Source organism: Lolium perenne, chromosome 2, assembly GCF_019359855.2.
Source record: "Lolium perenne isolate Kyuss_39 chromosome 2, Kyuss_2.0, whole genome shotgun sequence".
Classification (NCBI taxonomy): Eukaryota; Viridiplantae; Streptophyta; class Magnoliopsida; order Poales; family Poaceae; genus Lolium; species Lolium perenne.
The window spans coordinates 118,547,249-118,619,337 of record NC_067245.2 but is presented as its reverse complement, the minus strand read 5'-3'; the positions used below and the strand labels follow the sequence as shown (position 1 = coordinate 118,619,337).

At 43.9% G+C, this 72,089-nt stretch overlaps 1 protein-coding gene and 1 long non-coding RNA gene across 2 annotated transcripts; one reads left to right on the top strand and one right to left on the bottom strand.

Moving 5' to 3' along the window:
- Positions 1-47,862: 47,862 nt before the first annotated feature.
- Positions 47,863-56,587, top strand: LOC139836048 (uncharacterized). Its single transcript, XR_011751872.1, has 2 exons — positions 47,863-48,619; positions 55,715-56,587. It is a non-coding gene; the product is annotated as an uncharacterized lncRNA (long non-coding RNA).
- On the bottom strand, positions 49,579-54,061 carry LOC127328816 (uncharacterized). Its single transcript, XM_071825058.1, has 3 exons — positions 53,980-54,061; positions 52,991-53,932; positions 49,579-52,907 (listed from the first exon to the last, which is right to left on the bottom strand). Exons 1-3 carry the CDS (start codon positions 54,059-54,061, stop codon positions 49,579-49,581), a joined length of 4,353 nt encoding a protein of 1,450 aa, XP_071681159.1.
- Positions 56,588-72,089: the final 15,502 nt, after the last annotated feature.

The following is a 72,089-nucleotide window of genomic DNA, read 5'->3' as shown; positions in this document are numbered from 1 at the left end:
CCGCTTCATACTTGTGTTTGTTTCAAATAGCCTTGCTAGCCTAAGCCTTGTATCGAGAGGGAATACTTCTCATGCATCCAAAATCCTTGAGCCAAACACTATGCCACTTGTGTCCACCATACCTACCTACTACATGGTATTTCTCCGCCATTCCAAAGTAAATTGCTTGAGTGCTAACTTTAAAATTTCCATTCTCTATCTTTGCAATATATAGCTAATGAGACAAATAGCCTAAAAACTATTGTGGTATTGAATATGTACTTATGCATTTTATCTCTTATTAAGATGCTTCTTGAGCGATAACCATTTTCCTGGGGACGCCATCAACTACTCTTTGTTGAATATCATGTGAGTTGTTATGCATGTTCGTCTTGTCTGAAGTAAGGGAGATTTACCATGAGTTGAATGGTTTGAGCATGCATATTGCTAGAGAAGAACATTGGGCCGCTAACTAAAGCCATGATCCATGGTGGAAGTTTCAGTTTTGGACAAATATCCTCAATCTCATATGAGAATATTAATTGTTGCTAAATGCTTATACATTAAAGAGGAGTCCATTATCTATTGTCTATGTTGTCCCGGTATGGATGTCTAAGTTGAGAATAATCAAAAGTGAGAAATCCAATGCGAGCTTTCTCCTTAGACCTTTGTACAGGCGGCATAGAGGTACCCCTTTGTGACACTTGGTTAAAACATATGTATTGCGGTGATAATCCAGGTAATCCAAGCTAATTAGGATAAGGTGCGGGCACTATTAGTACACTATGCATGAGGCTTGCAACTTGTAGGATATAATTTACATGATACATATGCTTTATTACTACCGTTGACAAAATTGTTTCTTGTTTTCAAAATCAAAGCTCTAGCACAAATATAGCAATCGATGCTTCCCTCTGCGAAGGGCCTTTCTTCTACTTTTATGTTGAGTCAGTTCACCTATTTCTCTCCATCTCAAGAAGCAAACACTTGTGTGAACTGTGCATTGATTCCTACATACTTGCATATTGCACTTGTTATATTACTTTACATTGACAATATCCATGAGATATACATGTTATAAGTTGAAAGCAACCGCTGAAACTTAATCTTCCTTTGTGTTGTTTCAATACCTCTACTATGAATTTATTGCTTTATGAGTTAACTTTTATGCAAGACTTATTGATGCTTGTCTTGAAAGTACTATTCATGAAAAGTCTTTGCTATATGATTCAATTGTTTACTCATTGCATTACCATTGCTTCGAATCGCTGCATTCATTACATGTGCTTACAATAGTATGATCAAGATTATGATGGCATGCCACTTCAGAAATTATCTTTGTTATCGTTTACCTACTCGGGACGAGCAGGAACTAAGCTTGGGGATGCTGATACGTCTCCAACATATCGATAATTTCTTATGTTCCATGCTACTTTATTGATGATACCTACATGTTTTATACATACTTTATGTCATATTTATGCATTTTCCGGCACTAACCTATTAACAAGATGCCGAAGAGCCAGTTGTTGTTTTCTGCTGTTTTTGGTTTCAGAAATCCTAGTAAGGAAATATTCTCGGAATTGGACGAAATCAAAGCCCAGGATCTTATTTTTCCACGAAGCTTCCAGAAGTCTGGAGAGGAAACGAAGTGGGGCGACGAGGCAGCCACACACCAGGGCGGCCCGGCCCAAGCCCTGGCCGCGCCGGCCTATGGTGTGGGCCCCTCGTGGCGCCCCCTGACCTACCCTTCCGCCTACATAAGCCTTCATCGAGAATAACTCCAGTACCGAGAGCCACGATACGGAAAACCTTCCATAGACGCCGCCGCCGCCAATCCCATCTCGGGGGATTCAGGAGATCGCCTCCGGCACCCTGCCGGAGAGGGGAATCCTCTCCCGGAGGACTCTTCACCACCATGGTCGCCTCTGGAGTGATGAGTGAGTAGTTCACCCCTGGACTATGGGTCCATAGCAGTAGCTAGATGGTCGTCTTCTCCTAATTGTGCTATCATTGTTGGATCTTGTGAGCTGGCTAACAGGATCAAGATCATCTATCTGTAATGCTACATGTTGTGTTTGTTGGGATCCGATGAATAAGTGAATGCTATGTTATGTTGATTATCAATCTATCATCTATGTGTTGTTTATGATCTTGCATGCTCTCCGTTGCTAGTAGAGGCTCTGGCCAAGTTTTTGCTTGTAACTCCAAGAGGGAGTATTTATGCTCGATAGTGGGTTCATGTCTCCATTAAATCTGGGGGAGTGAAAGAAACCTCTAAGGTTTTGGATGTGCTGTTGCCACTAGGGATAAAACATCAATGCTATGTCTAAGGATATATTCGTTGATTACATTACGCACCATACTTAATGCAATTGTCTGTTGTTTGCAACTTAATACTGGAGGGGGTTCGGATGATAACCTGAAGGTGGACTTTTAGGCATAGATGCATGCTGGATAGCGGTCTATGTACTTTGTCGTAATGCCCAATTAAATCTCACAATACTCATCATAACATGTATGTGCATGGTCATGCCCTCTTTATTTGTCAATTGCCCAACTGTAATTTGTTCACCCAACATGTTTATTCTTATCGGAGAGACACCACTAGTGAACTGTGGACCCCGTCCATTCTTTTACATCGAATACAATCAACTGCAATACTAGCTCTACTGTTTTCTGCAACAATCATCATCCACACTATACATCTAATCCTTTGTTACAGCAAGCCGGTGAGATTGACAACCTCACTGTTACGTTGGGACAAAGTACTTTGGTTGTGTTGTGCAGGTTCCACGTTGGCGCCGGAATCCCTGGTGTTGCACCGCACTACACTCCGCCGCCATCAACCTTCAACGTGCTTCTTGGCTCCTACTGGTTCGATAAACCTTGGTTTCTTACTGAGGGAAAACTTGCCACTGTATGCATCACACCTTCCTCTTGGGGTTCCCAACGGACGCGTGCTGTACGCATATCAGTGGGGTCCACCATATAGCAAGTGGGCCGGCCCAACAAGATGGTGGGCCGGGCCAAAAAGGCAGGTGGGTCCCACTATCTTGTTAAAGGGCCGACCCATTTAGTGTGTGGGGTCCACCGCAAAAGCTTTTGGGCTGGCCCAACAAGTTAGTGGGCCAGCCCAATTAGTATGTGGGCTCCACGGTAAATCAGGTGGGCTGGCCCGACGAGTTAGCGGGCCGGCCCAATAAACTTGTGGGGCCCACTTTTCTGTTACTGGGCCGCCCCAGTAGTGGGTGGGGTCCACCTTAAAGCAAGTGGGCTGGCCCAATAAGTACGTGGGACAGCCCGTTTAGTTGGTGTTTATATGCCGGCATAATAGGCGCTTTAGGATTTTGCGGGCCGGCACATATATGATTTTGCTTAATTGGGCCATTTAAGTGATGGGAATTTGTGATTTAGATACTGAGAATATTTACGCAGCACATGATTTCTGTCGGATAGCCTCACTTACCACAAGCACCAAAGAAAAAATGCATGAAAGAACTATAAAAACTTACTAAATATTACATCAGCTGCAAGGCTTTGAAAAAATATTACAAAACCCAGAGAATTGAATGGTAATTAAACCTAGCAATACAATGAAGCGATCCAGCAATCTTTTAAGTTGTCCATGCAGCACCTATATCTGAAACAAAGACATTACAAGTTAAGACAGGAATAATGGAAAGGCAAAGACACTACAATATTGTTTGCCAAAGAATTTGGAACTCATCATTTCGTCGTTATAACAAGATTATTGTAATGCGCACAATAAGAAAACAAAGAGTGCATGCCACATACCAATAGCCAATATAACAGAGCATGTTAGAATGAAACAGCAGACTTACTATTGTCGAGTCCCATGCAAACCAACATGTTCAGGGAGTACAAGATTGGCATGAACAACATAGTAGCAGGCTATAAATTTTGTAACAACGACTGAGCAAGATGAAGTTATGATGGCTACATCTACAGAGCAGGGAATGTAAACCAAAAATAGAAGTTACGATGGAAAAAAGCTAAAGAGGAGGGAATGTGAACCAACATGTGCCAAGTGCAATTACATCATTTTGGCCGTGAACTAAATAATACTCCTGAACTTATAGTGAAGGGGATGCAAATCAAGATGTTTCGGGATATAAACTTGTAATGAGCAACACATACAGGATAGTTAATGCTGGAGCTTAGGATGGACCAGATACAGAATATAGTGGGATCACCTGTGAACTTGTATAAGAGGGAATGCAAACCAATATGTTAAGCGTTCCATATGTGAGCGTCATGCCAAGTCAGAGAAACAAGTCAATAATGGAGCTTTTGAAGAACAAGATGGCACGCAAAATTATTATCTAGTAGTATGACAAGTTTATTTGTACTACAGGCTAGATAGCAGAGTGATAGCATGCCAAACTAAGTCCTTACTTTGTTAGCTTACAATGAACTAGATACAAAACAATGGCATCACCAGTAGTACAGGGAATGCAAGCCAACATGTTCATGGAGTAAAAAATTGGCACAAACAACATAGTAGCAGGCCATATTTTTTGTAACAATGACTGAGCAAGATAAAGTTATGATGGCTAGATCTACAGAGCAGGGAATCTAAACCAAATATAGAAGTTACGATTCCAAAAGCTATAGAGAAGGGAATGCGAACCAACATGTGCAATTACTTAAAATTGGCCATGAACTAAATAATAGCAGGATGTTACTATAATAGCTAGGAATAAAACAGATAGGAGTTATAATGGCATCACTCATAAACTTGTAGATAAGGGAAACAAATCAATTTGTTTCAGGATATAAAGTTGTAATGAGCAACACATATAGGATAGTTAATGCTACGCTTAGGATGGACCAGAAACGGAATATAGTGGGATCACCTGTGAACTTGTAGAAGAGGGAATGCACACCAATATTTTCACCATTCTATATGTGAGCGCCATGCCAATTAAGAGAAACAAGTTAATATTGCAGCTTTTGAAGAATCAGATGGCAGACAAAATTATGATGGAAGTAGCTGCTGTGACGAGTTCAAATAAATTTGTACAGCAGGATGGCAGAGCGATAGCATGCAGGAACTAATAGCAGGCAGTTACTTTGTTAGCTTACGACGAAGTAGATAGAAATAACAATGGCATCACATGTAGTACAGGGAATGCAAACCAAGATGTTCAGGGAGAACAAGATTGGCATGAACAAAATAGTAGCAGCCTATAATTTTTGTAACAACGACTGAGCAAGATAGAAGTTATGATGGCTACATCTACAGAGCAGGGAATGCAAACCAAAATGTTCAATCGCTTAAAGTTAGCAATGAACTAGAAAATAGCAAGGTTTTACGTTCATATCTAGGAATGAACTAAAAGAGCTTCAGACAAACAAGCATCTGAACCCAGAACATGGAGCTAAAACAAGGGACTTACATTAGGAGAAGCACTCTGTGGGAGTCACAGCAGATCTTCCTGAGGTTGATAGATCCGATGATGAAGTACGCTACATGTGCTACTTGGGGTTGGAGAGACGGCCATTACAATTCATTGTTACTCATCTCATCTGCAAAAAACGTAACGGCGCGTCGTTAGCACAAACAGGTTCCCCCAAGATTAAACAAGAACTTGCAGGCAAGCAATAGAAAAGCGACAGTAGAAGAGTTTAGATCATGCACGGAGCCGGTGAAACAGATCCGGTTCATGCACAGCGGTATCGGTGAGCAAGATCCGATGCGGTGGACGATGGATCCGGTGAAACGGCTCCGGTGAGGTGGACAATACCGCAGCTGAAGCGACTGCGGTAGACTGCTGGATGAGCATATGGTTTCGAGGTTCGGCGGGGATGATCCGGTCTGGTTGATGACGGCGTCGATGAAGCGGCTCCGGCAGGCAGCCGGATGATGAGGATCGCGAGGCCTCAGGTAGGCCAGGGAAGTTCGGCGGGGATGTTCCGGTGCGGTGGTCGTGGAGGTGGGAGAGAGAGGGACTTGGGAAGTTCCGGTGGGTGGTCTGAGGGAAATGAATTTTTTTTGGGAGGGTTTCCGGGCTAGGGATGTGGTGATCCAAAAAATGACGGGCAGACCCCCCACCAGCCGACTTTGCTGCCATCTCCACAGGGTTAGAATGGGAATTTGGAAGCGTGTGAAATTTTTGTATTTTGTGGGCGGGAAGTTTTGCCGCTATGAGATTTTGAATTTGGCTACCATCCAACTATAATGATAAAAAATTGTGAGACCGTACTAGTACCTCTGTTCAAGGCCGAGTGCAAAATCAAATCATCATCACCTTGAATATCGGTCACTACCATGATCATGATCTATCTCTGAAATTAGTGTATCCGCTAGATCTTGCAAAGAATAATGATAAAAAGAATTGTGAGACCGTACTAGTACTTCTCTTCTAGGCTGAGTGCAACATCAAATCATCATCACATTGAAAATTTGTTACTACCATGATCATGATCTATCTCTGAAATTGTTGCATCTGTTGCAAAGTATAATGCTAAAATTTTGAGTGACCGTACTAGTACTTGTGTTCAAGCCCGAATGCAACATCAAATCATCATCACGTTGAATTTTTTTTACCATGATCATGATCTACCTCTGAAAATGGGCGCATCCGCTAAAACTTGCAAAGTATAATGATACAAATTTGTGAGACCGTACTAGTACTTATGTTCAAGGTCGAGTGCAACATCAAATCATCATTACATTGAAAATTGTGTTACCATGATCATGATATTTCTCTGAATTTGGCGCATCGTCTAAATCTCGCAAAGGATAATGATAAAAAAAATTGTGAGATTGTACTAGTTCTTATGTTCAAGGCCGAGTGCAAGATCAAATCATCATCACGTTGAAATTTGTTACAATGATCATGACATATCTCTAAAATTGGTGCATCCACTAAATCTTGCACGTGGCGCATCTCGGTGCGGAGCAACAGGTCGGTGCTATCAAAGTTGAGGCGTCGGTACCGTCATCGGGATCTCCTCTCTTGATAGATCTTCTACATGGCGCGGCGCACCACCCGCCGAGAAGCAGTCACATGTGAGACCGAGGTGGAGACGTCCCCGGCATCCTCGAGGCGCGGTCGCCCTTCTACGAGCCAGCGTCGACTCAAGGTATGAATCCATGTGGTGTCGCGCCCCTTCTGCCGATGAAGTGGGTGCCTTAGATTTATTGTTCTTCTCTTATGATTATTTCGAGCCGAACATGTGTGCTCTTTCTCTAAATATATTGCTTGAAAAGCTTACCAAGTTACTTAAATTCACTTTTTTCTTAATCTTGCGTGCTAATATTGTTATTTTTGCTGACGGTGGTGCGCGCAAGGAGAATTATTTGTGGGTGTGTTGAGTTGTTAGGCATAAGTCGAAATCCTCAGCTAAACGAGGCCTCAGCTTAACACATAAAAAAGGTGTTCAATCTCGCCCACAATGCCCTCTTCTTTCCTCTCCCTTTATTGGAACTTGTTTTGCCGACAAGGAAAGTTGCACGTGTAATGTGAGTAAAACCCTCTTAGCCAAAATCATCTACGAGCAAGATTTTCTGTATTGTAGATGCCCCGATTGACTCTCATCCCTAAAGTAGTTTTTTATGTCAGTATAGACTTCTTTACTGCATATATACTATCGTACATGGCATGCATTTGCCTAATGAGCAGCATTGTATTGCTATTCTAGCCAACCTGATCGATCTGTCAAGCTTCATGCACGAGATGCCATGTTTAATTTACTCCCTCACTCTGATCCATATATCTTGGTGTGAAATGAATGTGAATCGGAGGGAGTACTTTTCTTAGATAGTACTATATCATTTCAAAAAAAGTACTACAACATCACAAATGCATCAAAAGAGTACTACATCACTAGACCACCACGGTTGTACTAGTAGAGTTTAATGCTGAACTTCCAAAGGGATTAAGATTACACATATGAACTTTAAACATGACCAGGAGCATGAGGGCCAGCAGTAGGGGCGTTGACATGGAACAAGCTAGGCAAGACGTAATTCTGGAGGAAGAGCCCATATGATGCGTGCTTGGCCTTGGTTCCAGGGCGGTGCTTCCCCCGATGTGCTTAGGCCTACACCCATCGCATGTTGGATCAGGTTGCGGATGTCCTTCTGGAGAATTTTGCCACATAATGGGCAAAATAGCTCCCCGCGCATGCAGAAACGAATTTCACCACCCTTCAGCCGCTTCGGAACATAGCGGCTTTTCCGGTCCCTGCGCACCTTGTTGCCGTCCATGTCATCAGAATACTCCTATGAATTATTAAGTACTACATAATCATGTGTTTAATGACAGATCGAATAAATACTCCACTAACATAATCAAACCTTAGAAACCCTAAAATTAAATGTGTAGAACAAGTAAATGGCAGAAGAAATCGTACTAAATCATGAGAAACCCTATGAACAACCATGAACATAAGCCACAACAATTGCAAGTCCACTAAGTATGAACACATAAATTGATTATATGACTACATGGAAGATTAGTCGAAATTAAACTAGAATCTGATCTTACGAATCGTAGAATCAATTACATCTACAAGAACAAGGTAGGATATCAAATCAATCAAGAACCAGGCTCGTGCAAACCATGTGAACAGTAATATGACACACAGAGGATTGGGACAGTTTCGGTAAAAGAGCAGTACCTCCTCGTCATCAACCTCAACAACCTCCTGGAACTGAACGTTTGGGCCGAAATCATCGAAGGGGTTGAGGTCCGCGTCCAGCACCGGGCCTAGGAAGACCTCGCCGTGGTGGCCTGCAACGCCGTGCACATCTTCGGCGGGAGCAACAACGTTGGCATCCACCTTCTGCTCGATGTCCAGGACGCCCGTTTCGACCGAGGTCGAAGAGTCAGACAAGCAGAGGAGACGAGTGGCCTGGGTGCCCGGTGAAGCCTCACCCGCCGTGACGGCCAGGACACCCATTTCGACCGAGGTCGAACAATCAGACAAGCAGAGAAGACGAGCGGATTGGGTTCTCGGTGAAGCCTCACCCACCGCGACGGCCACTACCGTAGAGGCATCCTCTGTGTGGGCAGCCGCCGATTGCTCAGCCTCGTATGCAATACATGTCTTCATTCTGCTGCGGTTGGAAACAGGGAAGTCGATGCCTTAGAGGTGCGGTGAGTGGATGGGGGTTTTTCACAGTGTGGGGGAGGCAAGTTGGGGGAGTGGAGAGGACGAGCTCGCGAGAGATGATGAGGCCGATTATTTTATAGCCTCTGACTCTCTGTATCCAGTAGTGGACGCGTGAAGTCGTGCATGTACTCGACTTTCCACTTTCTGGGAAACGTGTACGAAACTTTTTTTCTTGGACCATTTAACTTCATGTGGGGCTCATGTATACCAATACTTCCAAACATCATAAGTAATTCAAAATCATTCAGAATAATATGAGACCTTAACATTTTATTTTTTGTGTCAGATATTGTCTATGAAAAATAACATCCTTCAAAAAATAAATCTCCTATGCCAATCCGATCATGCCCGTCTACTCCAACTAGCTTCCTCGAGTAATTTGTCACCTTACATTCTTAAAATGAACCAAAATTTGGCACAGGGGTGCATCATCACATGGAAAATGATGTTACCATTCTGTCTTCCCATTTTTGTTTGAATTTTTCAAAATTGTCATGCCCTAATGGAAAAAATGTACTCCTTCTAAGAAGCATGTATCAGAATGGCATTACCAAAACCTGGGGGTGGGGTGGGGGGAGGGGCACATGGTGGTGTGATGATACATCACATTTGGACCACACAACACCATTTGGACCAACCAAAAAAAAACCACCCTACACAAACCCTGGTCAAAACTAGTTTCACCAATATTACAAAAGTTGTACGGAGTACATAATTCAGAAACCGTCCGAAATATATGAAGCATTCATGAGTCCCCAAAGTCAGTGACTTTGAATCACTTACAACTGTGGTCCACATATCAGTCACCCAAATTCATGGCAAATTCACCGACAGGCAAAGCAAGCAGTGAACAGACAACTCCATAGCACTGAAAAGACATCTCACTGAAAAGGCTAGTACTACCTTTTCTTCCGGGATAAGCAAAAATAGCTGATCGGTACTGACGAAATGCACCAGGTCCGCAATGTACTCCAGCTGTAAGTGAAGCATGCGTACCACTGAAGAGGAAATTCAAGATTCCACCAGATCCCCATATCACTCTTTTGCATAAAACACAGACATATCTTTTGCACAATTCACCACTTGTTGGTCTAATCTATCGCAGCTTCCATCAGTTGGTCATCTAATTAACGATTTAATGGATTAGAAAAATAAGCGGTGGAATTAGATGTACTAGTAGCGAAATGTGCAAAATATACTGTCCTTCCCGAGGGGGTTTGTCCAGAAGAGGGCCGGATGACAATGTCCCGGGTGCATCCAGAAAGGAGAGGGGTAGTTTCTAATACATGTAAGAAATTATTTTACAAAAAGGTACATACTAAGTAGTACAACTATTAGTACAGTACTACTATTTCGAGAGAAAATGCCATGTCGTGCGACCTCTAATCAATGAGTAGAAGTTGTAGGTGCGCATAACATGCATTGCTGAAAGCTGGTTCCGCTGGAATTTGAGCTCAGCCCGGGCAGATTTTGCGAAGTTTGCCCGACGTCACTCATGTATCCCAGCAAACTGCTCACTTCTTTCAATGTCTCTTCTCTTTCACTGCAGCTCTCCAAGATCAGGTGCATCAACTTTTCTTGTGCCTTCTGCCTCTCGAGAAGGGCAAGGATGGCGATGTCAGCATATTCAAGGTTCAACCTTTGGAGCTCTACTTTATCGTGAAGAAGGATTTTGTACTTTATATCAGACTTGTCTTTTTGGAGGCACACAGTCTTGAGTATGCTACTGGCTTTCTCCGCTGATGCAATGTTCCTCTCTTTCTGCTTAATCAGCTCGTTCTTCAACATGTCGCGTTGTTGACTGCCAAAACCCACCGGCGGGCAGCGACGGTCAACACGGTAGAGCCGGGAAGAGCCTAGAGCTGCGGCTGGCTGAGACCCCTCCGAGCGACGGCCCGCAATGCTCTTCTGGTCACACGTCCGATGCGAAGTGCAAGGGCGTGCCACCTGACCTATACCTGGTCAGGAAGGTGATGGGGATGCCTCGCTTAGTTTCCTGCATGGCATACACGTAAACATTAAATACGAGCCTCGATCGGCTCTCAGGTTATCCTGTGAATCGGCTCAAAGAGCCGATTCACCCATGATTCGTACGGGGTGCACGAATATATGGTGATCCTGCTTGATCAAGATAAAGCTAATGAGATCTACGACGATTTAGGGTTTTCACCGCATAATCGGATCATCCTACTCCAGGTTGGGCCTCGCGGCCACGCACGGTGATCGTAAGCCAATCCTAAACAAGGCCTAAAAACCAACATGAAGTTGATCCTCGGAACATCCTGTTTAGGACTTGCGAACGACACCCTACGCGCCGCTGGATCCTCCCCCCCTTTGTAAGGCCTAACTATTGCAGATATTAAACTAATCCTTGTAGAACAAGGAGCAATCGTAACGGATCAGATCTACTAAATAATGATCAAGCGGGGTGCCGCCCCCACACCTAAGATAGGTGTGAGGGCGGCTAGATATGCAAGGGTTGCACTACGTAAGCATGTTATACGAAGAACTATGCTAACCCTAACACATCTATGATAACTACGTTGCTCGCCATCAAAGACGCTTCAGTACGAGCAACGCATGAACAACGTGGAGCTTGTGCTTTGCCTAGATCGCAAGATGCGATCTAGGCAGCATGTCGCTACGATAGAAACCCTCGAGACGAAGGAGTTGGCGATGCGCCGAGATTGGTTTGTTTGGGTTGAACGTGAGTTGTTGTTTATTCCATAAACCCTAGATACATATTTATAGTCCAGCGGACTTTCTAATTCGGACGTGCACCTAACCGTGCACGAGTAAAACTCTAACTTTTAATCTAAGATGCGATCTACTATATTACAGATACATGGGCAATTCAGCCCAACTTCGTGTATAAGGCCAATTCTTGTTCTTCCTTCCATGTATATCTTCAAGTCCATCTCAATCGTGGCCCACCTCTGACTCGGTCAAATTCTGGTGATAACACATGCCCCCCTGGTTTTGGAATTGGTAATTCCAAAATCACTCTGTTTTCCTTCGTCGGGTCATGTCGTGGCAGAACCGTTGCAGTATCCTTCATCATGATGCCCTGCCTTCTCAACTTCTCCGCGTGACTTGGCAGTTTTTTTTTCTTTTAGGCACCACTTCCTCGAAAACTGCTGTGGCATTGAATTTCCACTATATCCCCTTTTATTTAACCGCTACGAACAGTTCTCCTCTGCATCTCCTTCGCATTAGCACTCCAAAAGCCCTCCTGCGCCACCATGTCTTCTTCCTCCTCTGCTCCATCGGATCCTTCCAGCCAGTCCTCCACATCCCGTGAGCCGACGCCGGAGTACAACCCGGCGGAGGTCCACGCGGCCAACATCCGCCGCGCCATTGCGGCCGGGGAGGAGTCAGACCATGACTTCTCCATCTGGTCCGAGGACGACCAGTCCTCGACGGACGGGGAGAGCGACCTCCGCTTCCTCGCCAATGGGGAATCGGAGGAGGAGAGCGATGACGATCGCTTCTCCTGGGATGACTTCACCTCCTCCGAGGGGGTGGAGGAGGAGGAGGACGACGACGACAGCTCCTCCGACGAGCCGCCGGCCAAGCGGTTCTGCCCTTGGCCGGGCAACCTTAGCGACTTCGACAGCGACGAGGACGACGCTGACGAAGAAGATGAAGACAACGAGGGCCCGGTCGGCGGCCATTGGAGCGACGACGAGCCCGCCGGGAGCAGCGCCGACAGCGGCGACGACGAGGGCAGTGATGGCCCGTAGATAGGACCTCTAGAATAGGGCCAGCAGTAGTAGATGGGGCAATGTATCCCCTAGTATTTCCTTTTGAGAGCGATTAGCTCTTTATGTAAGAAATCTCGCCTATCAATGAAGAACTTTTCCCCAATTTGATTTTGCCGATTTCTTCCGAGTTTAATTGAGCCGATTCCCTCTTCTACTGACCTTGCCGATTCGTCCCCTTTGCCAATGCGTAATGAGCCGATAGCACCGCATCGGTCCTTTGAAATTCACCCTTCCCTTCTACAACTGATGATTTTCTAAATCTGGTGGAAAATGCAGGATCTTCAGGAAAACCTTTGAACTTTTCCAACCAAACCCAATAATCCTCTTCAGTACTCATCATTTGTGAAGAAGGTTGCAATGAAGGATCAGCCGATGGTATCCCAATCGGCTCTTTAAACAGAGCGAAACAGAGTATCCACCAGGCCTGCTGCCCCCCGAGCCTTACTCGAGCCTGTTGCCCCCCGAGCCTTACTCGAGGCGAGAATATCAGAGAGAATGCGCCAAAGCCGATCCCCTTTCTTCCTCAGACAGCCGATAACCTTCCGTCTCAGCTGAACTAGCCCCAAAGATTGGAAATCCTTGACAAAAAGGTTCAGGAACCCGGATCGGCTCGAAGCAGCTGAAGAAATTCCATTGTTTTATTCCCTCGAAGCAACAGAAGGCACCACCGCTGGCCTGGATTTGGTGGAGACTCGATAAACATCGCACAATTCCACTAGAGTCGATGGCTGCGCATCGGCTGCTTCTCAATTCTAAAGTCGATGCCCTTGCATCGGCTGTTAAATTTTTTTTTTTTTTACTGGCCGATTTTCTCCTATCGGCCCCCAGTATTTCATTGCCCACATGTACCCCTGCATCTGTTCCCATGTTTAGGTGCCCCCCGAGCCGAATCTATCAAAGAATGGCAGAGATCGGCTCTGTAATTCGCACGTCGACTCCTGATAGGGTCAAGGGCGAACACTAGCAGAACATGTGGTGAGGATAATTTTGGCCGATTGCTGGGACCGGCCTCCATAATGATTGGAGCGCTGACTGAAGGTTCTGTAATGTCCCTTCATAGACCTTTGGGGCCGATCACAAGGATCAGCCTCGCCAAGTTGCACATCGCTTTGCTTCAACTACATGGTCAGGCCAGTGGATAAAACCAGCTTAACCCTTCCCTTTGTCACATCGATGCGCTCGCAGTCGTCCAAGTTGATGCCTGAGAGGGGTTCTTGGCCTGCTGCTTCCCATGCGTTCATGCCAGCCGTTGAAATTTCGGCTGAGTCATCGGCCTGGACGACTTCTACCTCATCTCCATCCCACTGTATTATGCATTGGTGCATCGTGGAGGGAATACAGCAGTTGGCGTGGATCCAATCTCTTCCCAGCAGCACAGCATAACTGCTCGTGCTATCGACGATGAAGAATGTTGTAGGGATAGTTCTCCTTCCTACGGTCAGATCCACGTTCAGAACTCCTTGTGCCTCAGACGCTTGGCCGTTGAAATCGCTCAATGTCACGTTGGTCTTGATTAGATCCGAGCTAGAGCGTCCCAGCCGACGTAGCATAGAGTACGGCATGATGTTAACTGCCGCTCCGGTGTCCACCAGCATCTTATTTACAGGCCTCCCATCGATATATCCTCGCAAGTACAGGGCCTTCAGATGCCTGTAGCTCTTTTCTCGTGGCTTCTCAAAGATAACCGGCCGTGGGCCGCAGTCAAGTTGTGCCACGGATATCTCATCTAACCCTGGAGCACTGAACTCCGAAGGGAGGATGAACACCATGTTCGTGCCAGCCGATGTTTCATCATCGGCTCTCCTTTGTTTGGGGCGCCACTCCATTCTCCGTGGACGACCCTCTTCATCCAGGGCTCGCTGAACCTTTGCAGCCAGATCAGGCCGTGCCTTCCTTAGCGTATGCAGGTATAACCTTTCGGCTTCCTCCAGGCCGCGCAACCGCTGAACCCTGCGTTTTTGTGAACGGCTGAGTCCGTCAGGGCACCACCTTGGACGGTGGTACCTGTCTTCTTCTTCTAGTCCCTCATCTTCGGAATCCTCAAGATCTGCCCACCGAGGGGACTCAGCACGTTTGCTCTGTGGCGGGAGAGGCCCTAAACGCTTGAACACAGACACGTTGGCTGCCTCCTTCTTCTTCTGGTTGCATTCTGGGCAGTTGCCGATTGTGGAAAATCGGCTCATTCCTGAATCCCAGCAGTGTCTGAAGAAAGGGCAGTCCCAGTGTCTGGCGTTGTCATCTTGCTCCCTTGACCTGTCCGTGGCACGGCGCTCGTGCTCCTCCTCATCGCGATCATGCCGACGATGTCTTCTGGCTTTTCTAGCCAGACGATCTCCTTCATCATCATAGTTGGACCGTCGGCGTTGGTCATACTGACTCACATATTTGTTGAGGAGGTGATCAGAGAGATGTCGTTGATATCTTATGTTCTTCACTTCTCCCTCTGTGACGTAGCGCTTGCCATCATGATGGAGCCGATCGCGTGGAGCGGCCTCCTCTGTGTCCTTGCTATGAGAGCAGCTGCCCTCATCTCCATCTTTGCCAGAGTGGTTCCCAGGTCCTACCATGTTGATGCTGAACGTGGGACCTGGCTGGCAACCCTCAGGGTAGGTGACTTCTACCATGTTAATGGCGGGGAAGGGCTGGGTGTCGACCTTCATGGCGTACTGGTTGAAAATTAGACGCCCCTTCTCTATCGCCGCTTGGATGTGCTGACGCCACACCCTGCAGTCGTTGGTGGCATGGGAGAGCGAGTTGTGCCATTTGCAGTACAGCTTTCCGTTCAGCTCTTGCGCTGTGGGGAACTTGAGACCTTCAGGAATCGTCAACTATTTCTCCTTGAGCAGGAGGTCGAAGATTTGTTCAGTCTTGGTCACGTCAAAATCAAATCCCCTGGGCGGCCCTGGTGGCTTTACCCATTTGCAGGACACGGGGGTTCCTCCCCGAGTCCACTCAGCCACTGCCACTTCTTGGTCTCCCGCAGGAACTTCGTCTTCCTCTGCATCGACCAGGACTACTGCACGCTTGAACTTGTCTTGGTACAGGTCCGGGTGGCGCTGTTCATATGCTGATAGTTTCTGAACCATGTGCGCCAGCGAGGGATAATCTGCTTGGGAGGCCATGTCCTTGAGCTGTGTTGCAAGGCCAGCTACTGCCAACTCGACTGCTTCCTTTTCAGTTATACGAACCGAATAACATCGGTTCCTAAGATTCCTGAAGCGCTGGATATACTCTGTCACCGTTTCTCCGCGCTTCTGACGTAGTTGTGCTAGATCGGCAATGCTAGACTCGGAAGCTTCTGAATGGTATTGCATATGGAACTGTTCTTCCAATTGCTTCCAAGACCGGATGGAGTTTGCTGGCAAAGAGGTGTACCATCCGAAAGCCGATCCCGTGAGGGACTGTGAAAAGAGCCTCACGCGTAGCTAATCCGACACTGAAGCCGGTCCTAGTTGCGCCAAATATCGGCCGACGTGCTCGATGGAGCTGGAGCCATCTGATCCACTGAATTTGGAGAAGTCAGGGAGCCGATATTTAGGTGGCAGCGGGATCATCTCGTACTCGTCGGGGTACGGCTTGGAATAGCCGATTGCCCTTCTTTTCGGCACCATGCCGAACTGGTCTCTCGAGTATGGTGCGATCTGATCCGCTTTGTGCTGGCTGCAGGAGTTGCACTGCGAAGATTCGCCGGGGTGGCGTACTTAGCCAGCCATGTTTGCTTTTCCAGCTCTGAGCCAGCTGCAGGAGCTGGGCTGCGGAGTTTCGTCGGGGTGGCGTACTTAGTTAGCCACGTCTGCTTCTCAAGCTCTGTCGCTGACGTTCCTCCTGTTTTCGCCGGAGTCCCTGATGTTGTGGCCTGGCTTGAGAGTGCCCAGTTGCCACAATCTGGCACATACGTGCACGCGTATCCTTGAGGGATCTCCTTAGGCGCCTCAGCCAAGAACTGGTAGTCACTAGGGTCACCACCGATCTTGTAGACGACGAATGCCGGTGTAGCCGGCACTTCAGCTGGTGCTGCCAACGCATATGGCAGCGGTGGACGGAGGCTGGAGTGGCAACTCTCCTTGATGCGTCCCGAGAGCTGGTCCCGACGGCGAGTGCGGTGGCTCATGATCTCCTGGATCACGCGCAGAGCGACACGCTCCAACACGTTGACCAGGTTTTGAGTGGCGGTGTAGCGAGTGAGCCACCAAGTAGTTGATCTCCGCCGCAGGCCACAGTGCGTTCCTCCGACGGGGCAGAGAGGTCTATCCCATCGAGTGCACCTTGCGGTGAGAATCCCTTCCATCGATGCCATGGGAACGGGTTCTCTGAAAAGAGCCGATGAGGTCGGCTTCGAGGGTGACCTTGATCTCGTCATATCTCTTCTTGAGCTCGTCAGGCAGCTCCTCGTAGGTGACTGGCGTGCCGTCCACCATCTCAGATGTAGATGGCGATGTGGTTGATGTAGACGATTGTCCCACCGGGCGTGCCAGAATGTGTTGACTGCCAAAACCCACCGGCGGGCAGCGACGGTCAACACGGTAGAGCCGGGAAGAGCCTAGAGCTGCGGCTGGCTGAGACCCCTCCGAGCGACGGCTCGCAATGCTCTTCTGGTCACACGTCCGATGCGAAGTGCAAGGGCGTGCCACCTGACCTATACCTGGTCAGGAAGGTGATGGGGATGCCTCGCTTAGTTTCCTGCATGGCATACACGTAAACATTAAATACGAGCCTCGATCGGCTCTCAGGTTATCCTGTGAATCGGCTCAAAGAGCCGATCCACCCATGATTCGTACGGGGTGCACGAATATATGGTGATCCTGCTTGATCAAGATAAAGCTAATGAGATCTACGACGATTTAGGGTTTTCACCGCATAATCGGATCATCCTACTCCAGGTTGGGCCTCGCGGCCACGCACGGTGATCGTAAGCCGATCCTAAACAAGGCCTAAAAACCAACATGAAGTTGATCCTCGGAACATCCTGTTTAGGACTTGCGAACGACACCCTACGCGCCGCTGGATCCTCCCCCCCTTTGTAAGGCCTAACTATTGCAGATATTAAACTAATCCTTGTAGAACAAGGAGCAATCGTAACGGATCAGATCTACTAAATAATGATCAAGCGGGGTGCCGCCCCCACACCTAAGATAGGTGTGAGGGCGGCTAGATATGCAAGGGTTGCACTACGTAAGCATGTTATACGAAGAACTATGCTAACCCTAACACATCTATGATAACTACGTTGCTCGCCATCAAAGACGCTTCAGTACGAGCAACGCATGAACAACGTGGAGCTTGTGCTGCCTATATCGCAAGATGCGATCTAGGCAGCATGTCGCTTACCTGATAGAAACCCTCGAGACGAAGGAGTTGGCGATGCGCCGAGATTGGTTTGTTTGGGTTGAACGTGAGTTGTTGTTTATTCCATAAACCCTAGATACATATTTATAGTCCAGCGGACTTTCTAATTCGGACGTGCACCTAACCGTGCACGAGTAAAACTCTAACTTTTAATCTAAGATGCGATCTACTATATTACAGATACATGGGCAATTCAGCCCAACTTCGTGTATAAGGCCAATTCTTGTTCTTCCTTCCATGTATATCTTCAAGTCCATCTCAATCGTGGCCCACCTCTGACTCGGTCAAATTCTGGTGATAACACGCGTTCATTGCGAAGGCTGCAAATGAGCTCCACAAGAGTTTTCAAATTATTCTTCTTGGCAGCCAAATCGTCTTGGAGGCGATCACACTCTAAGCTGAGCTCATCGTTTTTTTCCATCAAGATGGCGACGGTGGTGTCGATAGTCGGTGCCGCTTCCTTCAGCGCGAAATCATCGGTAGCAAGTAAGCGCAAAGGAAGAAGAAGAAGATAACTACACAGTGCTTGGTGCTACCTCATTTCACCGGGGTAGGGCCGGGTTGAAATCATCGGACGACGATGATTCCTTGGTCGTGGAAGTTGGTGCAGTACGGGCATCGTTGGAACTTCCAACCCTTTAAGATGTATAACCATAGAGACTCTTAAAGAGCTTGAGCCCGGGCAAGAAGAAACGAAAGTACATGGCGAAGGAAACTAACCTGGTGAGCACAGCACGGACGCGTTTCGGCGGCGGCGGCGGCGAAGGAAACTAACCCGGTGAGCACAGCACGGACCCGTTTCGGCGGCGGAGGCGGTGGTGGCGACGGCGAGCCCTCTTGGTTTCTGGAAGCGTCTCTCGAAATTTCAAGCCGGCGTTTTTTCTCCGCGTACTTGACCGCCGACGACCTGAATTTTGAAGGCATTGCTGGAGGAGAGAGCGACGAACAAATGTTTGTTTGAGCTGGAGAGAGGAAGAAAGTGAATGGAACGAGAGAGTTTAGCGTTTTGCCCTTATAGTCATAGTCGCTAACCGTGACGCGGGAAGGTTGGTCGTCGGCGTTTAATGGTCTCCCGCGTGGAAACCGAGGCGGCCACGAGGCAGCGGCTGGCCACGCGGCATCCAGTCGCCTACGCCGCCATAAATGAGGGTAGTTGCCTACCACCACCAGGTGACGTGCACCTTTTGCATGTCACCTTGTGACATGCGGCCTAAATTCAAATTTAAACATTGCGAAAAAAATCATGCATCCAGTGACATGCCCATGGCATGCCACCGATGAAGAGTTCCGTGCCATGAACTCTGGCACTCTGCGCCGTCTTGGATCAGAAAATGAGCGAAGAACGAGGACGAGACACTAGTTTAAATTCAGGATGAAGTTTAAGTTTTATTTTGGTTTAAATTAGATTAGAGGGAGTAGTACTCTTACTTTATTATATTACTTGTACTTGTGTTAATGTAGTAGTATTATTATGGTGGTGTACTTGCGTTCATGTACTTGTTTCAGCTGTTTTGGTGAAGGAGACATGCATCACCTTTTTTGGTGATGTATCTAGTCGTCCTGTAGCCCTTGTCAAATTCCTCTGATATACTGATGGGAGGGCTTGTTCACCCCTTGTCAAATCGTAATCATAGTTTTAAGTTTCGAAACCAATGAAAAATATCCTGCTACGTGCAAAATCTCAATGTGAAAATCTTAGTATATATTGTAGACTGCACAAAAATTAAGAAAATATGGCAGGTAAAATTATACTCCGTATTGGAATTGTGCACTACTCCCTCCGTCTCACTACTTATGGTGCATTTTTTCCCGATATTACTCGATGCTTAAGGCGCGGGTGGTTGTGGTTCAGTTATCTCCCTAATTTGCACCTGCTTTCCCGGTTCCACTACTCGAAAGTCGAAACCTGGCCACATTAAAAACTGTTGGTCTATCCCGAGAAACGAGGAGGTGCGGAAGGTGCTTTAATTGTGCGAGCATGCAGGGGCAAAATAAGGAAACTAGCGATTACTTTCTCTCCTGCCAGTCTTATACCTTAATAAATGGGCAAACTGAGCACGTTGTAGCTAATCCTTTTATTAATTAAGCAGCTATATTAGTCAATAAGATTGCCTTATGTTTTTCCTCAGTTTTCGCCAAGCCCTTATTTGTAACCCGCAGAAGGAGCTCAGACGGGAGGATTCCCGTTTAGTTGACCGTTCCGTGCTGACGTATGGGGCTAGTAGAAAGGGACCGCGTGGGACAAGACGAGACCGCGTTTGGTTGTACGTGAGCAGGAGCTGGGTTCTGTCTCTCTCGGCGCGAATTGGCATTTTTAAGAGCACCTTTTCCCCCTCTGTCTCTTTGTCATTTTTAACCAAATTAGTATCATATCTAGAGAAGCTTGCATTTCTATCTTTCTTCAATTATTTGTGCCTTTTAGCCCTCGTTGTTTGCCCAATATGGCAGCAAATCTAGTACTCCCTCTGGTCCATATGTATGTAGTTAAATCTAGAAGCAAATCTCCAGGGTAATGTACGACAAATTCACAGTCATAGTAAATCTAGAAAACAAAGTAGGGCCAACAAAATATAGTAGAATAGGGATAGATAATAGGGATCCCTCCCTAGATAATAAGCTGCATACACAGCAGCCAACATAGTAACAGGTTCGAGGTTCTTCACAACACCATCATACGAACAACATAACAACAAGGGATCCCTAGCTAACAACAAAATAGAAGCTGCTTTGCAGCAGCAGCACACGTCCAGGACTCCGCCTACCCCATCTGCCTCTGCCTCCAGTTGTTGCTCCCCTTGGGAGCCTTGGGCTTGAGCGGAGGCATGCGCCCGGCGGAGATCTCCACCCGCTGGACGTTGCGGAGGTGCATGCCGAGCGCCTTGTGCTTGGCGCGGAAGGAGTAGGGGTTCACCGACGCGCCGACCTTGGGGAAGGTGTTGCCGATGTTCTAGGCATGCGTGAGGAGGCAGTTGAAGTCAGTGCCGCCGAGTCTCCTAGTGCAGAAGGGCACCTATAGACACCCTTGGTGAAGTAGGAGACGTACTGGCCGACCTGCAGCCTCCGCAGCACCTGGCGAGTCTTGGTGTGCTGGTCCTCGTCGTTGCTGCTGACGTCGCTGCCAGACAACTAATCCATATCAAACGGGAACTATGAGTGAAGGAATTGCAACGATGTCCAACGTGCATGATAACAAAGTAAGGAAAAACAGAGCCAGCCTCAGTTAGAGTGGAGAAGATTATATGTCTACAGGGATGGTGTTAGCGAACCAAAGCTCATGCACAACAGATTTGTACACAGCAATGGTTCGCTGAACTCACTCTGTAAAAATTTGTGCCCAACGATTCATCATAGGCAAAGAAACAGATTCTAGATCTGAATTTGAACAGATTCCACATTATTTGCAAAATTAAACGGTTGATATCTTTTGATTCGTGCATAAAATAACTGATTGAGATCCCATGATTACTTGCATAAATTAACCGATTGAGATCTCATTAGTACTTGCATAAATTAACCGAATAGCCGAACTCCAAATCTTCAACGAAATCAAGAAGGGGTCAAAGCAAAATGGAATAAAATCAGCGCAAATATTAACCCAATACTCATCCATCTACAGATCGGCACTAATAGTTACTAGGGAACCAGCAAAAATAGGGTTCAAAGTGGAATGGGGAACAAAAAGGGAGCAAACCATAGTTACCTCGTTCCATGGGTCGTCCATGCAGGTGTCGTAGGGGTTCGGAGGCGAGATGTACGGCACCTCCTCATAGGGGTCCCATCCCGGCGGGATCCGACCGCCACCGGCGGCGGCGACGACCGTTGAGGGGACGGCATCGAAGAGGGAGGCGTCGTGCTTGGAGCCGACGGCGTCATGGACGATGGGATTCGCATTCTCCTTGCACATCTCGCCGGCAGAGAGGGAGAGGGTTTTTCTCTTTGGAGAAGATGATGGGACGTGAGAGGAGGCGTTGCATGAGCTAGTGAGAGTGACAGAGAGAGTGCGAGGAGGCGTCTATAAAGGCGACGGGTGGTTATTGCAACCCGCGTCCTACGTGTCCACCATTGATCGTCTGCACGTCTTGGGCTTCTGCAACGCGACACGCGTCCACGATTGCACGTCTTCGACTTCTGCACCGCGACCCGCGTCTACGCGTCAACAATTGCACGTCTTCCACTTCTGCACCGCAACACGCGTACTCGAGTCTAACCCTGGAAATTTAGCATTTTTTATGTGCTCAGTTTTCCCCTTGAGTACTAATACTGGCTATTGCAATATACTCAGTTTCACCTCAAGTGGATGGTCAACATAGAGTCAACAAATGGGATTAACTGGTTAAATGAGTCAACAAATGGGATTATCAAGCTTACTTACTCCCTCCATTCTGATTTAGTCTACATTCTAGAAAAAATGAGACAAACTAGTATTGCATTTATTAGTACTACTTAGATATGTGAACAACCAATCAAAGCTGCATTGAAAATAACACCAACCAATAAAGAGAGCAAAATCACTTCGTTTTCAGTGTTGTTGTTGACTAAAATCTAGAATGTAGAGTATTTCAGAACAAAATTTGAGGCTAGAATGTAGACTATTTCAGAACGGAGGGAGTATTCGTTTTCATGTGTTAAACTTGTCTAAATCTTGGTCAAACCTAGGATTTGATCAAGATTCAAATGGGCAGAAAATTCAAAAAAAAACAGAAAAATGAAAAACCAAAGCACATAGTCTTGTTATGTCATATAGTAAGCATTACAGTTGATAAACAAGGTCTAGACATATTCAAACCATACAAATCATGTATCTACCCTCTAACCCCTAAACTATGTCTTATGAAGTCAAGCATGCAGAGAAGTGGTTTGGGTTTCAAACATGAAAATTTCAAGAACATCCCAAAAGCTGCTTCATTTTAGAGTGACTAAGAAGGATCCAGTCTTACCTTTTAATTTTCATGTTTTAAACTTGTTTAAATCTTGGTCAATCCTAGTATTTGACCAAGATTAAAATGGGCATCAAAATTTAAAAAAATCAGAAAAATGAAAAACCAATGCACATAGTTTTCTTATGTCATATAGTAAGCATTTAAGTTGATAAACAAGGTCTATACATATTCAAACCAGACAAATCATGTATCTATACCCCTAACCCGTAAACTCTATGATGTAGCCCCGCTCACCGACGACGCTACACCAAGAGCAACAAGTCCCCCAAGTGGACCAATGACGCAAGCTCGAGTTAAAGCTCTACATGATGAGGTGAACTCGCTCCTCACCACCCTTGATCTCGGTACCCCTTTGGACGGAATGCTACCTCATGCCGATGTGCTATGTGTCATTAGGGACAAGGCGCATCAAGACCCCGGAGAGGAGGATACACCATGGTCAAGGGAAGGAGAGGAGCAGCGGGACATGGAGATGATCACGAAGCGGGACACGACGTCACTCGAAGCGCTCAAAGGAAGAGAAGAACGCTGGCCGGTCGAGGACCCGGTCGGACCGGACCCACAACCGGATCACCCGGTCTCTGGCCCGGTCAACCGGGCGCCCAACCGGGCGTAGCTCCATCGTACCGGAAGGAAACCGGAAACTTCGCAAGTTCCCGGTTGGCGACCGGTCGACCGGACCCAAGACCGGACCACCCGGTCATAGGCCCGGTCTGACCGGATTCCAAACCGGATTTGACGGGAATGACTCACCAAACTGCCTAAGTTATCCATTCGCGTACCTTTTCGCCCTTGCTGGCCATGTATGCCTATATAAGTAGCCTGGACCCCTCCTTTACCCCTCAGACTTGTTTTGAACTTAAACCTAACTTTGAGCTTAGTCTCCCTAGGGTTACCATCCCTCTGTAATCAAGGCATCCTGGTTGTTGAGTTGGATATTGTTGAGTGAGATTCTAGTACAAGCTACTCTCTCTCCCTCATCAATCTCTTCTTCTCCAACCCCAATCTCTCTCCGGGAATTCTGCCGCGTGCCTCTTCCAGGAGATTCTATTGGCGTGGTCCATCGAGCCACGGGGGTAAGTATCGGGTGTATCAGGTTGGTGTGCGTGCGTGAGTACCGGCGTTCTTCGTGTTCTTCGTGTTCCTCGCGTTCTCCCACCTCTTCCCTTGGACTTCGGGGTCAAATCCCGAGATCGGGCCACTCCCGGGATCTTAGATCTCATCATATGGTATCAGCAGCTCTTGGTTACCGCGATTTTGACCCTCCACCCACCCGATTTCGTTTCTAGAAAATTTTCCACAAAATCCCCAAAAATAGCCCCAAAGCGCCTCTTGACCGATCTGTGATTTGGTTGCGTTTTGAGTGGTTTTGGTCCGTGGATTCGGTGATTTTGTGCTTGATCTACTATTTCCCCAACTTTGAGCCTCCAATTCCATCGTTTCCCGTCGATTTGCTCTTTTGGTTTTGGTTTGGGGAAGAACAGGAGAGAGAAACACGAAACCCGGTTGAGAAACCCGGTCACACTACAAGAAATGTGTTAACTAGTGACCTTCTTACAATGACCACATATAAATTGGTCATGACTCTATGACCGTTTCGCAGCAATTGGTCGCGTGGCATTTGAGAGGGTCGAAACCCTAATTTTCTACGACCATTCTGGTGAGGAAAAGTCATAACTCAGTTACATGAGTTGGTCATAACATAGATGACATGGTCCACGACCTTAATTTTAGCTTACTACGACCAATATAAATGGTCGTGACATGCGCTTTATGATGCCTTAAATTGATTGGTAGGCAACTTCAACAATTTTACTTACGTGTTATGTTCATGTGCCAACTTCCGTTTACGTGGCCGCGTAACACTAGGTTTCAATCGACGAACTGATAAGTGAGACCGGCCACATATTAACTTGTTAACCAAGAGGTCCAACTAAACAGAACAACTTATAACCATAACAAGTGGGACCTACTACCACGTGAGGCGTTTTCTATTTTTTTACGACTTTCTTACCAAATATTTCGGTGGCCCGGCCAATGTATGGTACAGTACCAGCCTAGCGCCTATTTTCCCTCCTCTCCTTAGCGAAAATTTTACTTGCCCGCTCAAACCGCGCGCCTATTTGTCCAAAATTTCCCTGGACTCCGACTGTACTAGTACTAGTGAGGTATCCTAGGCCCCACCCGACAGCCAGAAGACCAAATCCAGCGCAGATCGGTCTCTCCCGACCCTTCCCACCACCAAACCCTACACGGCCGCCACCAACCTCCACCGTCCTCCGCCTCACCCGCTTCTTCAATGGGGAGGCGACCCCATCTTTATTCGCACACCGGAGTTGTGCCGGCCTCCGCCTCGGCCGCACCCTCCAGGTTCTCAATCCCGGCACCCTACTCCTCCGGCGTTCGCAAGGCGTGTAGCCAGCACATCCTCCGCGTCCATGTCTTCCCCAGCCAACAGGTGCGGTGACCCTCACCGTCGTCCGCCACTCCCGCTTGCTCACGATCCCCAACCCCGGCGAGGAGCAGGGGCCAGCGAGGTTAAGCTAGCTCCACGCTGCAGCAACGACCATCTCGTCTCCCGCCTCGATGACGGCTTCTGAGCTCCCGGCTCGAAGACGGAGATTGTCGGCCGACGAGGAGTTCTCCTACAACTGTGAGGGCCACATCGTCGACTACCTCGTCAACAAGGATTCAACGAGTTCTCCGCCCGCTCCTGTACGATCCTTGCTTCATTCGTTGTGGATTTGACTAGATATTTGTTAATCTGGTTTTGGTTGTGCTCGATTTGTGCAGGCTAGGCGTGGATCTGATGTGCTGGCTAGGTGTAGATCTATTTGCAGGCTTTCTTTCATCTGGAGAATGTAACCCTGGTCGTTGAGGTAGCTGCCAGTATCTTTCAGATTTTGTTTGTGCAATTTGTGTCTCCATTGTATCAAGATCAGTGATGTTCATCTAATGAACTGTGTCCTGATGTGAGTTGTTCATGTAGTCTAGGTATGGGCGTATTTTACTATTTGCCACATTTTAGTTAGCATATTTATAATTTACCACACATTACTTACTCTTTCAGTATTTGCTACACACTGGTGAAAAAAACTATAACCTGCAAAAGAAGAAAAGGCATACCTTTCCCCCTAGATATGTGCAGACATAATATTGGCTGTAAAGCTCTGGTCGGTTCTCACCATGCTGTTATTTATAACTACGAGATAGGAAAATCTGGTTTAGTTGAGACTGCCTAATTCATTTGGTCTATCGCTGTTAGTCATTTCATACAGAAACCCTGCAGCCTTTCTATTGCTTTGTTAGTTTTGCTTGATAGTATCTTTTAAAATTGAATACTTAATAGCTTGTTTCTGTCAACATATTAACTGTTGAAACTGAGATGAATTAGAATTGATCAATTAAGCACTTAATATCTGGCTTGGTATACCAGACTCCTGCACAAACAGGAAATATCGGATTAATCAATTATAGCTATGAAGAATATTGAGTATTTAATCTTTGTCCAAGTCTTGCTTGGAATATGGTGGAGCAGAGCGTGGTGTAGCGGCAGCGTGGGATCTGTCCGCTGGTGCTGCTGATCCGATAGGAGGTTTTACAGGGTCGTTCTTGTTCAACAGTACTTGAATCTGTCCCATGATGAATCCAAAGAAGGGGGTGTATTGGTCGAAGTCAAGCTGAATGAACAAGATCCCAAAATCAGTGGATGTGACAAAAAATGCTGGACAAGTTCATGATTAATCTTTCTAACATCTGTTTCAAAAAATGCTGGACAAGTTCATGATTAAGCTGTGAAGCTATCCATCATTGTAATCAAAGCCCTGTTGCTGAACCTGATGTATTTATATCTGATGCATGCTTCTGTGTTTTAAACTCATATCTGAACTGATGCATGAACTCTGAATTGTTACTGATGCATGAACAAGTTCATGATTAAGCTGTGAACCTATCCATCATTGTAATCAAAGCCTGTTGCTGAACCTGATGTATTTATATCTGATGCATGCTTCTGTGTTTTAAACTCATATCTGAACTGTTACTGATGCATGAACTCTGAATTGCAAGGTTGGTCAGATAAGAGTGTTGAGATCGCTCACAAGTCTTTACGCGTCCGAAGATTTATTAGCAAAACAATAGCACCCTCTGGCTCACTATAATAACCGCTTTTGTTTGAACTCACGAGTCTTTAAGCTTCAGAAGATTTATTAGCAATACAGCAGTGCCCTGTGGCTCACTATAATAACTGCCTTTGTTTGATATTTTAGCAGCTCTAGCAGGTCTGTTTAGCTTTATTCTTTGAGGGTTAATTTCACTGCTATTTTCTTGCCTTATGGTTTTTGTTCTTTCAAAATATGTTATGTTTCTACCGAAGTTTTAAATAGCTGGCTACTGCAAATAGCGGCAGATTTTTTAGCAGCTATACGGCTATACACATTTAGTTGTTTTCCTAATTCATTGAAAAAATCAAAATCTGGGCAGCACATACCCATATATACCTGTCTATAATTCACAGAGGCATAGCATATTAACACAATTACATAAGAGGCACAAATAAGACAGTTCTGTCTACATATTAGAACATTATAAGTAGCAACAATTTAAGACATAGTTCTGTCCAAATATTACATAACCAACAAAAGCAAGTAGCATGTAGCAACAGAAAGTTCAGGACCTAGTTTTGTCCACAAATTACATAGCCAGCCTTCCTCATCCCCAATCAAATTGAGAGGAAACTACCATAGATTTACTGATTTAGAGAGCCTTACTTGACATTGTAGGGAGCAGCAGCAGACTGGAGAGTGGAGAGTGGAGCAGCAGCCAGGGGTAGCACCGTAGCAGCAACAGTCAGGGGAGGCAGGGCTTGATCCAGTCCAACAGCAAGATGAGCTTCGCGCCATCACTTGGGCAGCTACCGATGAGTAATCAACAACAAAATCAGAGCCACTGTCTCTTTTTAGTTTTCTTAGTGCTGTCATGGTTTTGTGACATATGATGTGCGTGCATGTGTGCAGTGACCGTCATGGACTGCGGGAAGAGGGCGCTGGAACTTGTGATCTCGGTATGTTCTCTTTTTACTGAACATTGATGGCTTGATTCATCCCAATTTTCTTTCGGACATTGTTGTGCTTTGCATGTGTCATGTGTTATTAGGTTGTAGGAGGCGAATGTGTGCATGGTAATCGGTGACTACTAGATGCCGGAGATGACTGGGCACAAGCACCTCTAGAAGGTCAAGGTAAAGTCTGTTAATCTATTTGGTATAAGCGGTGTTATTTGAGGGCAATGCTTGGCATTGATTGATGTGGACTGTTATAGTGATTTTAGAGGCTTAGCTTGAAGAACCACTTGAAATTCTATAGTTGTTGGCGTGATTTATTACAATTATGATATGTGTGACTTGCCAGGTTCCTTGGAGTTGTTGGTGTGATTTACTTCATATTATATTTCCATGTACTGTGCTATGCACATTGTTCCCAGTAGTTGTTCCTGTTATTGTTCAGAATTTCTGATGATGCAATGTAATTCAGTTTAGTTTGGTAATCTATTCGCTATGCCTTAAACAACCTGCGGCGAGGCTTTGTCTTTGTGGTGGTGTGTTATTGGAGGGCAATGCTTCTCAATATTGGTTGATATTGTGGATGCTGATAGCTATACTTGTTTGCAGGAGAAGCTCTGTAGGTTTGTCAGGGCGGAGAAGATGGTTCTCAAGTATGTTACTCTCTTTTTCTAAGCTTGCCACTTATCAAAATCTGATGGTGTGCAGGATTTGGATATATGCAGCATTGTCTCTGACAGTCTTACTTATTATTTTGTCTGTTGTGTTTCTACAGGACAGAGCTCTGCCGTTTCAGCGGTATAAAGATATACCCGGGAAGGGGCATCAGATTTGTCCGTTCAGACTCTCAAGTAAGCTCCTTGGGTCCCCTGTCATAATTGTGCATTGACTTGAAATGAGCTAAAACACACTAAAATGTTTGCCTTGTTCTTTGCCTGCACCCAAAATCAGGTCTTCCTTTTCTTCAACTCCAAGTGCAAGCGCTACTTCCACAACCGTCTCAAGCCTGCTAATCTTTCTTGGACTACCATGTTCAGGAAGCAGCACACGAAGGTGCATGCACTTATACCTGTTCTCTTTAATGATATCTATTTGCTAGTTCAGCTTATTTCTCTCACAATCTTGATACTTTGTCCTGCTAGCGTGCTCTACCTACTTTTTGTGAGTGTATGTGACGCTGTCAACTGGTAGTTATTCATCCTGCTTTATTATTTTTCCTGATAAATTGCATCACTTGCATGTATGGAAAATTATTTGTTATTACTCTTTTTCTATTTGTGATGAACCAGATCCTGGACAAGGGATGTTAAGCACGATTGGGTCAGGTAACAAGGCATCCATTTCTGGAACCTTTGCAGTGTCTTGCTCATCCTGGGCCTCTCTTCGAGCAGTTCCACTCAACGTACGTTTCATTTCCTTCCAGCCAAGCACAGCTTCTCTTTACTTCTCTGTGTTGGCTGTTGCCTGCAATGAATGCTTTATTATTTTTGCGGCTAGAATTATTGTTGTACCAATTGACGACAGCGTTGCTCCGGTGTTCTGTTTTTTCAGGAGTTGGTCGTTAGTGGAAGTGCTCTCACGAAGCTCGAACATGTTCATTGTTTTCTTGGCCTTTTGTTTTTATTTTGGTAGCTAGATACTGGACGTGAACTGTGCATGATTGTAATGTACCACTATTGTCTGATATATTATTTGTTAATTGGCTCTTGAATCAAAAGAATTTCCTGTGTTATATTGGTTCTGATTAAGTTATTTACTTACCATATCGGTCAAAACATGGAAAATATGACGTGATTATTAGGATCAATGAAAAATGAAAACTGGCAAGTTGGAACCACCTAGTACGATGAGCCTAAAATAAATAGGCCAAAATTTTGACAGGGATTAAAAGGCTACGGCCCAAGAATAAAAAGGCTTGGCCCATATACCTTATAAAAATTGATAGGAAAATAATATAAATAGACTGAATTGTTGGGCTTGGCCCATATAAAGCACCGAGCTGGACTGGGCTGATTTCAAATCACGACCATTTGATTTGGTCACATATCTGCCACGTAGGATTTGCCACGCTGGATCTGACGTGGATAAGCAGATTGCCGATGACCAAAAATTTGGTCATAGAACTTATGACCATCAATTTTAGTCACAGTCCTCTACGACCATTTAAATAAAAAGGTCGTTGTGCGCCGTCAGTGACGCTCAACTGGCGACCAACAGTTATTGGTCACGACGTGGTCATAGATGGTGCACAATGACCTTTCAGTAACCAATATGGAGGGTCGCAAGTCACCATATTTCTTGTAGTGTCAACCGGACACCAGACCGGACCAGCCGGCCCAGCACCCGGTCAACCGGGCGGCAACCGGATCCGCCGGTCCAAAATCCGGTCAAACAGGATCCAAACCGGGCACAGCTCCGCGCCCTTCTCCGAGCTCGATCTTCGGCTACAAACACCACCACCACCACTACCATCATCGCAGGTATAACTTGCAGTTTTCCCTTGTAACCCTCTTCCTTTTGCGATCTATCCCATCGAGCATTGCTTGTTTAGTGTTGCGAGACATTGCACGTGGCCCCGCATTGTGAGGTGTGTTTGTCATGTTGAGTAAAGCATCCAAGAAAACACTCGTGTGGCAAGATAGCAAAAGCGAGGCTAACGCTAATATAGTGCGTCAAAAAGCCCCAAAAACACAAAAAGAGTGCAAGTAGCATTATACATCCATACATCCATATATCCATACATACAAAAGAGTGTGAGTGCCACCGTGTACAAAAGAGTCATAAGCTTTTAAGCAAACGAGAGAAGAGAAGAGAGGCCGCGTGTGAATCTTGTTGTCTCTTCCTTTGCAACCAAAGCTTTGGCTCTCCTTGTGTTAGTGTGACACCGAGCACCTTTACATACACTTTTCCGCTCACTTTTGGTTGTACTAACCCCGATTATCTCGTGTGTGTGTTCCACAACTTTTCCGTATTTATAGTGATCTTCACATTGACATTTGGATTTTTGGACCTCACCCACTTTTAACAACATACTTGATCTTGGATTTGTCTTTTGGCTTTCCACAACACTCGCCTAACACCATATTTGCTAGCTTTTGCGTGTGGTTCTGCGTGTGTCCCCGATACACTTGATCTTGCTTTGTTGATTGCCTCAATACTATCTTACCTTGGTAAGAGTGCGAGGTAGTCTCCTTCCACTAACATACACAACATAGTTCTTGTCTTGCCATCATGGATAGGAACGGAGATGACTCAAGGGATGGAGAAGTCCTCCGCAACACCGAGAGGTTGGCTACTCAACACAACCTATGAACACAACGCCAAGAGTTCAAGGAGAAACTCACCCTCTTCGAGAGGCGCATCGATGAGCAATACGATGAAGTGGCTCACAAATTCTCCGCTATGAACCAAGACTTGGCTCTTCTTCGTGAAGCTATGGTCAACTTGAATGGCCAAATGGCGGCCAATTATGCGAACATGGAGCGGCGCATGGATAGCCTCGAGCGCGCCATCACCAACTTGGGTCGCCATCGACGACACCGCTCTACTTCATCATCCTCAAGCTCGCCACAAGATTACTACTCTCATGGTGGCCTTTCGTACTCAAGCTCTTCCTCAAGGCATGAAGACCATCATCGACCTCATCGCCCACATGCTCGTCATGAAGACTCTCGCTCCAACTCTAGGAGAGGAGAAATCCATCGCCATGCTCGTCCACTTGAGCGTCCTCCACAAGACCAAGTCCTACAACAAGATCGTCACCAAGCGGATTGCCATGCCCACCATGGGCGTGATGACCAACCCCAAGACCAAGGTCTTCAAGATCCACCTCGAAGAGATCTCCGACGCCATCCTCGCCATGATCAACGTGGAAGAGGAGACCCACGACATGATCAAGATGAAAGGGCCAACAATGAGCCTCGTCAACAACCTCGACAAGATCTTCAACAACATCCTCACCGTGAACCAAGTGAAGCTAGTGTACACCTTCAACGTCAACCCAATGCTATAGTTGGCCGTAGAAGACCTCCTATGCCTCCTCAAGCCGCAAGAGATGAAGGCGCCCCTCCTCGTCGAAGAAACTTGGAGGATGAAGAAAACATGTTTGGAAGGCTCAAGTTCACCATGCCAAAGTTCAAGGGTGAAGAAGATGCCGAGGCATACCTCTCATGGGAACTCAAGGTTGACAAGATATTCCGCATCCACAACTACTCCGGTGCCAAGAAGGTGGCTATGGCGTCTCTTGAGTTTGAGGATTATGCCAACACTTGGTGGGAGCAAGTCCTCACTCTTAGGGAAGAAACTAGGAAATGTGTCCGTGCGTTGCTACGGGTTTATTTTTATTGGATACTAAAACATGTAAGCCTTTGCTTGATAGACACCACACAAGCACACAAACTTGCCTGATCTAAAGACTGGTTAGGAAAGAATCCTAATAGCTTCTCGTCTCTGTGGACACAGCAAAATGGGTCTAAAGCCTGAGAAGTTTTATTCATGGTAGCGCTGCCTAAACCATCCAACAAACCTCGATTCTGTAAATAATAACTTAATATGTTCATGCCATGATTTGTAGGAGGGAAGAACTTCCACTCTTAGCACCTACCACACGAGCACACGGATCATGACTGTCTCCATGCCGTATGTGTCGGTGGGATGTCTCCAGTATGGTTTAAGGTGTTGAGCTTGGCGGTTTAAAGAAAGAAACTCAGTTTTATGCATATTATTCTCCTCACTTAAAAAGAGAGTAACAAAGTTTCATTCAGATAACTTATTTACACCATATTTCGTTTCCTTAATTTCCAACAACAAAATCATAATTGAAGGAAGAAATATTTCTAAATTAACATGAATAATTTTTTTGTATTTTGATCTGAAATAATTTCACCATTGAGATCAAACATTACATCAGCCACACCCGCAAAAGAAAAAAAAAGCATTACATCAGCCAGGGATCGAGTACTTTTCTGGAATCAACCACCAAATTAATTTAAACATGCTTCTTGTAAAAAATTCCCCAAAATGAGTGGAACGGAATAGCTTGTGATTATCTACTTGCATCTTTGTGTTGTTCTAGTGACTTTACTGATGAACACAGGTCGGAGGTGTTCGCGGCCGACTCGTGCGATGCACCTTGTGCGATGGATGTTGCTGATTTAGGACACGACACAAGGTCACTTGCAATCAGCGCCAGATCTTAAAATGAATCTCAGTAACATAGTGAAGAAAACACATGAGCCTTGCATGCTCGTTGATGACCGGATTACACACAAGAACCATAGGGGAAAACAAATCAGAGTTTGCATCTAAAAAATGGAACTGAAACACGAAGGAGATTCAAGAAAAACTTCAGGAATATCTTCCACTCCACTGACGAGAAGGTAAGAGAAATCCCCCTGTGTTTTACTGGAGCATAAGAAATCCCCCTTTGCCAGCCGTCATCTTTTTGCCGATGGATCCAACCACCAGGGTCATGCCTCGCCTCTTACCAGCTAGCTCTGACGCTTGCGCCCTCCCTGTATAGCTCGCTCCTCTCGATGACGGGGTGGGGAGGGACGTCCTGCTGCTCTCGTCGGCGTGGAGCCTGCCGGGCGGCGATGGGGAAGGGCTGGCCAAGGAGGAGGAGGGGTGATCTGGCTCACTGGCGCTGCGGTGGCATGGTCGTGTGGCGCGCTGGACTCGGGGGAAGCGTGGACATGACCGGAGGGAGGTGGCGCACCATGGCCGGAGTAAACGGCAGCAGGAGCATTGGGCTCAGATCGAGAGCCTCTTTTTCTTTGACGATGTATCAGATCGAGAGCCTGACTTCGCTCGGGGCGATGAGGCACGGGCCTCCTTTGGATTGGGTTGCAGATCCAGACTAAACGGTATGTAACTTGCCGGTGGCAAGACATGTAATTTACACGAAAATTAGGGGTAAAAAAAACGGACGAACAAGAAGCCTTATTTTCTTTATTATTAGGTATAGAAGGGTGAACCTCCAATTGACACTTGGGAAGAGATGAAGAAAGAGATGCATGCTCGCTTTGTCCCAACGCACTACATGACCGACCTCTTCAACAAGCTACAACAATTGAAGCAACGAACCAAGACCGTTGAGGAGTTCTTCAAGGAGATGGAGCTCACTATGATGCGAGCAAACATCCAAGAGTCCGAGGAACAAACCATTGCTCGTTTCTTCAATGGCCTCAACTACCCCATCAAGAGAATTGTGGAGTTCCAACCATACTCCAACTTGGTTGAGTTGGTCCACCAAGCATCCAAGGCCGAGCGCCAAGTGATTGAGGACATCAAGTACTCCAAACCCAAGGCGTACTTCGCCTCCAAGCTCGCGACCTCAACTCCTCCTACTACAAGTGTCAAGCCCGACATGTCCTCTACATCATCCAAGAAACCGACTATCCAAAGTCGCATGAAGCAAACGGTGTCCTCCACCGCCTCCTCTAAGGCATCTACGGGACCCTCTAATGTCACTTGCTTCAAGTGTGGCACCCAAGGCCACAAATCGTTTGAGTGCTAGAACACTAAGGTTATGATCACTATGGAGAATGGTGACATTGAGACGCTAGATGAGGATGAATACGAGGCCCTTGTGCAAGCCGCCGTGGAACGTGAAGAAGCTTATGAGGAAGAAAGTGGAGAAGATCCTCTCTTATGCGAGCATGACCCAAGTCCCTCACTTGTGGTCACAAAGGTGCTAACAACACAACCTCAAGCTATGGAAGACCAACGGTGCAACATCTTCCAAACCCGTGCCGGAATTGGTGGCAAATCGATCAAGGTCATCATCGATGGTGGAAGTTGCCATAACCTTGCAAGCACCGAGTTGTGTGAGAAGCTCAACCTCACTCTCCGCAAGCATCCTCACCCTTACCATATCCAATGGTTGAATGACAAAGGCAACGTCAAGATACAACATACCGTCACCGTCACCTTCAAGATTGGACCTTATGAGGACACTATTGAGTGTGACGTGGTGCCCATGACGGTGTGCCACATGTTGCTTGGCCGCCCTTGGCAATTTGACAAGAAGGCTATACATGATGGACTCTACAATACATACACCTTCAAGGTCAAGGACAAGAAGTTCGAGTTACGCCCGATGACTCCTAGCCAAATCATCGCGGATAATGCGAAGGCTTTAGCGAGGGCACAACTCCGCACCCACCATAGTGAGATGAGAGGAGAGGGCGCGACCAACCTCAAAGATAGTGAGCACCACAAGCCATATATGAGTGAGGCAAAGAGTGTCCTACTAGCCACCAAGAGTGAGTGGAGAGAGGTCCAAGAAAACCCATCCACCATATTGCACTACGTGCTCATTTGCAAGGGACCATCGTCGGCGACTAACGACTTAACCAACATTCCTTCGTCTTTGTTGTCTCTTTTGAAGGAGTTTCAAGACGTCTCCGACGAAATCCCTCATGGACTACCACCACTTCGAGGCATAGAACACCGCATCGACCTCATACCCGGCGCTCCGCTCCCAAACCGTGTCGCCTACCGCACCAATCCCGAAGATACAAAGGAGATCCAACGCCAAATTCAAGATCTCCTCGCCAAATGGTATGTACGCGAAAGCCTTAGCCCTTGTGCAGTTCCCGTGATTCTTGTGCCTAAACCGGATGAGACGCAATGGATGTGTATGGATTGTCGCCCCATCAATGCCATTACCGTCCGTTACCGCCATCCCATTCCGCGTTTAGATGACATGCTTGATGAATTGAGTGGTGCCACGATTTGCGTAGTGGCTACCACCAAATTCGCATGGCCATTGGTGATGAATGGAAAACGGCATTCAAGACCAAGCTTGGTCTCTATGAATGGCTCGTTATGCCTTTTGGTCTTTCCAATGCTCCATCTACTTTCATGCGTCTTATGAATCACATCTTGCGTCCTCTCATTGGCAAGAGTGTGGTTGTCTATTTTGATGATATTCTCATTTATAGCAAAAATCTCGAGGACCATGTGCAACATGTGAGAGAGGTCTTATGCATCTTGCGTCTTGAGAAGCTTTATGCCAACCTCCCTAAATGCACGTTTGCTCAAAACAAATTGGTTTTCCTTGGCTTTGTGGTTTCCACTAATGGGATTGAAGTCGATTCTTCCAAGGTGGAGGCCATCCACAATTGGCCCACTCCTACCAATGTTGGTCAAGTCCGAAGTTTTCATGGACTTGCCGGGTTCTACCGCCGCTTTGTGAAAGACTTTAGCACCATTGCTTGCCCTTTGAATGAACTTACCAAGAAGAATGTTCCGTTTGTTTGGGGAAAGGCCCAACAAAATGCTTTTGATGAGTTGAAGAAACGCCTTACCGAAGCTCCCCTTCTTGTGCTTCCAAATTTTGCAAAAACTTTTGAGATTGAGTGTGATGCAAGTGGACTCGCTATTGGTGGCGTTCTTATGCAAGAGGGAAAACCCGTGGCATATTATAGTGAGAAGTTAGATGGCGCACGCCTCAACTATCCTATATATGACAACTATCCTATATATGACAAGGAGCTCTACGCTTTGGTTCGTGTTCTTGAAGTTTGGCAACACTATCTTTGGCCAAAAGAGTTTATCATTCATTCCGACCATGATTCCTTGAAATATTTGAAAAGCCAACACAACTTGAACAAACGACATGCAAACTGGGTCGAGTTCATTGAGTCCTTCCCATATGTAATCAAATACAAGAAGGGCAAGGACAATGTTGTGGCGGATGCTCTTTCCCGCAAAAACACACTTTTGCTTACTCGTTTGGATTTTCATGTCTTGGGACTTGAAGAGATCAAAGAACTCTATCCTTCCGATTCTTTCTTTGCTCCCATATTTGAGAAGTGCTTCGTTGAACGAGGAGTGGATGATTTCTATTTGCATGATGGCTACTTGTTTAAATCTAACAAGATTTGCATTCCCGGGTCTTCCCTTCAAAAATTGCTTTTACAAGAGTCACATGGGGGTGGTCTTATGGGTCACTTTGGACGTGACAAGACACTCGCGATTCTATCCACCAATTACTATTGGCCAAAGATGAAGCGAGATGTGGAGCGCCTATGCAACCGTTGCACTACATGCCTTCAAGCTAAGTCCACCTCCAACCCTTATGGTCTTTACACCCCATTGCCTATTCCATATGCACCATGGACCGATATTAGCATGGATTTCATTCTAGGATTGCCTCGCACTAAGCATGGCCATGATTCCATATTTGTGGTAGTGGATAGATTCTCTAAGATGGCTCATTTCATACCTTGCCATAAGAGCGATGATGCTTCACACATTGCTTCATTGTTTTTTAGGGAAATTGTTCGCCTACACGGAATACCGGCAAGCATTGTGTCGGATCGGGACGTCAAGTTCATGAGCTATCTATGGAAGTCGCTCATGGCAAAGTTTGGAGTGAAGCTCTTGTTCTCATCATCCTCACACCCGCAAACGGACGGCCAAACGGAAGTGGTCAATCGAAGCCTATCCACTCTCCTACGCATCCTAGTGAAGAAGAACTTGAAGTCATGGGAGGAGTGCCTTCCTCATGCGGAGTTCGCCTACAACCACGCCAAGCATAAGACAACATCAAGGATCCCCTTCATGGTCGTCTACGGCTTCAAACCTTACACGACACTCGACATAATTCCACTCCCCCTTCATGAGCGGACCAACATGGACTTCGACAAGCGCACCGCCGCCATGAAGAAACTACATGAAGAAACAAGAGCAACCATACAAGAACATGTGCTTCGTCAAGCAAACTGCATCAACGCCAAGAAGAAGGAACGAATATTTCAAGAAGGAGACCTCGTTTGGATCCACCTCCGGAAGGAAAGGTTCCCTCATGAGCGCAACTCCAAGCTCAAGCCAAGAGGAGATGGCCCCTTCAAGGTCCTCAAGCGCATCAACAACAACGCTTACATCATCGACATCCTGACGTCCAAGTACTTGGTGAGCAACACGTTCAATGTCTCGGACTTGTCACCCTATCATGGAGATGAAGAGGTGCAAGAGTCGAGGTCGACTCTTTCCCAAGGGGGGGAAGATGATGTAGCCCCGCTCACTGACGACGCTACACCAAGACCAACAAGTCCCCCAAGTGGACCAATGATGCGAGCTCGAGTTAAAGCTCTACATGATGAGGTGAACTCGCTCCTCACCACCCTTGATCTCGGTACCCCTTTGGACGGAATGCTACCTCATGCCGATGTGCTATGTGTCATTAGGTACAAGGCGCATCAAGACCCCGGAGAGGAGGATACACCATGGTCAAGGGAAGGAGAGGAGCAGCGGGACATGGAGATGATCACGAAGCGGGACACGACGTCACTCGAAGCGCTCAAAGGAAGAGAAGAACGCTGGCCGGTCCAGGACCCGGTCGGACCGGACCCACAATCGGATCACCCGGTCTCTGGCCCGGTCAACCGGGTGCCCAACCGGGCGCAGCTCCATCGTATCGGAAGGAAACAGGAAACTTCGCAAGTTCCCGGTTGGCGCCCGGTCGACCGGACCCAGGACCGGACCACCCGGTCATAGGCCCGGTCTGACCGGATTCCAAACCGGATTTGACGGGAATGACTCACCAAACTGCCTAAGTTATCCATTCGCGTACCTTTTCGCCCTTGCTGGCCATGTATGCCTATATAAGTAGCCTGGACCCCTCCTTTACCCCTCAGACTTGTTTTGAACTCAAACCTAACTTTGAGCTTAGTCTCCCTAGGGTTACCATCCCTCTGTAATCAAGGCATCCTGGTTGTTGATTTGGATATTTTTGAGTGAGATTCTAGTACAAGCTACTCTCTCTCCCTCATTAATCTCTTATTCTCCAACCCCAATCTCTCTCCGGGAATTCTGTCGCCTGCCTCTTCCAGGAGATTCTATTGGCGTGGTCCATCGAGCCACGGGGGTAATTATCGGGTGTATCGGGTGTGTGTGCGTGCGTGAGTACCGGCGTTCTTCGTGTTCTTCGTGTTCCTCGCGTTCTCCCACCTCTTCCCTTGGACTTCAGAGTCAAATCGCGAGATCGGGCCACTCCCGGGATCTTAGATCTCATCACTCTGTCTTATGAAGTCAAGCATGAAGAGAGAAGTGGTTTTGGGTTTCAAACATGGAAATTCAAAAACCTCCCAAAAGCTTCATTTTAGAGTGACTAAGAAGGATCCAAGCTTACCTTTGCATTTTCATATTTTAAACTTGTTTAAATCATTGTCAAACCTAGGATTTGACCAAGATACAAATGGGCACAAAATTAAAAAAAATCAGAAAAATGAAAAACAAAAGCACATAGTCTTCTTGTGTCATATCGTAAGCATTCAAGTTGATAAACAAGGTCTAGATATATCCAAACCAGACAAATCATGTATCTACCCCATGTCGATCTTATGAAGTCTAGCATGAAGAGAAGTCGTTTTGGGTTTCAAACATGGAAATTTCATGAACATCCCAAAAGCTTCATTTTAGAGTGACTAAGAAGGATCAAGGCTTACCTTTTCATTTTCATGTTTTAAACTTGTTTAAATCCTGGTCAAATCAAGGATTTGACCAAGATTCATATGGGCATAAAATAAAAAATAGAAAAATGCAAAACCAAAGCACATAGTCTTTTTATGTCATATAGTAAACATTAATGTTGATAAACAAGGTCTAGACATATTCAAACTAGACAAATCATGTATCTACCCCCTATCCCCTAAACTCTGTCTTATGAAGTCAAGCATGAAGAGAAGTGCATAGTTTGGGTTTCAAACATGGAAATTTCAAAAAACTCCCAAAAACTTCATTTTAGAGTGACTAAGAAGGATACATTCTTCCCTTTTCATTTTCATGTTTATACTTGTTTAAATCTTAGTCAAACCTAGGATTTTACAAGATTCAAATGTGCATCAAAATTCCAAAAAAACGAGAAAAATGAAAAAACAAAGCACATAGTTTTCTTATGTCAGATAGTAAGCATCAAAGTTGATAAACAAGGCCTAGACATATTCAAACAATAAAAATCATGTATCTACCCCTACCCCTAAACTTTGTCTTATGTAGTTAAGCATGAAGAGCAGTGGTTTTGGGTTTCAAACATGGAAAATTCAAAAACCTCCCAAAGGCTTTATTTTAGAGTGACGAAGAAGGATCCATGCTTACCTTTTCATTTTCATATTTTAAACTTATTTAAATCATTGTCAAACTTAGGATTTGACCAAGATTCAAATGGGCATAAAATTAAAAAAGATCAGAAAAATGAAAAACAAAAGCACATAGTCTTCTTATGTCATATATATAGTAAGCATTCAAAAGTTGATAAACAAGGTCTAGACATATTCAAATAATACAAATCATGTATCTACCCCTAACCCTAAACTCTGTCTTATGAAGTCAAGCATGAAGACAAGTGGTTTTTGGTTTCAAAAACCTCCCAAAAGCTTCATTTTAGAGTGACTAATTAAGAAGGATCCAGGCTTAGCTTTTCATTTTCATGTTTTAAACTTGTTTAAATCTTGGTCAAACCTAGGATTTGACCAATATTCAAATGGGCATAAAATAAAAAATAAAAAATCAAAGCACATAGTCTTCTTATGTCATATACTAATCATTAAAGTTCATAAACAAGGTCTAGACATATTCAAACCAGACAAATCATGTACCCCCTAACCCTAAACTCTATCTCATATATGAAGTCAAGCATGAAGAGAAGTGTGGTTTTGGGTTTTAAACATGTAAATTTCAAAAACCTCCCAAATGCTTCATTTTAATTAGACATACTTATTAATTAAGAAGGATCCATGATTAATTACCTTTTCATTGTCATGTTTTAAACTTGTTTAAATCTTGATCTAACCTGGGATTTGACCAAGATTCAAATGGGCATAAAAATTCAGAAAAAAAAACGAAAGAATGAAAAACCAAAGCACATAGCCTTCATATGTCATATAGTAAGCATTCAAATTGATAAACAAGGTCTAGACATATTCAAACCAGAAAAATCGTGTATCTACCCCTAAGCCCTAACCCTAAACTCTATCTTATGAAGTCAAGCATGAAGAGAAGTGGTTTTGGGTTTCAAACATGGAATTTTCAAAAACCTCCCAAAAGCTTCATTTTAGAGCGACTAAGAAGGATCGATGCTTACCTTTTCATTGTCATGTTTTTAACTTATTTGAATCTTGGTCAAATCCTAGGTTTGACCAAGATTTAAACAAGTTTAAAACATGAAAATGAAACGGGAAGTCTGTATCCTTCTTAGTCACTCTAAAATGAAGCTTTTGGGATGTTCTTGAAATTTCCATGGTTGACTTCATAAGACGGAGTTGAGGGTTAGGGTAGACATATACATGATTTGTCTGGTTTGATTATGTCTAGACCTTGTTTATCAACTTTAATGCTTACTATATGACATAAGAAAACTATTTGCTTTTGTTTTTCATTTTTCTGTTTTTTTTAATTTTGATGCCCATTTAAATCTTGTCAAATCCTAGGTTTGACCAAGATAATTTAAATAAGTTTAAAACATGAAATGAAAAGGGAAGCATGTATCCTTCTTAATCACTATAAAATGAAGTTTTTGGGAGGTTTCTGAAATTTCCATGTTTGAAACCCAAAACCACTTCTCTTCATGCTTGACTTCATAAGACAGAGTATGTGATTTGGTTTTTCATTTTTCTGTTTTTTCTTCCCTTTTGAATCATGGTCAAAACCTAGGTTTGACCAAGATTTAGACAAGTTTAACACGTGAAAACGAATAAGTAAGCCTGGATCCTTCTTAGTCACTCCAAAATGTACCAATTGATAGATGTGTTAACTTTGCTTCATGAAAAAATAATGTCATGTAAATGAGTTAACTTGGATTTCCTACCCTTGAATCCATAGGAAACTTTTTTCTAATGCACTATAATAATCAATCGAGCTTTTACACCAGCAGGTCTGTCACTTACGTGTGGTGCCCACTTATGAGGTCCCACACTTCAGTGAGCACAAGTCACGTGCAATAGGTACGCAAACTCCCAGCCATCTTCTTTGTCAAGAGAAGATGCATTAGGATGCGTATCGGTTGTCCCTCTCACAAAAAAATCCTATTAACAGAGGTTCGAGTTAACAGAGGTTCGAGTGACGCCAAACATCCAAATCCAGATGCATCCCATCTTGCTACTATCTCCTTCCCTAATTACGATACATACATTTTTCAGCCAAGTCAAAATTCAAAAGATTGAGGAACTCTACATAAAAAATATCAACATCTACAATTTTAGAAGCACATACTACGAAAGTATTATTCAGAGGGGGTACTGAATAATACATTTTTAGCGAGTACAAATAATGTCAGTTGGAACTAGACTTGTAAGGCACATGGCCACAAATCTTTCGTCATAAGAGTCGAATCTGCAAATTAGTAGTTACAAAAGCGACCCAGCTTAGGGATGGATAATAAGACTTAGGCAATATAAACGTTCAAATATATGTATCTTGACATATTTCAGTAGTGTAGATACATCCATTTTAACATCAAGTAATATGGATTGGAGGACTAGCTAAAGAACAATGAGAGTTAGTGCTTCTCTCCCCCAGCCTACTTGGCGGAGCGGCCCTCCATCAGGTCAGGTGGTGATTCCTCTTCTCTCCCTGGAATTCCTTATCCCCCAGCCTACTCGGCGACGTGCGCTCCTCAGCAACCTGCGCGAGGGCGCCTCGGCGTCCTACGCAAAGGTGGCTGGACTATGAGCACATCGACTTCCTTCTGCGGTGCCTGGATTGGATCGACCATATTGTTTTTCTTCAAGATGCTGTCATCCATCATCTTCTTCACCGCATCATGTTGGGTGTTGAGGCTCCTGTTGAGAGCTTGAACGCACCTATTTGATAGCTCGATGTTTTCTTCGCGAAGAAAGCCGCACTCGATCTTAAGCATCACATTCTTGCCCTTAAGCTTCTTGATGACAGTGTTCGTTTCCTCACTTGATGGAATGCTCACATCATGCAGCTTGCCCCGGCCGGTGACCTCGTCCTTCAAACTATCGAGATCATCGCGAAAGTTGGAGGCGAGTTCCACGAGAGTTTTAAGCTCATCTCTGAAACACGCCGATGCTTCCTGCATTGCAATATCATCAGTACCAAACAAAGTGACGAGAGGAAGACGAAAATGTCCAATCAGTGGTAACCTCTAAGCGCACGAGACAGGGGTTGAAGTCGTCATGAGAAGATGGCAGGGTGCGTCGTGGGGCACTGAGATATGTATCAAAAGAATTAATACGGAATAAAGAGTTGGGACCTCCGGGCCAGGAAGAATCAAGAAACATGGCGATGGAAACCAACCAGGAATCTTCGACCGCACGACGGACGCCGTTCCGAGACGAGCGCGAAGCAGGGCCTTCATTTTCTGGCGGGTCCTTTCTCGCGGCCAGCATCTGGATAGACCGCCGGCGGGAACTCTCCGTGTCCCTCATCAACACTAGATGGTGCTTCTTCAAGCGAGATGGTGGCCTTGACTTCGGAGGCATCGCTGGAAGTGGAAGGAGACTGGAAGTGAAGCAAGAAGGGAATGGAAGAAGTACTCCCCCCTATTAAAACCAGACAGCCGTCTCCTACCCTCGCTTCGAGCAACCTGGTCCGCCCATCCTAAATCAACGGCCGAGAGGTGGCTCCCTTGCGAACTCAGATCCAGTGACTTGACCCAACAGTAGTTACCATGAACTTTACCTATACGAGCCATCAGATTAAGATCTAACGCACATGGTTGATCTAAAATTTGAAATTAAAATTTATGTTGCTCAGAAAAAAAAAGAAAATCCCTTTATCGAAAAAAAAACTTTACATTAAGACGTATATATTCCATTGAGTATTCTCGGAAAGTTCAAGTCCATTTAAAAAATTAGTTTGTTTAAGTTCGAAATTTGGATCAACCGCGAGCGTTGGATCTTGATCGAATGGCTCATGTGTGTAAAGTCGCATGGTGACTTCTCTTACTGAAGTCACTGGATCTCAGTCCCTGGTCAGGACTCGGGAGAAGAAGCAAATGAATCAAGAGCGGTCCGGAGTAGTACGTATGCTTCAACACAGAGACGTTCAATCCTGTCCGTCCACCGTAAATCAACGGGACAGGCGGCTACCTTCTCTTCGAAGGCTCTGGCGCGCAACCCGAGGAATGGACATCTGTCGGCTAGTATAGAATTTTATAGCACGCCATTAATCAAGCTAGCAGTACTGTCCTACTGACTACTACTACTCTGATGGACGTCCAAAGCTCTGAATAGTTAGGGGAAACAATGAATGCGCGCCAGGGTAGTACTGTAGTAGTGAAGCAATGGGGATTATCTGGAGCAAGTACGGAGTACCGAGTACAGTACTACAAAAGTGTTGTTCTTTGTTTTCGCAGTTCATTTTAGCGTAACGTCCAGGTACAAAAATGGGGGTTTTCTGGAGCAAGTACTGCTGCGCATTGATATAGTGTGCACGTGATGTCTGGTGCCCAGCTGCATATAAAATCACCACGGTACATATTTGATGGATTAAATTTAACTACTCCTACCTTATCACTTCTAAAATGATTGATATGGATTATCAAGATTTGCATATGTCATATAGTAAGCATTCAAGTTGATAAACAAGGTCTAGACATAATCAAACCAGAAAAACCATGTATCTAGCCCTAACCCCTAAACTATGTCTTATGAAGTCAAATATGAAGAGAAGTGGTTTTGGGTTTCAAACATGAAAATTTCAAAAACCTCCGAAAAGATTCATTTTAGAGTGATTAAGAAGGATCCAGACTTACCTTTTCATTTTCATGTTTTAAACTTGTTTAAATCTTGGTCAAACTTAGGATTTGACCAAGATTCAAATGGACTTAAAAAAATCATGAAAACAGAAAAAACGAAAAACCAAAGAACATAGCCTTCTTATGTAATATATAGTAAGCATTCAAGTTGATAAACAAGGTCTAGACATATTCAAACCAAATAAATCATGTATCTACACCTAACCATAAACTCTGTCTTAAGTGGTTTTGGGTTTCAAACATGGAAATTTCACAAACCTCCCAAAAGCTTCATTAAATAGTGACTAAGGAGGATACATGCTTACCTTTTCATTTCCATGTTTTAAACTTGTTTAAATCTTGGTCAATCCTAGGATTTGACAAAGATTCAAATGGACATAAAAAATCAGAAAAAATGAAAAACCAAAGAACATAGCCTTCTTATGTCATATATATAGTAAGCATTCAAGTTGATAAACAAGGTCTAGACATATTCAAACAAGAAAAAAGCATGTATCTACCCCTAACCCTAATCCCTGTCTTATGAAGCCAAGCATGAAGAGAAGTGATTTTGGGTTTCAAACATGGAAATTTCAAAAACCTCCCAAAAGCTTCATTTTAGAGTGACTAAGAAGGATCCATGCTTACCTTTTCATAGCCATGTTTTAAACTTGTTTTAACCTTGGTCGAACCTAGGATTTGACCATGATTCAAATGGGCATACAAAATTCAACAAATTCAAAAAAAAAATGAAAAACCAAAGCACATAGTCTTCTTATATATGTCATATAGTAAACATTCTAGTTGATAAACAAGGTCTAGACATATTCAAACCAGAAAAAGCATGTATCATATCTACCCTAACCCTAAACTCTGTCTTATGAAGTCAAACACATGAAGAGAACTGGGGTTTTGGGTTTCAAACATAAAAAAATTCAAGTACCTTCTTTTTAAAGCTAGTGACTAAGAAATGGTTCATGCTTACCTTTTCATTTTCATGTTTTAAACTTGTTTAAACCTTGGTCAAAACTAGGATTTGACCAAGATTTAAATGGGCATAAAAAATAAAAAAAATGAAAAAATGAAAACCCAAAGCACATATATAGCCTTCTTATGTCATACTAGTTGAATGCCCGTGCGTTGCTACGGGTCATTAAATTTATTTTATATAACATAAAATACATATAAAAATGCACCTTTATATATGAGATATTGTCATATGTATGTATCCTTTTGTGATGTAAAGCCCAATTGGTTTCTTCAGGAAACAACCACTTAGTGTCAATGTCACGTATGTGATCTACAAAAGTATCCCTACATACTAACTACATAATTGTCATAATTTTTTAAAATATATGAAACATGAATCAGTTTTCAAAAAATTATGGCCCCAAAAACATGAATCAATTTTTAAAAATGCCTTATATTATTTGATATATAGAGAGTATGGTTAAAGAAATATACATATTTGAAATAAATATCAAAATAAATATTATGGAAGTTATATGTCTCATGGAAAAAATCAAATGTCTGAGAAAACCTACACGACACGGAAATGCACTTTGAACCATGTGCATATGCTCCTCCCATCGCTATTTATATAAAAAATATAAAAAAAACTTCGAATGAAAATTTTGCGCATATATATCGACACTCTATCTGCACACGCTAAGTTTTACGGACAATCGGCATTTATCTTGTCTCCTTTGTAAAAAGTATAAACAAATGTTTCATGAAGAGTATTTTTAACACCAAATTTTGTGTTTTTTTCGTATGACACAAAAATTGTTGTTTTTCATGAAACGATTTTGCGAGCATATAATGTCGAGATGTAAGTGCTATAATTTTTTTTCGGGATTTTATAAGCCAGGAGCATGTGCTGATTAGTGCAAAAACGCCTTGTCCTAGGTATTCTAAATAAAATCGTAAAACACTTATTCAGTCAACACTGAATTGGCCAAAAAAGGCCTTCGTCTTCCCTTCCCTTCACCCATGCACATTCCCATTTCCTCTCCTTTTCTGCTCAAGATCTGCGGCCGCTCCAGCTTCGACTGTGGTGCCCGTCCTCAATCTTGGCTTGGTGCTCTTCCATGTCCCTTCCTCCATAGCCTCCTTTATCGACCACTCCGGCGAATCCTCGGACAACTCACTGCAGACCTCGACGTCACCATGTCGTGCGCTTCGACGGCCGCCTCCGGTCGATCCCGTTACCATTTCCATGAGGCAGAGCAGCTGCGCTCCTCTCCCGGCTCCGGCCACCAGCACCGGCCCTGCAGCGCGTTGCCGTCCTCTTCACTGCGGCCATCTGTTTGTCTGATTCGTTGTGCCAGGCGGGGAAGGAGCAGGTTTTGGAAGGGGAAAAGCATATGCGACTGGTCTGGGATACTGTGAGTCACGAATTTTGCTCCTTCAATTCTTGTAGTGTTTGTCTATATAGCTTGATTTACGAATTTTGGTACTGTACAACTTGAATTGTATGATGCTTTTGTAGTTAAAATTGCATCGGTACAATTTAGTCTCCATGCATGTTATCCATATGATTGAACAAAACACTTTTATTTGTTGTCCAGGACACTCTAATGGACATGTTTTCAACTAAGGTTAAAGGGCTGAAACTAAATTCAACCGTTGCATCTGAAGTTCTAAAATCTGAGTGTCTGACACAACTTAGGCAGTCTTGAACAACATTTGCTTACCCTTTTGGTACCAAGAACATGGTTTTGATTTGGGGGTAGAACATGTGCTTAATGAAAACAAGGTATGTTTTATATCGAAAACACCGAACGGAACCCGGGACTACCCGAGGATGAAAAGCGTCCAATCAAAGAGCAACGCGTGTCTAACAGTATACGTATTTCCATCCGTATATATTCTGTATCTGTAACGTATTGACAACATGCTACCTTTACATTAACTCGATCGACTGCAAGTTGTGTCTCACAAAGCTGTCCTCCCCGCTGAGCTGAAGACTCTCCCTCCCCACACCAAGCAACTCACCATGGCGCCGGACCCCAACTCTCCTTCCTCACCTCTTCCTCCTCAACGTTTGGGACTCGAGCTCGATTTCGGCCGCGCCCGTGCCGTGCCGCTCGAGCTCGATTTCGGCAGCGCCCATTCCGTGCCGCTCGAGCCCGCACTTCGCCGCTCGAGCTCGATTTCGGCCGCGGCCGTGCGGTGCCGCACCGCCCAAGCCCGTGTCGTGGCCGCGCCGCCCGCATCGACGCTCCACCGCCCCTGCTGCGCCCGTGCCGCCCGATCCCGGGTTGACCGCCTCCGGGCCCAGAATCCATCGATTCTGGCCGATTTCGGTCAGAATGACCATCGCCGGCCGGACCAGGTCGATTCTTGCAGATTCTGGACGAATTGACCTCTGCCTCCATCTCCTGCGCGGGGTTGAGACGGATCTGCGCTTCAACGTCGTCGTCGTGGGCGTCGGCGGCTGGAACGCCTGTCGCGGCCGTGGGAACGACTGGCGACCGGTCGCGTGACTGGCTCGAGGTCCTCTCCCCGAATCATGATGCACAGCGTGGTCGACACGGATCAGCACTTCAGCGTCGTCGTCGTGGACTCCGGCGGCGCGAATGCCGGGGGCGGCCGCGGGAACGCCGGGCGCGGCCACAGGAACGCCATGGATTGGAATCGAGGACCGCCGGCAGCAGGAATGCCGGGCGACTAGGTATATGGATAGTCTGTTTCTCCTCTCAGTCAGATATGTCTGTATGCGCGCGTCCCCTACAATCCCTTTTCTTTCTCATGATATTTGCGTTCTCATACTTGGATTTATGGCATACTGCTTGCATCTGATTAGCTAGCAGCAGCTTAGCAAGTGCCTTATGAACTCTGAAAAATCAATATATCCCATTGTGAGGAAACAGCGCGTATTTATTAATCTGTAGATTAGCAACATTTTTATTTAGTTCTTTCATATTTTCAGTTGGTCTCAGTTTGATATTCAGAGTTATAATTAGTCTGTTGGGCATTTTCTTAACTTTTGTGTATGCTTCCGTCTCAAGAAATAATGTCAGATCATAATCACTTGTTTACATGCATGTGTAATGTGCTAATTATGCTACTGTTTTGCAAGTAATCCCTTTGAGTAATCCAGCCTGATATTTTGATCTACCTTTTTCTTCCTGTGCAAAGCTGAGAATCAGTTCAGCAACTCCTATGTAGAATAAAAGGACACTGTACTATTTTGTCAAATTTTGTTTCCTAGCATTAACTACTCTGACATTTGCCTTAACACTTGCCGTATTTCCTCTAGTATCTAACTGGTATAGAAAAGTTAAAGAAAACGTATTGATTAGCTGCTATATTAAGTGCGAATCTCCAATCGAACATTGATGCTCACGATTTGATCCTCGCGCGTAGCCAGGTTCCGAACGTCCGGGTCGTGTTTTATATCTGCTATTTTTCCCTGTTTTGACTTATCATATTTCTTCTTTAGATACATAATTTTCTGAGACATTTTTAACATAAGTAAATTAACACTAAGAACAAAAATGTTGCGGGATAAGGAGCTGTGGCATGACAACACAAATATTATAGTATTTAGAAACACTTTAAAATGCTCATATATCAAATACTTTTACAACCATTATAACTTTAAATCTGCTCGAATCTGGTCTAGCGGGTTCAAGTGCTAAGAACTTCCTTGTAGACTATGTTCAATGTGGTCGTCACTAAGGACTCGGTTCTTTTTCTTTTCTTTGAATTATTTGTCTTGTCCTTTCCATTGTCCTTGATGGCGAGGATCTTGATGTTACTTTTAGCGGTGGCTCTGGACAACGCGACATACAGCTGGCCATGAGAGAATACCGGCTCTGGTAGGTACACGCCCACAGTCGGGATGGTCTGCCCTTGCGCCTTGTTGACCGTCATGGCAAAACTGAGCCTGATCGGGAACTGCTTCCTCTTGAATCTAAATGGGAACATGTCGTCGTCGGATGGGCATAGAGGTATCCGAGGAAGAAACACCCTCTCCCCTGCGTGCTGTCCCACGACGATCTCTGCGTCGATGGCGTTACTCTGGAATCCACGAACCACAAGCCTCGTGCCGTTACATAGCCCGTTAGCTGGGTCGATATTCCTCAACAATATAACTGGGCAATTTATCTTCAGTTTAAGCGCGTGCGGGGGAAGCCCATTAGGAGTTAGGTCATTCAGGAAATCTTGAGGGTAGTAGCCGTGTGGATCGTCCTCCGCGCTATCAAAGCTATAGTAGATCGTCTCCTCGCCATGAAAACGCTCAATCATGTGCATGTTTATTCCATCGACACTGTCGTTCCTTGTGGAGAGAATCGCTCGAGAAGTCATGTAATGCGGATTTTCCATGTTGTGGTCTAGGGCAGGAAACATGTGGTCGATCAAATTCTTTATATCAGCCGCGTCATTGCCTGTAGACGACACACATATATCTTCGGGAAGCCGGATGTTTCCATCCTCATCGGTTTCCTCAGTGCCGTTACCCACCCTCAGGAGGTGATCCGCGAACCATCGGTCGTTTTGCGCCCTCATGTTCTTGACGAGCTTTAGCTGGCGCATGCCCTTCCAGAGTTTCGAGCTCCGTAGACTTGCGTCTATTATCTGACCTCGTGACCCTTTCCTCACTACCGGAAGCACCTGCCTGAAGTCCCCACCGAACACGACAGTCTTGCCCCCAAAAGGTCGGTATGGGCATTCCATGATGTCTCGCATGCTTACGTCTAACGCCTCAATTGCCTGCCGTTTTGTCATGGTTGCCTCGTCCCATAGAATGAGTGAAGCCATTCTCAGGAGCTTGGCTGTCCCACTCTGCTTAGTGAAGCTGCATGATTTTCCTTCTTCAAGGTTTAGTGGGATCTTGAACCTCGAGTGGGCTGTCCTGCCTCCTGGCATGATTGAAGCGGCAACTCCTGACGTCGCTGTGGCCAACGCGATCTTTCTCTCTCCTCGAACCCTAGCGAGCAATGCCCTGTAAATGTAGGTCTTCCCTGTGCCTCCTGGGCCATCCACGAAGAATACGCCCCCATTTCCGCCATCAACTGCCGCTAGTATTTCGTCGTAGGCAAGCTTCTGCTCGTGGTTTAGTGAGGTCGCTAGAGAAGCGTCTTCCTTGTCTACTTGGATATTGGTTTCCTCGATGACCTCCCTGGCCTCTCCATCTGTGTTGTCATAGGTCTCGTCGATGTCTGGTAGAGGGAACGATTTTATGTCTTTGCCCATGGACTGCAGCATGCCCCTGATATCAAGCAACACCTTCTGCTCCACTGCTTTTGGGCATGTATGTTTACGCCGGTAGTCGTCAGACATCGCCTCAAGGTGCCTATCCCAAAGGCCACGCACATCTCCAGGCTCGCAGAATACCAAGATTGTTGCGAACAGCCTCCTAAGTGAGGCTGGCATGGCGAACTGCTCTGACTCGGTAAGGCACTCGTCGAGCGTGTTGTCAGCCTCGATGAGACCCCTCCTCTCAGCGGCTTCACGAAAGCTATCACATATCACACCGTTCACTGTTTTGAGATCTTCGAAGGACCTTGAGCCTGGTACGTGATTTAGAAGCACCCTTAGGAAGTATCTTTCCCCCTCGGCAGGATGGGCTGATACGATTCGACCTACTTGTTGGCCCTTGTCCCTTTTCTTCCAGTACTTTGTTGTTTGCCATGTGAAACTTCTCGGAAAATCTTTGTAAAGTATATCCCGAGCCCACGCGTGCTTCTCGTTAGCCACGAAATACTCCGTCAGCATGGATGGGTTCTCTCGGGCGGCGACGTTGTTTAGGTTATCTCCCGCTTTGAATGTGACCATTTGCATATTTTCGAGATGAAGCGGCAACGGTAGGACCGACGGGTGGTTTTCACATAGCTTGAAGCCGAATATCCTCCACATGGCCTCTGGTGGAGTAACCCACCTTGCATCAACGAATCTCTTGATCTCGTCTATGTTACCATCAGCATCGGGCTTCTCGATATTGAATGAAGTTTGATCGTGGCCCTTATATACGTACTTATATAGGTACTTGACGGCCTTTATGCTGGAGCACACCTCCACGTTGATGTGGCAGTCAAACATCCGCAAGAGGTATGGGTTGTAAGGCACAACCCATCTATTGTCTAGCATCTGGCCTCGGACCTTCGCACAACGGCCGTCCTTCCGTCTCCGATAAATGGGGTATGAGTCTTTCCCTTGTACGGTGGTCTCGTTGAACGCCCGCGGGTACCTACACTTGCACGACCCATCTTGCATGCACACGTTGTTTGGCTTGAGGACACCACATGGGCCGTGCATCATATGCTTCACGACTATGGCGTATAGCTCCGGGTACTTATTCTTGTCCGGGAGCTCGGCGGATATGACGCGGTCGTACTGCTCTGGCACAATGAGCTTATAGTTTGAATCCATGATCAACAGAAAATGAGCGTGTGGGAGGCCCCTCTTCTGGAACTCGACCACATAGACGTAGGCCTTCACAACGCCTAGGATATGCTTCTTGGTCAACATCTCTTTCATCATCTCCAGCTTGGACCTAAACACTCGGACCACAATGTCTGGTCGGTCTTGTGGGGTTTGTCCTGGAAGCAGTGCATCTTGTATCTCCTGCCAATTTGGGTTACAGGTCATCGTCAGGAAGATGTCAGGCTTGCCGTACGTTTGCACCAACGCCATGGCGTCCATATGTCTGCGCTTCATGTCTCGGAAGCACCCTTGGAACTTCCACGGGAGAACAATCCTTGTCCCAATAGCGCTTGCGCGAGTCTCTCCAGCCGTGATGCTATCCACAATGCCTTTATATAGATCGGCACGTATCTCTGGCTGGTGCTCCCTGAACCAACTCAACCTACAACCCTCAATCTTTATGTACATGTCGACCGCAAACTGTTGGAAGAGACGCCCTCCATGTAGTATGGGGTTGAATATAGCCGGACGCGTCTGTAGTCGGTAACAGTAGTAGTCCCTTACGGAGACGCATATATTGGCACCTCCATCTGCGTGAATGACAATTAAAAGAAGGTTAGGTGAAGTACAAAAAGGATAGAAAAAATTGCAGAACTATCTTGAACAACCGAACCTTCGTCCCCGCGGTTCTCTCTTGATAGTTGCGCAACGTGCCAAGGCGTATCACGTTTAGGGAGATTTGGATGCCAACCGAGCTCCCCCTTGGGGAAGAAGAGGGGGTACGAGAGCGGGTCATAGCATCCTTGGGTGGCATGTATACTATGCCTCTCATTGTTATTTCCGTATAGGGTAATGCTGCGCTTGAACCTATTTGCCAGGTCGCTTCCCTCGACCCAGATCGCAGCCACCTCGGATGACACCGGTAAATTGTATCTCCGTTGGTCTAGCTTCTTGTCGGTATTCAGTTCTATATGGTAGTCCTGGAGGTTGTCCTTGTGGGCGCCCAAACTCCTGAACTTCTCAGAGTAGGGGTTTCCTTTTAGTATGTCCACTACCTTCCGCACGACCTCTTGGTCCAGGTCTTTGGTGGCTTCCTTGCGATGTACCAGACTTGGATCATCGTCGTAGAAGTAGAGTTGTAGATGTTCCGGGCGAGAGTTCGGCCCGAATGAATGCATGTTGTGGTACATCTTGCCTTGAGCTCGGAATGTGTACACCCCGGACCTCATGTTTGTGCAGTCGTTGTCTAGGCTGACGCCAAGAGTTGTGAATGAGAAGTGGCCGTTGAAGAATCGTATGCTCTCCCGAAAATGTCGAGAGTCTGCATCTGCGCTAGACCATAACCTCATTAGCTCCGGGATAGGCTCTGGTTCAGCCAGCTTTATAGTTCCGTTTCGACAACAAAAACCATCGGTCTCACGCTCAAACTTCTTAGCATGGCAGTGTTCGCAGTTCGGTTCTTGCTTTAGAATGTGTGTGCTGTTTGGGAGGTTCGAGTACACAAAGTCAAAAGGATCGATAGATTCCGCGCCGGATGAGTGTGTCGGTGTATCAATGTCCATGTCATCAGCGTCGTAACCTACATATGCATAGAATTTCATATCAGTATGTTCATCTTAACTCGTATATGTAGAGAGCTGATAGAAAGGTTGGCATAAATACCTTCACGGGTATAGCACTGCTCGTCCATGAGGTCAACAGAGATGGCATCCTCGTCCATGATACTGCTTAGGAAGCTCTCCATGTCTCCTACAACATTATGGATTCGGTAACTATGGCGCTTTAATGTGCCAAGATGTAAATAAAAAATGTAGTAAAGATGTGTATGTTACCCTCGGTCCCAATGGTATACGCCGGCATGCTTGTTGAAGGGGAAGCGGGAGCTGAATTATTTTCCTCTCTGGCGGGTAATTTGTATGTGCTCGCATGCATGTTTATTGTAGGCAAAGTTGCTGCAGTTGGGCACGGCATAGCGATTGATTCAGCGCATGGGGTGTTCCTTCTAGCTTCAGCAGTTGCTCTGCGCTGAGCTAGCAATGCTACCCTCTCCTCTTCAGTTTTGTTTTGCCTAGATATGCGCCGTCTTGCATTCAACTCCTGCTGTTCTTCTTTGGATTTATTTTGCCTGCTAGCCCTTTTATGTATGTTCCTCTCATCGACCGACTTGTTTTGCTCGAGTGCTCTTCTACGTGCATTAATCTCCTTCCTTTTATCATCTGTCAAACTATTTCGCCGAGCTCTATCATTATCACGTCTTGCTTGATTTATAAACTCTGAAATATTTTTAATTGTTTGATGGTTAGTTGTTCATACTATATATATGTTTTTGAAAATGTACGGGTATTGTAAAAAAATAGAGAATTACCTTTAATCATGACTTCTGGCTGCTTTGGAGTTTGTATGTCACCGTTGCTCCTTTTCATCATGGTTATTATGAGATCGATAGCTTCGGCATGTTCATCATCACTGCTGAATGGTTTTGCTGCGGCATCTTTGTCTTTGCTGGGTGGACACAATGGGTAGTATATGCCTTTCCATGAAAGTTTGTTAGTTTTATAAATAGACACATGTTTTTTGAATGTATATGTATTGTATGAAATTTGAAATATTACCGTTAATCATAACTTGTGGTTGTTGTAAGGGTTCTATGCTAGCGCTGTGGCTATTTATCACCGCGGTGTCTTGTTGTGATGATACTGATTTAGTTTTCCTCTGCTTTGCCGAGAACTCTTCGCTTCGACGATGTAGCAATGTTTGTCGTTCTCCCGGTGTCACATGATTTCTTTGTCTCACATTTAAGGTAGATGTACCACCTTCCTGCTGTGTTGCGATATATGCCGGGTTGACTATCGCAATTGATTCTTTGCTTGTCATGTTGCACTTGTTGGCCTCTTTATTTTTTTTGTTTTGCTGATAGGCTTCACGGCGTTTTTTCAGTTTTTCCTGCTTTTCTTCATCTGTCATACGTGCATGCCGCTCTCTATCTTTTTTCCGTCTTTGTTCCTTTGCATCCATGATTTTAGATTGCAGCAAAAATGGCTTGCTGCATGAGATTTGTACTAAGTATTTTGTGAAGCTAATTAGAGCATGTACTATCTCTTGTTGCAATAAATCTATGGCAGTTGCTATCCAGGATGATAGAACTTGACAGGGTAAACCTAAGTAAGCACACTCCTAAACTTTTCTTGGCATTCTGTAATGCTTGTCATGGTTTAAGTTCTGATCAGTACACTATTGGAATTTTCATCTCAGTTCATATTCAACCTATATCCTATTCGAATTTCATCTCAGTTCATATTCAACCTATATCGAAACTTGAAAAGTAGTACATCTCATCTACTTGCTATTTGGTGCACGGTGGAGAGGGCATAACCCCCCAAATATGAATTCTTTGCAGGTTTTTTTTGGTTTTCTACATATTACATTGGCATAGTCTGATATTCAAATGACAGATGTCTCGATTGAGCAAAGTAGTTTGCTCCTTGAAGGTATGAATTTTTCTGGTTTATTTCATCTTCAAATTAGTCCTACAGGCTACAGGGATCAGGGGCACCAATACCAACTACAGGCTACAGGCTACAGGCTACGGGAATTGATGAACGAACATATGTGACAGTAGATTTCATATATATGGTTGAACATATGTCACAGTATTGTTACCTTTTGACAGATGCCTGGCAAATTGGTAGCAAGCGTGGAGGATGGGTGGTTTGACAGTTGGACTTCCGGTGAACAGAGCAAGCGTGGAGGATGGGTGGTTTGACAGTTGGACTTCCGGCGAACAGCAATTTCGAGGAAGGAGGGTGAAATCAATTTTGAGCACACAGGGGGAAATCGTGTTGAGTAGTCAGAACTTGTGGTGGTGTGTGTTGCTTATTCTGTATGTTTATATAGGAGGACCGGAAGAACGATGTGCTCCTGGTCGAACTTGGTCAGTTGTGTTCGATCAGGAGACGGTAAGTTTTTTTATGTTGGACACGGTCAGCTATGTATTATGGGCCTTCCAATTTAGATTTTGGTGGCCCACATAGCCTGATCGATTCCACCTTGCTAATAGCACAAGATGCCTGAAGAACGATGTGCTCCTGGTCGAACTTGGTCAGTTGTGTTCGATCAGGAGACGGTAAGTTTTTTTATGTTGGACACGGTCAGCTATGTATTATGGGCCTTCCAATTTAGATTTTGGTGGCCCACATAGCCTGATCGATTCCACCTTGCTAATAGCACAAGATGTAGCGCTCGCGGTATCGGATCGTGAGACCTTTGGTTCGCTGGTTGGCGGTCCGGTTTTTCTTTGTTTTTCCTGCTGGGGCGCTCGTGGGATTGTATAGGCACGGTTTTTTTTGACGTACCAAAAGGTTTTATTACGTACGGACACCACCTATTCCGGTTTAATAGTAAAGATAGTAAGCATTCAAGTTGATAAATAAGGTCTAGACATATTCAAACAAGAAAAATCATGTATCTACACCTAACCATAAACTCTATCTTAAGTGGTTTTGGGTTTCAAACATGAAAATTTCACAAACCTCCCAAAAGCTTCATTTTACAGTGACACTACTTAAGCAGGATCCAGGCTTACCTTTTCATTTTCATGTTTTAAACTTGTTTAAATCTTGGTCAAACCTAGGATTTGACCAAGATTCAAATGGGCATAAAAATATAGAAAAAAACAGAAAAAAATGAAAAACCAAATAACATAGCCTTCTTATGTACGTAATATAGTAAGCATTAGTTGATAAACAAGGTCTAGACGACATATTCAAACCAAAAAAATGTATCTACCCCTAACCCTAAACTTTGTCTTATAGTAAGCATTCAAGTTGATAAACAAGGTCTAGACATATTCAAACAAGAAAAATCATCTATCTACACTTAACCATAAACTCTGTCTTATGAAGTCAAACATAAAGAGAAGTGGTTTTGGGTTTCAAACATAAAATTTCAAGTACCTCCCAAAAGCTTCATTTTAGAGTGAATAATTAAGAATGATTCATGCTTAACTTTCCATTTCGATGTTTTAAACTTGTTTCAATCTTGGTCAAACCTAGGATTTGACCAAGATTCAAATGGGTTTAACAATTAAAAAAATTAGAAAAATGAAAAAGCAAAGCACATAGTATTCTTATGTCATATAGTAAGCATTCAAGTTGATAAACAAGGTCTAGACATATTCAAACTAGAAAAATCATCTATCTACCCTTAACCATAAACTCTGTCTTATGAAGTCAAACATGAAGAGAAGTGGTTTTGGGTTTCAAAAATAAAAATTCAAGTACCTCCCAAAAGCTTCATTTTAGAGTGAATAATTAAGAATGATTCATGCTTACCTTTCCATTTTGATGTTTTAAACTTGTTTCAATCTTGGTCAAACCTAGGATTTGACCAAGATTCAAATGGGTTTAACAATTAAAAAAATAGAAAAATGAAAAACAAAGCACATAGTATTCTTATGTCATATAGTAAGCATTCAAGTTGATAAACAAGGTCTATACATATTCAAACCCGAAAAAAGCATGTATCTACCCATGCATAACCCTATACTTTGTCTTCTGAAGTCAAGCATGAAGAGAAGTGGATTTGGGTTTCAAACATGGAAATTTCAAAAACCTCCCAAAAGCTTCATTTTAGAGTGACTAAGAAGGATCCAGGCTTACCTTTTCATTTTCATGTTTTAAACTTGTTTAAATCTTGGTCGAACCTAGGATTTGACCAAGATCCAAATGGGCATAAAATTTCAAAAAAATCAAAAACCAAAGCACATAGCCTTTTTATGTCATATAATGAGCATTCAAGTTGATAAACATGGTCTAGACATATTAAAACTAGAAAAATCATGTATTTACCCTAGCCCTAACCCTAAACTCTGTCTTATGTAGTCAAACATGAAGAGATCGAAGTGGTTTTGGGTTTCAAACATGGAAATTTCAAAAACCTCCCAAAAACTTCATCTTAGAGTGACTAAGAAGGTTCCAGGCTTACCTTTTCCTTTTCATGTTTTAAATTAACTTGTTTAAATCTTGGTCAAACATAGGATTTGACCAAGATTAATTCAAATGGGCATAAACATTTAGACAAAATTTAAAAATAAGAAACCAATAGACACATATAGTCTTCTTATATCATATAGTAAGCATTCAAGTTGATAAACAAGCATGTCTAGACATATTCAAACCCGACAAATCATGTATCTACCCCCTAACCCTAATCTAGATCTGTCTTATATATGAAGTCAAGCATGAAGATAAATGGTTTTGGGTTTCAAATATGGAAATTTCTAGACCCCCCCAAAGCTTCATTTTAGAGTGACTAAGAGGGATCCAGGCTTACCTTTCATTTTCATGTTTTAAGCTTGTTTAAATCTTGGTCAAACCTTGGATTTGACCAAGATTCAAATGGGCATAAAAATTCAAAAAAAAAATCAAAAAATGAAAAAAAGCACATAGCCTAGCTTCTTATGTCATATATATAGTAAGCATTCAAGTTGATGAACAAGGTCTAGACATATTCAAAACATAAAAGCATGTATCTACCCCCTAACCCGGCCTTAACTATGTCTTATGAAGTCAAGCATGAAGAGAAATGGTTTTGGGTTTCAAACATGGAAATTTCAAGAACCCCCCGCAAATCTTCATTTTAGAGTGACTAAGAAGGATCGAGGCTTACCTTTTCATTTTCATGTTTTAAACTTGTTTAAATCTTGGTCAAACCTAGAATTTGACCAAGACTCAAATGGGCATAAAAATTCAAAAAAATCAAAAAAAAAATGAAAAACCAAAGCACATAGCCTTCTAATGTCATATATAGTAAGCATCATTCAACTTGATGAACATGGCCGGTCTAGACATATTCATAACATAAAAAGCATGTATCTACCCCCTAACGCTTAACTCTGTCTTAATTATGAAGTCAAGCATGAAGAGAAGTGGTTTTGGGTTTCAGACATGGAAATTTCAAAAACTTTCCAAAAGCTTAATTTTAGAGGGACTAAGAAGGATCCAAGCTTACCTTTTCATTTTCATGTTTTAAGCTTGTTTAAATATTGGTCAAACATAGGATCTGACCAAGATTCAAATGGGCATAAAAATTCAGGAAAAATAAAAATTAAAAAAAACCAAAGCACATAGTCTTCTTACGTCATATATATATATAGTAAGCATATTCAAGTAGATAAACAAGGTCTATACATATAGTAAGTAATATGTATCTAAAAATGATTTTTGGGGATTTATAGGATGAAGTTATAACACACCTATATTTCAAATTGGAATTACTTTCAATAAATCATCATAAAGTCATTTAAATGTGTGAAACTAGCTAGAAAGTACTAAAAACGTAAAGAGTTGGGAATTTTCACTAATATGTGGCCTAATTTATCTTAAAAATGTAGAGGCGCCATTTTGAGCTGTATCTTATGTACCCCATTCACAAAATAAACCTATTTTGACATCTAGAAAATGAAAATTGAGTTTTTATATACCGAAAAGTTGAAAAGTCTAGTCAGCAACATTGTTGGGAATGGCAAGATGCACCGGCACTCCCAATTTGGGCACATTATAACAAACTATGCCACAAATATGGCCATAACTACGTCATTTGTTGGCTTGAAACCCATGAATCTTCATACACGATAGTCCATTTTGTGAAGACATTTTGTTTTTTACTACCCTATCATAGGTTTTCTTATTTTTCCGTGTCAACTAGTACACCTATAAGCACTCAATGCGGAAGGGTTTCATTTTTGAGGTTTTTTCATTTTCATTTATTTATTTCAAAACCAGGTAAAAATGGTCGACATGATTATCCATGCAAAGGGGTCGAATATTTGTAGGCAGCACATGTGTTTGCCCATCCAGTGAAACTCAGAGGAAGAGGGATCACACGGAGGATAGAGATCAGGTGAGAAGTGAGGGGGGCCCTCTTATTTATGGTGTCTGACCTTTTTCAGGGTTTGTCAGTGCGCAGGAGGTGCGAGCGAGCGAGCGAGCGAGGCCGATAATGAGAGAGACGTTTTTTCTTTTTTTTGAGAGAGAGGGACAACCGAAGGATCCTGAAGAACTCATACTTCCAATACGCACAAGAGCACAGTTTACAACAAGACACAGAATAAACAGGAAATTTCATCTAAATCCCTAACTTTTACATGGAAGACCCCACGCTAAAAGCAAGAAATGCGATCGGGTCCTTAACAGCCACCGCCCAGATTGATCCTCGTCGCAGCCGGGGACGAACCACTTAGCGCGACCAAATCGCCATGGCTACAGTGCGTGCACACCATGGCCTCCGAGCTGAGCTAGAAACGCAATGCCAAAACCGGCAGCCAGTGGAGGTGGATAACTGGAGAGAGAGAGAGGGGGAGTTTTGATGCGTCTTCTCTTGACAAAGAAGATGGGAGTTTGCCTACCGACCGCACATGACTTGTGCTCACTGAAGTGTGGGACCTCACGCATGGGAACCACACGTAAGTGATAGACATGTTGGTGTAATAACTCGGGTGATCAGTATACTGTATTAGTACAAAGTTTCCTATGGATTCAAGGGTAGGAAAGCCAAGTTAACTCATTTACATGACCTTATTTTTTCCATGAAGCCAAGTTAACTCATCTATCAATTGGTACATTCTGGTTATATTCGAAATTTTACTTGAAACTTGTTGTTCATGCCATTTTACTACTCGCCTAACACTTTTTCCGCGCGTGAAGGGAGGGGGGTGGGCATGATGCTACCATGTATTTGTGTGACCCCCCAAAACTAGCAAATACGAGAGATACATCCAAAGAAACACACTCGTCCCCTACGTACCCCCTCCCTAAATTTCAAATCCAGCCAAAGGTGGATCAAAAAAGGCAATCGAAAAGCATGGCCAGATTGTTCATATTTTTCTATATAGTTAGGGTTAGGGTTTATGGTTTATAGAGATGCTCATATTTTCATTTCACATTTGTGATGTACAATAATACATAGGTAAGATTCCAAGCATGACCTTTGTTAGAATAACCTTTAACGTGTTCTCTCACCTTTAGATTCAAATGTGCATAAACATTCAGAAAAAAATCAAAAAATGAAAAACCAAAGCACATGGTCTTCTTATGTCATATAGTAAGAATTGAAGTTGATAAACAAGGTCTAGACATATTCAAACCAGTCAAATCATGTATCTACACCTAACCCTAAAGTTTATCTTATGAAGTCAAGCACGAAGAGAAATGGTTTTGGGTTTCAAACATGGAAATTTCAAAAACCTCCCAAAAGCTTCATTTTTAGAGTGACTAAGAAGGATACAGGCTTACCTTTTCATTTTCATGTTTTAAACTTGTTTAAATCCTGGTCAAAACTAGGATTTGACCAAGATTCAAATGGGTACAAAAAATAAAAAATACGCACATAGCCTTTTTATGTCATATAATGAGCATTCAAGTTTGATGCGGGGTGGCCTTCGGTCACCTCCACACCAAGACCAACAAGTCCCCCAAGTGGACCGATGACACGAGCCCGAGTCAAGGCTCTACATGATGAGGTGAACTCGCTCCTCACCACCCTTGATCTTGGTACCCCTTTGGATGGATTGCTACCTCATGCCGACGAGCTATGTGTCATTAGGTACAAGGCGCATCAAAACCCCGGAGAGGAGGAGACGCCAAGGTCAAGGGAGGGAGAGAAGCAGCTGGACATGGAGATGATCATGAAGCCGAAGCCGACGTCGCTCGAAGCGCTCCAAGGAAGAGACGGACGCTGGCCGGTCCAGGACCCGGTCAGACCGGACCCACAACCGGACGCCCCGGTCACAGGTCCGGTCAACCGGGCGCAAACCGGCGCAGCTCCCTCGTACCGGACGATGACCGGACCTAGGACCGGAAACTTCGCAGTTTCCCGGTTTGCGCCCGGTCGACCGGACCCATGACCGGACAGCCCGGTCACAGGCCCGGTCAGACCGAACCCATGACCGGACAGCCCGGTTACAGGCCCGGTCAGACCGGACCCAAACCGGATCTGACGGGAATGACCCACCAAACTGCCTTAACTTATCCATTCGCGTACCTGTTCACCCTTGCTGGCCATGTGTGCCTATATAAGTAGCTTGGACCCCTCCTTTACTATTTAGACTTGTTTTGAACTCAAACCTACCTTTGAGCTTAGTCTCCCTTGGGTATCATCCCTCTGTAATCAAGGCACCTTGGTTGTTGACTTTGATCTTGTTGAGTGAGATTCTAGTACTAGTTACTCTCTCTCCCTCACCAAGCTCTTCCTCTCCAACCCCAATCTCTCTCCGGGAATTCTGCCACGTGCCTCTTCCTCGGAGATTCTATTGGCGTGGTCCATCGAGCCACGGAGGTAAGCATCGGGTGTATCGGGTTGGTGTGCGTGCGTGAGTCTCGGAGTTCCTCGTGTCGCCGTGTTCTTCGTGTTCCTCGCGTTCTCCCATCTCTCCCCTTGGTTTCGAAGTCAATCCGCGAGATCGGGCCACACACGGGGTCTTAGACCTCATCATATGGTATCAGAAACTCTTGGTTACCGCGGATTTGACCCTCCACCCACCCGATTTCGTTCCTAGAAAATTTTCCCAAAAATCCCCAAAAAATAGCCCCAAATTGCCTCTTGACCGATCTGTGATTTGGTTGCATTTTGAGTGGTTTTGGTCCGTGGATCTGGTGTTGTTGTGCTTGATCTACTATTTCCCCAACTTTGAGCCTCCAATTCCATCGTTTTCCCGTCGATTTGCTCTTTTGGTTTTGGTTTGGGGAAGAACAGGAGAGAGAAAGCTCCAAATCGTGAAACCCGGTTGCGAACCCGGTCAACCGGATCCACGACCGGCCGAGCCAGCCCAGAACCCGGTCGACCGGGCGGCAACCGGACAGGCCGGTCCAGGATCCGGTCCAACCGGGCCCCAGACCGGGCACATCTTCGCGCCCTCCTTCGAGCTCGACTTCCGTCGATCTCCACCACCACCACCACCACCATCGCAGGTATAACTTGCAGCTTTCACCTTGTAACCCCTCTTCCTTTTGCGATCTATCCCATCAAGCATTGCTTGTCTAGTGTTGCGACACATTGCACGTGGCCCCGCATTGTGAGGTGTGTGTGTCGTGTTGAGTAAGGCATCCAAGCAAACACTCGTGTGGCAAGATAGAAAAAGCGAGGCTAACGCTAACATAGTGCGTGAAAAAGCCCCAAAAACACAAAAAGAGTGCGAGTAGCACCATACATCCATACATCCATACATCCATACATACAAAGTGTCCAAGTGCCACCAAAGATACAAACGAGTGCAAGTGCCACCATACACAAAAGAGAAAAAGCTTTTAAGCAAAGAGAGATAGGAGAAGAGAGGCCGCGTGTGAATCTTGTTGTCTCTTCCTTTGCAACCGAAGCTTTGGCTCTCCTTGTGTTAGTGTGACAACGAGCACTTATACATACACTTTTCCGCTCACTTTTGGTTGCACTAACCCCGATTATCTCGTGTGTGTGTGTTCCACAACTTTTTCCGTGTTTATAGTGATCTTCACATTGACATTTGGATTTTTGGACCTTACCCACTTTTAACAACATACTCGATCTTGGATTTGTCTTTTGGCTTTCCACAACACTCGCCCAACACCATATTTGCTAGCTTTTGCGTGTGGTTTTACGTGTGTTCCCGATACACTTGATCTTACTTTTGACTTGGTGGATTGCGTCAATACTATCTTACCTGGGTAAGAGTGCGAGGTAGTCTCCTTCCACTAACATACACAACATAGTTCTTGTCTTTCCATCATGGATAGGAACGGAGATACCACAAGGGATGAAGAGATCCTCCGCAACACCGAGAGGTTGGCTACTCAACACAACCTATGGACACAACGACAAGAGTTCAAGGAGCAACTCACCCCTCTTCGAAACGTGCATCGATGAGCAATACGATGAGGTGGCTCACAACTTCTCCGCCGTGAACCAAGACTTGGCTCTTCTTCGTGAAGCTACGGACAACTTGAATGGCCAAATGGCGGCCAATGATGCCAACATGGAGCGGCGCATGGATAGCCTCGAGCGCGCCATCACCAACTTGGGTCGTCATCGTCGACACCACTCTACTTCATCATCATCAAGCTCGCCACAAGATTACTACTCTCATGGTGGCCTTTCGTCCTCAAGCTCGTCCTCAAGGCATGAAGACCATCATCGACCTCATCGCCCACAAGTTCATCATGAAGACTCTCGCTCCAACTCTAGGCGCGGAGAAATCCATCGCCATGCTCGCCCACATGAGCGTCCTCCACAAGACCAAGTCCTTCAACAAGATCGTCACCAAGCGGATCGCCATGCCCACCATGGGCGTGACGGCCAACCCCAAGTCCAAGGTCCTCAAGATCCACCCCGACGAGACCTCCGGCGCCATCCTCGCCATGATCAACGTGGAAGAGGAGATCCACCACATGATCAGCGCTCCGCTTCCAAATTGTGCCGCCTACCGCACTAACCCCGAAGAGACAAAGGAGATCCAACGCCAAATTCAAGATCTCCTCGCCAAACGGTACGTCCGCGAAAGCCTTAGCCCTTGTGCGGTTCCCGTGATTCTTGTGCCTAAACCGGATGAGACGCAACGGATGTGTATGGATTGTTGCCCCATCAATGCCATTACTGTCTGTTACCGCCATCCCATTCCGCGTTTAGATGACATGCTTGATGAGTTAAGCGGTGCCACGATTTTCTCTAAAGTCGATTTGCGTAGTGGTTTGGTTTTCATTTTTCTGATTTTTTTAATTTTCTGCGCAATTGAATCTTGGTCAAATCCTAGGTTTGACCAAGATTTAGACAAGTTTAACACGTGAAAACGAATAAGTAAGCCTGGATCCTTCTTAGTCACTCTAAAATGAAGCTTTTGGGATGTTCTTGAAATTTCCATGTTTGAAACCCAAAACGACCTCTCTTCATGCTAGACTTCATAAGATCGACTGAGTTTAGGGTTAGGGGGTAGATACATGATTTGTATGGTTTGAATATGTCCAAACCTTGTTAATTTATCAACTTGAATGCTTACTATATGACATAAGAAGACTATATGCTTTTGTTTTTCATTTTTCTGATTTTGTTTGAATTTTATGCCCATATATTTGAATCTTGGTCAAATCCTAGGTTTGACAAAGATTTAAACAAGTTTAAATTATGAAAATGAAAAGGTAAGCATGGATCCTTATTAGTCACTCTAAAATAAATCTTTTGGGAGGTTCTTGAAATTTCCATGTTTGAAACCCAAAACCACTTCTCTTCATGATTGACTTCATAAGACAGAGTTTAGGGTTTTAGGGGTAGATATATACATGATTTTTCTAGTTTGAATATGTCTAGACCTTGTTTATCAACTTGAATGCTTACTATACATATGACATAAGAATGCTATGTGCTTTGGTTTTTCATTCTCTTTTGATTTTTTTCTAAATTTTTAGGCCCATTTGAATCTTGGTCAAATCCTTGGTTTGACCAAGATTTAAACAAGTTTAAAACATGAAAATAAAAAAGGAAGTCTGTATCCTTCTTAGTCACTCTAAAATGGAAGCTTTTGGGATGTTCTTGAAATTTCCATGTTTGAAACCGAAAACGACTTCCCTTCATGCTAGACTTCATAAGATCGACAGGGGGTAGATACATGATTTGTCTGGTTTGGATATATCTAGACCTTGTTTATCAACTTGAATGCTTACGATATGACATAAGAAGACAATGTGATTTGGTTTTTCATTTTTCTGATTTTTTTGAATATTGTGCCCACCCATTTGTATCTTCATCAAATCCTAGGTTTGACCAGGATTTAAACAAGTTTAAAACATGAAATGAAAAGATAAGCCTGGATCCTTCTTAGTCACTCTAAAATGAAGCTTTCGGGAGGTTCTTGAAATTTCCATGTTTGAAACCCAAAACCACTTCTCTTCATGATTGACTTCATAAGACAGAGTTTAGGGTTTTAGGGGTAGATATATACATGATTTTTCTGGTTTGAATATATATGTCTAGACCTGGTTTATCAACTTGAATGCTTACTATACATATGACATAGGAATGCTATGTGCTTTGGTTTTTCATTCTCTTTTGATTTTTTTTCTAAATTTTTAGGCCCCCATTTGAATCTTGGTCAAATCTTTGGTTTGACAAGGATTTAAACATGTTTAAAACATGAAAATGAAAAGGGAAGTCTGTATCCTTCTTAGTCACTCTAAAATGGAAGCTTTTGGGATGTTCTTGAAATTTCCATGCTTGAAACCGAAAATGACTTCCCTTCATGCTAGACTTCATAATATCGACAGGGGGTAGATACATGATTTGTCTGGTTTGGATATATCTAGACCTTGTTTATCAACTTGAATGCTTACGATATGACATAAGAAGACAATGTGATTTGGTTTTTCATTTTTCTGATTTTTTTGAATATTGTGCCCACCCATTTGTATCTTCATGAAATCCTAGGTTTGACCAAGATAATTTAAACAAGTTTAAAACATGAAAATGAAAAGGGAAGCATGTAACCTTCTCAGTCACTTTAAAATGAAGTTTTTGGGAGGTTTTTGAAATTTCCATGTTTGAAACCCAAAACCACTTCTCTTCATGCTTGACTTCATAAGACAAAGTTTAGGGTTAGGGGGTATAGATACATGATTTGTATGGTTTGAATATGATGTACTTTGGTTTTTCATTTTTCTGATTTTTTTAATTTTCTGCGCATTTGAATCATATCTTGGTCAAGTTTAACACGTGAAAACGAATAAGTAAGCCTGGATCCTTCTTAGTCACTCTAAAATGAAGCTTTTGGGAGGTTCTTGAAATTTCCATGTTTGAAACCCAAAACCACTTCTCTTCATGATTGACTGAGTTTAATTTGGGTTTTAGGGGTAGATATATACATGATTTTTCTGGTTTGAATATATATGTCTAGACCTTGTTTATCAACATGAATGCTTACTATACATATGACATAAGAATGCTATGTGCTTTGGTTTTTCATTCTTTTGATTTTTTTCTGAATTTTTTAGGGCCATTTGAATCTTGGTCAAATCCTTGGTTTGACCAAGATTTAAACAAGTTTGAAACATGAAAATGAAAAGGGAAGTCTGTATCCTTCTTATACTCTAAAATGAAGCTTTTGGGATGTTCTTGAAATTTCCATGTTTGAAACCCAAAACGACTTCCCTTCATGCTAGACTTCATAAGATCGACAGGGGGTAGATACATGATTTGTCTGGTTTGGATATATTTAGACCTTGTTTATCAACTTGAATGCTTACGATATGACATAAGAAAGTGATTTGGTTTTCCATTTTTCTGATTTTTTTGAATTTTGTGCCCACCCATTTGTATCTTCGTCAAATCCTAGGTTTGACCAAGATAATTAAAACAAGTTTAAAACATGAAAATGAAAAGGGAAGCATGTATCCTTCTTAGGCACTATAAAATGAAGCTTTTGGGAGGTTTTTGAAATTTCCATGTTTGAAACCCAAAACCACATCTCTTCACATGCTTGACTTCATAAGACAGAGTTTAGGGGTTAGGGGTACAGATACATGATTTGTCTGGTTTGAATATGTCTAGACATTGTTTATCAACTTTAATGCTTACTATATGACATAAGAAAAATAATGTCATGTAAATGAGTTAACTTGGATTTCCTGCCCTTGAATCCATAGGAAACTTTGTTCTAATGCACTATAATAATCAACCGAGTTTTTACACCAACAGGTCTGTCACTTACGTGTGGTGCCCACGCGTGAGGTCCCACACTTCAGTGAGCACAAGTCACGTGCAATAGGTACGCAAACTCCCAGCCATCTTCTTTGTCAAGAGAAGACGCATCAGGATGCGTATTGGAAGTCTGTGGGTCCTTCTGGATCCTTCGGTTGTCCCTCTCACAAAAAAAAACAAATCTCTCTCATTCTCGGCCTCTCTCGCTCGCTCGCTCGCACCTCCTGCTCACTGACAAACCCTGCACAAAAGTCAACATCATCACCCGAAAAAGGGGAGACACCATAATGCTCTCCCTTCTTCTCTCCTTCCGAGTGATCCCTCTTCCTCCGAGTTTCACTCGACGGGCAAACACACATGTGCTGCATAGTAATAATAAAAAGGTAGAAAAATCAACCTACGAATCTATAATTAAATAGGTTAAACTAGGGTTTTGCCCAGTACTACAGATCAAGGTTCAAACCTTGTTTATCAACTTGAATATGCTTACTATATGACATAAGAAGACTATGTACTTTGGTTTTCATTTTTCTGATTTTTTTAATTTTCAAGCATTTGAATCTTGGTCAAATCCTAGGTTTGACCAAGATTTAGACAAGTTTAACACGTGAAAACGAATAAGTAAGCCTGGATCCTTCTTAGTCACTCTAAAATGAAGCTTTTGGGATGTTCTTGAAATTTCCATGTTTGAAACCCAAAACGACCTCTCTTCATGCTAGACTTCATAAGATCGACGGAGTTTAGGGTTAGGGGGTAGATACATGATTTGTATGGTTTGAATATGTCCAAACCTTGTTAATTTATCAACTTGAATGCTTACTATATGACATAAGAAGACTATATGCTTTTGTTTTTCATTTTTCTGATTTTTTTTGAATTTTATGCCCATATATTTGAATCTTGGTCAAATCCTAGGTTTGACAAAGATTTAAACAAGTTTAAATTATGAAAATGAAAAGGTAAGCATGGATCCTTATTAGTCACTCTAAAATAAATCTTTTGGGAGGTTCTTGAAATTTCCATGTTTGAAACCCAAAACCACTTCTCTTCATGATTGACTTCATAAGACAGAGTTTAGGGTTTTAGGGGTAGATATATACATGATTTTTCTGGTTTGAATATGTCTAGACCTTGTTTATCAACTTGAATGCTTACTATACATATGACATAAGAATGCTATGTGCTTTGGTTTTTCATTCTCTTTTGATTTTTTTCTAAATTTTTAGGCCCATTTGAATCTTGGTCAAATCCTTGGTTTGACCAAGATTTAAACAAGTTTAAAACATGAAAATAAAAAAGGAAGTCTGTATCCTTCTTAGTCACTCTAAAATGGAAGCTTTTGGGATGTTCTTGAAATTTCCATGTTTGAAACCGAAAACGACTTCCCTTCATGCTAGACTTCATAAGATCGACAGGGGGTAGATACATGATTTGTCTGGTTTGGATATATCTAGACCTTGTTTATCAACTTGAATGCTTACGATATGACATAAGAAGACAATGTGATTTGGTTTTTCATTTTTCTGACTTTTTTGAATATTGTGCCCACCCATTTGTATCTTCATCAAATCCTAGGTTTGACCAGGATTTAAACAAGTTTAAAACATGAAATGAAAAGATAAGCCTGGATCCTTCTTAGTCACTCTAAAATGAAGCTTTCAGGAGGTTCTTGAAATTTCCATGTTTGAAACCCAAAACCACTTCTCTTCATGATTGACTTCATAAGACGGAGTTTAGGGTTTTAGGGGTAGATATATACATGATTTTTCTGGTTTGAATATATATGTCTAGACCTGGTTTATCAACTTGAATGCTTACTATACATATGACATAAGAATGCTATGTGCTTTGGTTTTTCATTCTCTTTTGATTTTTTCTAAATTTTTAGGCCCCCATTTGAATCTTGGTCAAATCTTTGGTTTGACAAGGATTTAAACAAGTTTAAAACATGAAAATGAAAAGGGAAGTGTGTATCCTTCTTAGTCACTCTAAAATGGAAGCTTTTGGGATGTTCTTGAAATTTCCATGTTTGAAACCGAAAATGACTTCCCTTCATGCTAGACTTCATAAGATCGACAGGGGGTAGATACATGATTTGTCTGGTTTGGATATATCTAGACCTTGTTTATCAACTTGAATGCTTACGATATGACATAAGAAGACAATGTGATTTGGTTTTTCATTTTTCTGATTTTTTTGAATATTGTGCCCACCCATTTGTATCTTCATGAAATCCTAGGTTTGACCAAGATAATTTAAACAAGTTTAAAACATGAAAATGAAAAGGGAAGCATGTAACCTTCTCAGTCACTTTAAAATGAAGTTTTTGGGAGGTTTTTGAAATTTCCATGTTTGAAACCCAAAACCACTTCTCTTCATGCTTGACTTCATAAGACAAAGTTTAGGGTTAGGGGGTATAGATACATGATTTGTATGGTTTGAATATGATGTACTTTGGTTTTTCATTTTTTCTGATTTTTTTAATTTTCTGCGCATTTGAATCATATCTTGGTCAAATCCTAGGTTTGACCAAGATTTAGACAAGTTTAACACGTGAAAACGAATAAGTAAGCCTGGATCCTTCTTAGTCACTCTAAAATGAAGCTTTTGGGAGGTTCTTGAAATTTCCATGTTTCAAACCCAAAACCACTTCTCTTCATGATTGACTGAGTTTAATTTGGGTTTTAGGGGTAGATATATACATGATTTTTCTGGTTTGAATATATATGTCTAGACCTTGTTTATCAACATGAATGCTTACTATACATATGACATAAGAATGCTATGTGCTTTGGTTTTTCATTCTTTTGATTTTTTCTGAATTTTTTAGGGCCATTTGAATCTTGGTCAAATCCTTGGTTTGACCAAGATTTAAACAAGTTTAAAACATGAAAATGAAAAGGGAAGTCTGTATCCTTCTTATTTACTCTAAAATGAAGCTTTTGGGATGTTCTTGAAATTTCCATGTTTGAAACCCAAAACGATTTCCCTTCATGCTAGACTTCATAAGATCGACAGGGGGTAGATACATGATTTGTCTGGTTTGGATATATTTAGACCTTGTTTATCAACTTGAATGCTTACGATATGACATAAGAAGACTATGTGATTTGGTTTTCCATTTTTCTGATTTTTTTGAATTTTGTGCCCACCCATTTGTATCTTCGTCAAATCCTAGGTTTGACCAAGATAACTAAAACAAGTTTAAAACATGAAAATGAAAAGGGAAGCATGTATCCTTCTTAGGCACTATAAAATGAAGCTTTTGGGAGGTTTTTGAAATTTCCATGTTTGAAACCCAAAACCACATCTCTTCACATGCTTGACTTCATAAGACAGAGTTTAGGGGTTAGGGGTATAGATACATGATTTGTCTGGTTTGAATATGTCTAGACATTGTTTATCAACTTTAATGCTTACTATATGACATAAGAAAAATAATGTCATGTAAATGAGTTAACTTGGATTTCCTACCCTTGAATCCATAGGAAACTTTGTTCTAATGCACTATAATAATCAACCGAGTTTTTACACCAACAGGTCTGTCACTTACGTGTGGTGCCCACGCGTGAGGTCCCACACTTCAGTGAGCACAAGTCACGTGCAATAGGTACGCAAACTCCCAGCCATCTTCTTTGTCAAGAGAAGACGCATCAGGATGCGTATTGGAAGTCTGTGGGTCCTTCTGGATCCTTCGGTTGTCCCTCTCACAAAAAAAACAAATCTCTCTCATTCTCGGCCTCGCTCGCTCGCTCGCACCTCCTGCTCACTGACAAACCCTGCACAAAAGTCAACATCATCACCCGAAAAAGGGGAGACACCATAATGCTCTCACTTCTTCTCTCCTTCCGAGTGATCCCTCTTCCTCCGAGTTTCACTCGACGGGCAAACACACATGTGCTGCATAGTAATAATAGAAAGGTAGAAAAATCAACCTACGAATCTATAATTAAATAGGTTAAACTAGGGTTTTGCCCAGTACTACAGATCAAGGTTCAAGCGTTGTTTATCAACTTGAATATGCTTACTATATGACATAAGAAGACTATGTACTTTGGTTTTCA

Excerpts from the sequence above, each read along its gene's own strand:
- LOC127328816 (XM_071825058.1), bottom strand. The coding sequence starts at position 54,061 with ATGGAGAGCTTCCTAAGCAGTATCATGGACGAGGATGCCATCTCTGTT. Across the intron at positions 53,933-53,979 it reads GCAGTGCTATACCCGTGAAG|ATGAACATACTGATATGAAA; the intron begins GTATTTATGCCA and ends ATACGAGTTAAG. Across the intron at positions 52,908-52,990 it reads AGAGAACCGCGGGGACGAAG|ATGGAGGTGCCAATATATGC; the intron begins GTTCGGTTGTTC and ends TCATTCACGCAG.